The sequence below is a fragment of the Mytilus edulis genome, chromosome 11 (assembly GCF_963676685.1).
Source record: "Mytilus edulis chromosome 11, xbMytEdul2.2, whole genome shotgun sequence".
Taxonomy (NCBI): domain Eukaryota; kingdom Metazoa; phylum Mollusca; class Bivalvia; order Mytilida; family Mytilidae; genus Mytilus; species Mytilus edulis.
The window spans coordinates 19376143-19441749 of record NC_092354.1 but is presented as its reverse complement, the minus strand read 5'-3'; the positions used below and the strand labels follow the sequence as shown (position 1 = coordinate 19441749).

General features: G+C 33.2%; 2 protein-coding genes across 2 annotated transcripts; both read left to right on the top strand.

Annotated features, from left to right (window-relative positions):
• The first annotated feature begins 30609 nt into the window (after nt 1–30609).
• On the top strand, nt 30610–39992 carry LOC139494779 (uncharacterized). The gene is made up of 4 exons (XM_071282972.1): nt 30610–30717; nt 35642–35930; nt 37469–37537; nt 39860–39992. The coding sequence occupies exons 2-4, from the start codon at nt 35642–35644 to the stop codon at nt 39898–39900; spliced, it is 399 nt and encodes a 132-aa protein (XP_071139073.1). The 5' UTR covers nt 30610–30717; the 3' UTR covers nt 39901–39992.
• An 8575-nt stretch (nt 39993–48567) lies between these two features.
• On the top strand, nt 48568–55654 carry LOC139494778 (uncharacterized). Its single transcript, XM_071282971.1, has 4 exons — nt 48568–48687; nt 51831–52170; nt 53488–53541; nt 55502–55654. The coding sequence occupies exons 2-4, from the start codon at nt 51831–51833 to the stop codon at nt 55567–55569; spliced, it is 462 nt and encodes a 153-aa protein (XP_071139072.1). The 5' UTR covers nt 48568–48687; the 3' UTR covers nt 55570–55654.
• The last annotated feature ends 9953 nt before the right edge of the window (nt 55655–65607 follow it).

The window sequence follows — 65607 nt, the reverse complement described above, 5'->3', positions numbered from 1 at the left end:
TCTCAATTGTATCGGTTGAAAAAACAAATATTCTTGAATGAATAAATTTCCAAACGTTATCAAGCAGTTCTAAGAGTTTTTTTTTAAGAATCTGTTAATGGCTACTACCATTACGCCATTAATGATTTTCACAGTGTTTCTGAAAACTCTCTTTCATTGCGAAATTGTTAATAATAAAGTTTCAGTGGAACTTCTGTTAGGGAATACAAATATACGTTGACAATACCATTATATCATAAAATGTAGTAATTTTATTGAAATATAAGATCAGAGTAGAGTTGTCTTTCTTTGACTCTTCTTGTCAAATCGGACATGCAGATAACTACTTTTGTTTGACAAAGCTAAAAGGGACACAACTCAATAATTATTATAATAATTTTTAGATTAAAAATGGAAACTTGTATATCGCGTTCCTATTTTCCTGTTATTTGCGTTTCTTTATTTTTTAATTTTTCTTTTGAAATACAAACATATTGTATAGATATACTCAAACAGTGTGGCATTCATGTTTGTAAATGTCCCATATTCTATGTGTTCGTTATTATTACAACGGGTCTTCCGAATAAGATTTGTTTTGCTATCAGAACTCGGATTGATGTTTGAATGCGTGGATGCTGGGTGTCACATTTATACAAAATATACACAATGAGCAGATAAATCAAACTTGCTGCATGTGTCTGCACCAATCTAAAACAGGAACCTGATGTTCAGAGGTTATCGTTTGTCGTTTGTCGTTTTTTTTAAAATTTAGACTAGACATTGGATATCTGAAAAAGGAAATAAGTTATCGAAATAAATGTTCAGGCATTAAAAGAAATTAGACTGGATTCTTATTATTTGCATTCACAATGGTTATGTAGTAGAGAATTGATAAGAAGTAGTGAATTCGTAAACGATAATCAACGAGCGACTTTAGTCGCGAGTTGATTATCGTTTTCGAATCCACTACTTCTTATCAATTCTCTAGCTTAACCCATTTCTAGTAAAACGACTATCTGTTTCATGATCTGACAATGAATCAACAGAATTTCATCAACATAACTTCGTATTTTGTCTTTTTTATTCTCTGATAGCTGGAAATGATTAGATCCACACGGTTCACATTTTTATATAACTTAATATAAGTTAAATTTAACTTAAATGTGTTGTTATCTTCCCTTTTTATTACCAGATTTTATATTTGTAAATAATTATTTCATTCTATGTTTAAGCATTACAAATAATCTATATTGATTAGATTTTAGTATTTATAATTCATTCAAAAAGACATATAATTAATAAACGTAATTTTTTAAATCTTTTTTTGAAAGTTGAAAAAATTTGACTACCAACATTTAGAAACCTTTAATATTTACATATATAGTATTTAGCAACCGAATGAGCAGTTAATGTCGTCAATATCTCCCAATTGATTAGGTTTACAACACACATTAAAAATGACTTAAACATTTTAAATCTTATTGAAGCGAAAATGTCACAGTAACATCACTTCTCTAGAAACCGATGATAAGATAGATACAAGTGATTAGTATATAAAAAATTATATATAAATTTTGTGTAAAATGGTTCCCTTTCATTATCTTTTGATTATTGTAACATTATTTCATTTGGCATCCATCGACAATCAGTTAATGATTTAGTATTATTTGTGGTACTCATTCTGAAACCCAAGCAGACTTGCTCTTATTACAAATGTACAATATATAATTTAGTATTCAATTTTGCAGAGTATCATGTAAGCTGTTCATAGCCGTGATCGTCTAGTCGTTGGCATGGTAAAAAAAATTGTGATACCAACAGAGCCTAGTATCCTGAATGATTTTTTTTTGCAATATTTTTCTCTACTAAAAAGTAAAAACACAAAAATACTGAACTCAGAGAAATCATATCGGAAAGTCCATAATATTGTTTTTAATCTTAGGGGTATCTTTATTTCATTTTTACTATAAAGTTGACGATTTTGTATCTAGTTTTGCTGCCAAAAAAGTAGTTTTATAGTCAAAGCTTATCACTCTTTATTAAAATTAGAGTCAGTAAGATGTTGATTTATATAATCAAACAAAGAAAAACTAAGTGATCATGGTATGATATCATTTTAATACTAAAACCAAAATTAAGCATTTGCCATGATGAAAAGGGAAAGGCCTTGTACATTAAAAGTGATAAGTGTAATGTGTACATGGATGTTTATTTTATTAAGGAATTGTACTAATAAGTAATATTTACAATTCATTGATTTAAAAATCACCTGTGTAGATATTTTATTAGATGACAAAAAGACTGAAATACAGTATATTGACATGCATTGACAGATATACGATATAAGAGTGATATTTAATTAGTCCTTTATATCGGCACTTGTGGTCTAGTGGTATCATGCATAGACTACAGACTTTACTGACGAAAATACGCGCGAGTTCGAATCTTTCATTAGTCACTCGTTTTTGAGAATATCACATGCCGTAAGTTAAAAGTTTAAAGTTATGATATAAGTTATCTTAAGTTAACATGGTGGCCAGTGGATTCTTGAAAAATAATCCACTGTTAGAACAATAGACTGACGTCAGAGAAATGGGTTAAGTGACAGCAGAATGTTCATAATAGTTCATGCATATATTAGTACAGTGCAACCTGTTTGAACTTAAAAATTAAATTGACAATGGAAATGGGGAATGTGTCAAAGAGACAACAACCCGACCATAGAAAAAAACAACAGCAGAAGGTCTCCAACAGGTCTTCAATGTAGCGAGAAATACCCACACCCTGAGGCGTCCTTCCACTTGCCCCTATAGTCGCCGTCAGCTGAAATTCGTAGCGGTTATCGGTAAAAATAATCTAAACTATCAATCACGTTCACTCGAGATATAGTTTTTCACATTCCATTCATAAATCGCAAAAAGAAAAACCACTACTGACCTACCTTTTAAGTGATAGCACTGTAATAATCCTGACCTTCACTTTTTCATAGACGATTTTGAATGGTGGAATCAGCCATTGTTTTTACCGGAAGTGTTTCCGTGGAGTTCAATTTCATAAAATTTGCATAAAGCGCGGGAAACCTTATCACATCAATGAAAGGAACATTTCAGGAAACTGCGTACAGTGACGAATGTCATATGTAAACAAATGATCCTCATAGAAACGAAGATGGCGGAATTACAATGGAAAATATTCTGGAAAATGTGAAGGTCAGGATTATTACAGTGTGATCACTTAAAAGGTAGGTCAGTAGTGGTTTTTCTTTTTGCAATTTATGAATGGAATGTGAAAAACTATATCTCGAGTGAATGCGATTGATAGTTTAGATTATTTTTACCAAAAACCGCTACGAATTTCAGCTGACGGCGACTATAAACAAATATATACTAGTTCAGTGATAATGAACGCCATACTAATTTTCAAATTGTACACAAGAAACTAAAATATAAATGATACAAGACTAACAAAGGACAGAGACTCCTGACTTGAGACAGGCGCCAAAATGCGGCGGGGTTAAACATGTTTATGAGATCTCAACCCTACCCCCTTACCTCTAGCCAATGTATAAAAGTAAACGCATAACAATACGCACATTTAAACTTCAGTTCAAGAGAAGTCTAAGTCTGATGTCAGATGATGTAACCAAAGAAAATAAAAAAATGACAATAATACATAAATAACAACTATAAAGCTCTTCCGGACTTTAAGATTGTGTTCGATTTTGGCCGATGCTCGGTTTTATCAGGTTCACAACGTATACAATTTGATATAATGTTGCTTTTGAACATGTTTGGTTAAAACAGGTTTTTGGTTTATGCAGGATTCTGTTAGCCAGGTTTTACTGTATACAGAACATCTTATAAGTAGGCATATAACATTTGCAGATTATAGATTGAAGTAAAATTAATTGCAACAAAGAATATTCTTTGGTGTTTTTTACATTGTATTCTTTAAGCACCACGTGGTCATGGAGATAAACACGTCATTTGTGGATACAATTTGTCGAGCACGGTTCCAGTTCAATTTGTACATTAAAAATGCTTATTTTGTGCACTTTTCTGTGACGTATACAATTTTCTGACGTCAGACACGCGAACCAAAGAATGTGTTTGTAGATAGATGTTCTTGTGTTCTGTTAAATTGTTTCTTTTAAAATTGTTACACGATGATGACTGCTGTAGCCATATTTTGACTATTTTATTTATTATGTCTATTTAGTTTACGCATCATTGTAAATATAACGGAATTTGATGTGAATGTCAACAAAATAAGAGGTTTGGCGCTATAAAACCAGGTTTAATCTATCATTTTCCACATTTGAAAATGCCTGTACCAAGTCAGGAATATGACAGTTTTTTGTCCATTTTTGATGTGTTTTGTCATTTGATTTTGCCATGTGATTATGGACATTCCGGAGTTCAGTATTTTTGTTATTTTACTTTTGTCTACATTCATTAGTTAGTAGAAGGCACCGGATGAAAGAGATATGAGTCATAACCATTCAATGTTTAAAAACTAGTGAAACGATATCAAACAAATAAATAAATAAATAATCTTTATTTCAAGAAGATGATCCCATTAGTTAAAACTTATCTTTCTAAGAGTCCTCACAATAATAATAAGATATTTATGGGTACAAACAGTATTATATTGATATATTATACACAATATACAATTGTTTTTAGATAATAATGAAAAAGCATATTAATTTAATCAAGGCTTTATGTTAAAGAAAATCGGGCTTGTTCTAAAACGTAGTTCAATATACTTCATTGATATAGCACAAGACTTAAAAGAAATAAAATTTGAAGATATACATGATATACTAAAATGGCTGTCAGGGTTTTCACTTGAAGTACGCGCATGTCTTTAATTGACACTTGTGCTTCTCACAATGTTTACATAGTTTGCAAATGAATTGATATTAATGATCAATGAAATAAATCAATATTTTCAGCAGAAAATAGATATTTTTGCACGTTCTAGGCACAGAAGTTATCAATTCGCCGTTTCAGAATTTAATGCATTCTGATTAATATATATCCAAAAGCGTACACCAAAATGTGTGATTAGTTATAAACGTTCTAATCAATTGCCATTCAACCAATTACGTAAAGGCAACAATAGTATACCGCTGTTCGAAATTCATAAATCGATTGAGAAAAAAACAAACAAATCCGGGTAACAAAAAAAACCCCGAGGGAAACACATCAAATATAAGGGGAGAACTACGACACAACAGAAGCACAACTTTAAAATGTAACACACAGAGAAACGAACTATAAAATAACAATGGCCTTTTCCCTGACTAGGCACAGGACATTTTTAGAAAAAAAAATGCTGGGTTGAACCTAGTTTTGTGGCATGCCCAACCTCCTACTTTTATGGCATCTTTAAATATAACATTAAAATGACAACATTACATGGCAGGACTACAAAAAAAAACATAAAATGGGACAACATATAGGACAGGGAAACACACGAATAACAGCTAGTAAAAGGTACCACATTTTAAATTTAATACACCAGACACCACACAAGACTAACCAGTGACGCACCGATAAAAAAAGTTCGAAAAAGTACAAATTTTTAGAGCACAAAGGACCAAAAGTTCAAAAACGTTGCGACCAATACGGCTAGAGTGTTCTGCCTGAGTTAAGAACATCCTTATTATTTAGAATAATTGCAAACAGTAAATTTTATAAAATGACTATATAATAGATAAACATAATTAAACTGAAGCGATGACTTACTATAGAATAAAACTACATACATGTAAACTAGCACATGTTAACAAAAGTCACCAACGCAGTGACGTCATATTTGAATTCATAAAGTGACGTCACTTTTGCATTTCTAAAAATGTTTCCCAAAAATAGAATGAGGATTTTTTTTAATAATTGACAGTTTCAATAGAAACTAATATTAAATTGTGGTAATAATTAGATAACTAATTGCATTATCAAGCTATGTCGGTGTTTCTTCTGAATCAAACTGTAAACCAAATATATCGTATACATTTCGTTGATCCACACTAAAATCTAATAAATGAACTGGATGACTAATTATCTTTACTATAACACACGAATACAACAGAAAAAAATAAGATTTACAACTACAAACGTTAAGACATTTAACAAAATCCAATGAGATTAACAAATAAAACATCAAAACTGAATATAGAAAAGTACCGCGACACGTCAATGAGAATTCACACTCACAGTCACAATCGGAAATAAGTCACGTTCGGTAATTAAAGGTCAGACGACAAAATGACGAACCACACTACACTTGATAAAAATGTCCTTAGTTAGTTTGAACAAAGACACATCGTATGGATCAACCAATTCGTGATGATGTCCGTAAAATATTCGGAGTGTCATTTTTAATTAATCTGTCCTCTTTATAACTTTATGGAAGCAATTTCTGTGTTAGGAGCACACTCCTGTATATGAAGTCCTTAAAGTGTGAAAATGAATGAGAATAACGTATCAATTGAGATATGTAAAAAACCATATGAACGGGTAGAGGGTATGTTACTGCTTAGAAATGGGAATTTGATAATTCGGAAGTTGAAATCGTCCCGTTTATCATAGATGTTCGTGTGAAGTCGCTAATCTGGGTCAATATTGAGGAAAAGATCAAGGTATGAAGCAATACTTCTAGTATCAGTAGTATCCTTAATTAAAAGTTCTTTGGGATATATAAGATGTGAGTATTGGCTGAAATATGGGTTATTCAATAATAGGACATCATCAATATATCAGAAAGTAAAATTAAAGAATTTCGCAAGGTGCTTATTCTAACAATATTGCAACGTTATTTTCATTTTGGTCAACAACATTAACTGTAAATGGTTTTAATTTTGAAAGTCATCTGATTTTTTAAAGTTATAATTATCTTCCGTTTGCACATGAGCCAAATTAAGGGTAAATTTTCTTTTCGTTAGTATGCTTTTCTGATATTTTTTTATTCAGTGTCTTGTTATCTTTAAAAACAGTGAGATAATAAAATCTATATCTTAGCATTAAAAGAATGAAATCAAAATATCAAAGTCAAAGTCAAAATGTGTAACGCAGATAAAAAATCAGTTTAATTAAACAAACCCGTTACCATAGTATCAGATACAAATAATGACAGCTCTATCCCGTTATTGAGTAATGACAGCTCAATCCCGTTATTTAGTACGACAGAAAATCAGCTATGACCTTGAGATCAATGTCAAGAACCTCAAGTTAATAGACCATAGGTCTTAATTATATTTGGTTAATGAGTTATATCATGGTACGCGTATTTTTAAATACAAGAGAGGAGAAAACTTCTTTTTACTTTCAACGTACCCTTGCAATCAAAATTTACGTGTTAGGACATGTTGCAACTTTCAAATTAGTAAAAAATAAATTGTCGATATCTTATATTGTTTTTAAAATTAAGGTGGCTCATGGGTACAAAAATTTTAGCAAAAAATTAAACCTTTATTTTTTCATTACAAATTTTATTTATTACACTATACAATTATGGCCCGTTGAAGAGGTGAATATCCAAAATTGTCAACACCAGAAGGTTATTTCATTGAGGGCGCAGCCCGAAGTGAAATAACTTTTAAGGGTTGACAATTTTGGATATTCATCGACTCTAAGGGGCCACAATTGTTTTATTATACCGAACTAACATTGGAAAGGCCTTTCGAACACTTCTTTAGACTTTACACAACAGTCAACACAAACACACAAGCTGAAAATACCTTTAACGGCTTTGTGTTCTAGAATTTCCCGAATGTACAACAAAGGTAGAATCTTTTTGTAAAATATTGATGGCCCTGAAAAGGACCGTTTATAAGAGACACGGCTGCTGGCACTCTTTTCATGACCACTGCCTTATTTCCATTTCTCTCGGTGGGCTTCCAATGTAACGTGAACGCTGCCATTTTGTTTATTTACGTCTGTGACGTCATTTTCATGGGAGGTAACTCAAGTACAAATCAACAAACTGAAAAGGTTATTCACCGCTGGTGCAAATTTTTAGGGTTATTCGTCCTTCCTTGCAATTGAATGAAAAACAACTGAATTATTCCATGTCACGTGATAACGTTTCACCCAATAGAATTGTTTAAAATATATGTAAGGTATAATAATATTAGTTGTTACTTTATGATATGGTACAAAAAACAACCCAATAAAATTATTCGGTTTGGCCCCAGATGACTTTAAAAATTGAAAAAGCTCCAAATTATCTCCCTTTGGTTCAAAAATGCCATTTTTTGGCCTTAAATTTGAAATATCTTTTTTAACTCATCGGTGACCTATATTTTTTATTATTGTTTTCAAATAAGCTGTACATAAACTAAATAATTGTAAAATTTAAGCGATTTCTTATATTAGGTTATTTGTTTATTTCGATATTTCCCCTTTTTCTCCTATTAGTTCAACAGAAAAAAAGGACATTAACAAAAATGTATGCTTCTTCTAGAGGCAGATTTTAGCTTAAATGAACGGTGACCCCATTTTTTTATTTCATTTTTCTTTTAAGTATATGATAAAGTTCATTTATGAAAAAATATAGCGAAATCCTATATTAGAAAAAAAAATTCATTTATACCCAGGAGCCCCCTTAAGTGAAAATAAGCCAAATTTAAAAATTTAGAATATGACCTTTACCTTTGACCTTGACTTTATTTTCATTTGTTTTGGGCCAAAGATCTCGAATCAAAAGATCTTAGGTCTCTATCACTTATGGTTAACAAGATAGAAATTCATATCACTTGTATCAAATGCATAAGGGGAAATAACATATAGAGTGTTCATATGGCTTCGGTCAAAATAGAACAAATCATGCAATGGATATAACAAGCATTTTTTTTAAAATAAATTTGTCGCTTTCATTTACAGTTACGGAGAAGATACGGGCACAAGGAAAACATTGTTCCGAGAGATAACTCCTACAAAAAAAATATTTGGTTACGCAGGGAAAATTCCAAAGGGGCAGACACTTTTCCATATCGTATACCAAAAAAAATAAGCGACACATCAGGTAATACAAATATTTATCGCAAGAACAAAATTAGGCGGAAGAAAAAAATAAAATAATAAAAACCAATTGTTCAGAGAACAATTGAAAGCCTTTCCACATTAAATAAATTTTGAAAAGAATCTAGTTTCTTCAGACTGATGCGATAATTAATGGTTTTGATATGCTTAAAAGTAAACGAAAGTAGATCATATGCTATCTCCGGTTAAGTAAATGTTACTTGTGGTCGCATATGATAGATTCTTTCACATTGATTCTAAAAACATATAGTTTGTATACACTTTTGCCTGTAAACCGGGACATAATTGACCACTTCCGGTTTACAGAAAGTCACTTCTAGTCTTGAGGTCTGGAGCTGGCATGTCAGTTAACTGCTAGTAGTCTGTTGTTATTTATGTATTATTGTCATTTTATTTATTTTCTTTTGTTACATCTTTTGACATCAGACTCGGACTTCTCTTGAACTGAATTTTAATGTGCGTATTGTTATTCTTTTACTTTTCTACATTGGCTAGAGGTATAGGGGGAGGGTTGAGATCTCATAAACATGTTTAACCCCGCCGCAATTTTGCGCCTGTCCCAAGTCAGGAGCCTCTGGCCTTTGTTAGTCTTGTATGATTTTAAATTTTAGTTTCTTGTGTATAATTCGGAGTTTAGTATGACGTCCATTATCACTGTACTATTATGCATATTTTAGGGGCCAGCTGAAGGACACCTACGGGTGCGGGAATTCTCGCTACATTGAAGACCCATTGGTTGCCTTCGGCTGTTGTTTGCTCTATGGTCGGGTGGTTGTCGCTTTGACATATTCACCATTTCCTTTCTCAATTTTATTTAGTGATAAGTAAATGTATTTGAATTGCAAAATATATGGATTATAAGTACTTTTATATGAAAAAAGAGCAAAAATAGCTAATTCCTGTTTTCTCAAGGTCCCTTCCGGTTGTCATTTTTTAAGGTCATTTGTCACCTAACCTTTTGTATAAGGTCATATGACTTCATAACGAGCTTTGTTTAAGTTATAATCATAAAACCTTCTATTAAGACATTTCAGGGGCACTAACTTCTTTAAGATGCCATTCAATTTTATCAGACCATATGTAACATATCTTCATTACAATAAAGCAAACATTTTGCACTTGTTCTTTAATGTATAGAGAAAATGCCATTACAAGGAAAAGACAGCATTGAGAACTTGACCTTGATCTTTGAACTTGACTTCATTTTCTAAGTTAGGAACCAGGGGCCTCAAAGAAATTTGTCGATATCTTTTTTGTTACGAAGGAGATGCACACATCTGGTAAACAGTGAATAGGAAGATAACTCGTACAAAGAAAACTGTTCAGCTAATCAGGGTGAAATTTAAAAGCGCATACACTGTACGATACAATATATGAAATTTCTAAGCGACATATTGCGGAAGAAAAAAAATAATAATAATTAAAAACCAATTGTTCAAAGAACAATTGAAGGTCTTTCCACAAGTAAAGATCTATTTTATTATCAAAATATTAAAAATCAATCTAAAATGTCAGTTCCTATGACTTTATAATGTATAAATATGAATTTAAAGCAAAGGTCAAAATCTAGAACGTCCTATTAACCTTTGACCTTGACCTCAATTTCAAGGTCACCAACCAAGAACCTCAAATATGGTAAATGAGTTATATCACTTTAGGCATGATTTTAAATATAAGATGGGCGAAAACGCTCATTTATTGTTTACGCACCCTTCCAACCAAAATTTATAAGTTACAACATGTCGCAACTCACAATTTAGTAAAAATATTTTGTCAATATCTTTCACGGTTGTTGAAAATAAGTGAAAATAAGCCAAAATCAAAATTTAGAATATGACCTTGACCTTTGACCTTGACCTTATTTTCATTTTTTTTGGACCAAGGAACTTAAATCCAAAGACCCTAGGGCCAGGCCTATATCACTGATAGTTTACCAGTTAGAAACGCATATCACTTATATCAAATGCATAAGGGGAAATAACTCTCATATGGAGTCTCCGGATAACTTCAGTCCAAATGAATTTCCTAATCCTGAAGAAGTAACGAGCAATTTGGTAAAACAAATTTGTCGTAATCTTTACGGTTGCGAAGGAGTATTGGCCACAAGAAAAACAGTGTTTGGGGAGATAACTCTTACAACGTAAAGTATTTTGTAAATTTAAAAAGAAAAAAAGAAAAAAAATAAAAAAAATATAATAATCAGAACAAATTCAATAGGTCTTTCCACGGAAAGGTGGAAAGACCTAATAATAATCAGAAGGAATATAATAAGTCTTTCCACAGAAAAGTGGAAAGACTTAAATAAAAGCGAATTGTTTCATAAACAATAGTTAACGGATTTTCCCCTCCGATACATGATTGATTGATTGATTGATGAATGAATTGAAAGATTGATTGATTGATTGATTGATTGATCGATCGATTGATTGACTTATTACACACTCGAGATAGGGAAACATAAAACAAGCAAACACGAAACAAATGCGATCTTGGACCCGTATTTAAGCACAAGGGACCACAACATGCATGTGTTGATGGGTTGGTAGGTTGGTTGGTCAAACACATGGAGAACGCGAAAAGAGTTTAAACACGGAACATGTGAAAAAGACATTGATAGCCTAGTGTCCGTGTTTAACCACTTTAGACGTAGTCTCTAGGAATACGTGAAAAAGGCTCTGAGAGCCTAGTGACCGTGTTTAAACACTGGAGACTTAGCATCTAGGAACACATGAAAAAGGCATTGAGAACCTAGTGCCCGTGTTTAAACACTGGAGACCTAGCCTCTAGGAACACGCGACAGAGGCATTGAGAGCCTAGTGCCCGTTTTTAAACACTGGAGACCTAGCCTCTAGGAACACGTGAAAAAAGGCATTGAGATCATAGTGGCCGTGTTTAAACACTGGAGACTTAGCCTCTAGGAACACGTGAAAAAAGGCATTGAGAGTATAGTGGCCGTGTTTTAGCACTCGAGACCTAGCCTCTAGGAACACGTGAAAAAGGCATTGAGAACCTAGTGCCCGTTTTTAAACACTGGAGACTTAGCATCTAAGAACACATGAAAAAGGCATTGAGAACCTAGTGCTCGTTTTTAAACACTGGAGCCATAGCCTCTAGAAACACGTGAAAAAAGGCATTGAGAGCATAGTGGTCGTGTTTAAACACTCGAAACTTGGCCTATAGGAACATGTGAAAAAGGCATTGAAAGCCTAGAGCCCGTGTTTAACCACTCGAGAGCTGGCCTCTAGGAACACATGAAAAGGGCATTGAGAGCTTACTGTCCGTGTTTAAACACTGCAGACATAGTCTTAAGGAATACGTGAAAGAGGCATTGAGAGCCTAGTGCCCATGTTTAAACACTGGAGACCTTGCCCCTAGGAACACGTGAAAAAAGGCATTAAGATCATAGTGGCCGTGTTTAAACACTGGAGACCTAGCCCCTAGGAACACGTGAAAAAAGGCATTGAGAGTATAGTGGCCGTGTTTAAACACTTGAGACCTAGCCTCTAGGAACACGTGAAAAGGGCATTGAGAGCTTACTGTCCGTGTTTAAACACTGCAGACATAGTCTTTAGGAATACGTGAAAGAGGCATTGAGAACCTAGTGCAAATGTATAAACACTGGAGACCTAGCCCCTAGGAACACGTGAAAAAGGCATTGAGAGTATAGTGGCCGTGTTTTAGCACTCGAGACCTAGCCTCTAGGAACACATGAAAGAAACATTGAGAGCCTAGTGTCCGTGTTTAATCACTCGAGAGCTGCTGGCCTCTAGGAACACATAAAAAGACATTGAGAGCCTAGTGCCCGTGTTCAAACACTCGAGACCTAGCCTCTAGGAACACGCGAAAGAGGCATTGAGAGCCTAGTGGCCGTGTTTTCACACGAGACCAAGCGTCTAGGAATACAAATAAAAAAGGAATTGAGAGCCTTGAAGCCGTTTTAAAACTCGTGAGACCACGCCTTTTGGAATACACTAAAAAATAAATTGAAAGCTTAGTGGCCGTGTTTAAACACTTGGGACCTTGGTTGTATGAGCACGCGAAAACGGGTCCCTAGAGTTTATTGACATTATGATATTTGTAGGAACATGCAAGGATATATTCATATATTCACGCCAACAAAAAAAAAATCCTTGCATCTTCCTTTATAAATGTTTTTTATAGGGCTTCCTAGAATGTGTGTCGTGTTTTATTTAGTTATTGATCTTAATTTTGTATTTACAGGAAAACGAACCTGACCTGCATGGTTTCAAATGTACGTGCACATTTTAATTTTTTTTTCGAAAAGGTGAAAACTATTTCATTTTAGATAGTCCCGGATGCAGTGATTGTGACGTCACATGCACCAAGCAGATATACTCAAAAAGATTTTATTTTAATAAAGAGTTTATTTCCATCCTTTGCAGAGAGAGAAGAGGTCCTGACCACATCTATGTATAAAGAATGTGCAAACGGATTTAATTTTCTTTCATTTAAAGGCCATTGATGTCGGATCATATAAAAAAGAAGATGTGGTATGATTGCCAATGAGACAACTATCCACAAAAGACCAAAATGACACAGACATTAACAACTATAGGTCACCGTACGGCCTTCAACAATGAGCAAAGCCCATACCGCATAGTCAGCTATAAAAGGCCCCGATAAGGCCATTAGTTTTCTCGTTTGAAATAATGTTTTTTTCGTACACATACTTGCAGGAACACACGACAGATTTGATTTTAATGCATGTTAAGAAATTTGATTCTAGGATTTTACTATTATTTACTAACTTTGGAGGGAATTCTACGTCATTGATTGTAATTTCTAACCCAGGCGGACTGCACGTGATTTATACTGCTAACAGAAAATATATTTTCTCGATTTATTTAACAGGTAAAATTTGTCCAATCGCTGACCACTGGTCGACTCATTCATTCACACAAAAATAATGATGGTGCTATAGTACTTTTACAAAAGGTTTATCATTAATTTACAGATTATACCTGTACATGATTTGGAGCAGATTTTATTTTGCAGCAATAGATTTGTATTTCAGAAAGAAATTTATTCATAAAAAGAGAAGGATTAGCACTTTCATTATAAAATAGAAATAGGATTCCTAAAAAAAAAGGGGGAGGGTGGGTGATGGGTGGGGCCAGATAAGTATTTGTGGGCATTGGATGATTTACAAAGATAATTGAGAGCTGAAAAGTTTGAAGCTATAATTAGTCAATTTGTTCATTTTTTCATTTCAGTGGCATGAAAACCCCTAAAATACTACGCATATCATTTCGACATATTTTCTCTACTTAGATAATGTCTTGACTAACATATTGCTCACATTTTTTATGCATATCACTTATATCATATTCATAAGGGGAAATAACTCTCATATGGAGACTCCTGAGTACTTTGGGGCAATCCGACTCAGCATCTTGAAAATATAGCAAGCACTTTAAAATTTGGTAAAATAAATTTGTCGTAATCTTTTACGACGGTTGCGAAGGAGTAGTGGACACACGAAAAACAGTGTACGGGGAGATTACGCTTACACCGTAAAGTGTACATTTTAACAGGGTCAGTTTCAAAAGCGCAATAACTGTTCGATATCATGTGTGAATGATATAAGCGACATCTTGCGAAACCACAATACTACACAAAAACCAAAAGAAGCGGAAGAAAAATAAAATCTCAGAAGAAAACCAAAAGGTCTTTCCACGGAAAAGTGAAAAGAACTTATAATTAAAAACGAATTGTTCAGAGAAAAATTGAAGGTCTGTCCACCAAAAACCCTGTATTTTAATATGAAAGTAGTACGATTAGTTTTAAGGAAGTTAGCTACTCATTTTAAAATAGCAAGCTTTTCATAACACTAGTATATAGATAATAGAGGATAAATAAAGGAACAAAAAAAGCAAAAAAAATATATAGGTCAATGTGCGTGTTTTCGAGATAATAGTCATTGAAATTTTGGCGGGAAAATATTCTCTCTTGATTTTCCATAGCTTTAACAATGATAAGTTTAAGTTCTCATAAACTATTAAAAAAGAACAAGGATTTTATAGAACTTTTACAGATGGCTTATAATTAAACCTGTAAAAGATTCATAAAATAAAAAAAAGGGGGGTCAATGGACAAATTACAAGGATTTTATAGGACTTTTACAAATGGCTGATAATTATACCTGTAAAAGATTCATCAAATAATAAGTGGGGGTCAATGGGCAATGTTTTTAAGGCATCCTAATGGATAAAATCAGAGGATTCCGAAAATCGGACAAAAATCCCAAAACATGACAAGCGAACATCCTTAATCGTCAAATGATAGCTTATTGCAAAAATATATGGTTTATATACAATATTTTTAGATAAGGGAGATAGTTTGTTACTTCCGGTTAAAAAAAATGTAACTACCGATTCCATTTGAATATTTTCTCAACAATTATTCTAAAAATATTTTCATGGATAAAACGGCAAAAAGCTGACAAAAATCTTTGGACTCTTTTTTTAATTCATTAATGAAGATAGTTGATATACGTATTCAACATTTTAAAGAACATTTTACTGTTAACAATAACCAAAAAAACCCTATTTCTCGTATCAAACATAAACTAAAAGAACTAGCCATGAAATTTGTTTTTGTCCCGGCCGATAAAGCTGCTAATAACATTATTATTGTTTGACGTAAATTTTACATTGAGGTTCTGAAAAAAGAAATCACCAATTGACCAACATTCCAACTGACTCCATTTTCAGAAAACGACATCTGTAACAAACATAAACTTTTAGCTACCGCTTTACAAGCAGAGCCAAATACAATGAAAGTCCCAACTATGTACTGGCTTCCGAAGCTACACAAAACACCTTACAAATATAGATTTATTTCGTCTTCAAGCCATTGTTCCACTACTAAATTGTCTATTATTTTTACTAGCACACTTGGTACAATTAAAAATCTGATAATAAATTGTTTAAATAAGGCCTTCGAAATAATGGAATTAATTACTTTTGGAGTGTCAAGAACTCGTTGAAAGTACTTGATAAATTGCATGCTTATATTGGTGATATTGAATCTGTTCAAAGTTTTGATTTTACTACCCTGTATACCACATTGCCTCACATTCTCATTAAGAAAAAAATCACACACCTAATTAAAAGAGCATTTAAAAAGTCAGAATGTGAATACATATGTTCAAACTCTTTTAGGTCATTTTTTAGTATCAATAAACAAAAAAACTATGTCAATTGGACATGCTTTGATACTATAAATGCCCTTGAATTTTTACTAGATAACATTTTTGTTCGCTTTGGGAATTCCGTATATCGTCAGATTATCGGAATTCCAATGGGGACTAAATGTGCACCACTTATTGCGGACCTGTTTTTGTATTGGTATGAGTTACAATTTTTTACAAATTTAATAATACTTTTAGATATTTGGATAATATTTTGGCTCTCAATAAGAACGACTTCAGTATGTATATTAAAGAAATTTATCCTGCTGAACTTACTTTAAATAAAGCTAATACTAACAATGACCACTTTCCTTTCCTCGATCTTGATATCTATATCACTAACGGAAAGCTGAATACTAAAATTTATGATAAAAGAGATGATTTTTTATTTACTATCGTTAATGATCCATTTTTAGATGGTGACGTTCCCTTTGTCACCATCTTACGGTGTTTATATATCTCAACTTGTACGATTCGCTCGTGTATGTAACAATGTTTAAGATTTTAATGAGAGAAATTTATGTATTACTGAAAAATTATTACACCATAGTTTTCGATATCACAAACTAGTCAAAACATTTACTAAATTTTATCATCGGTATAAGGACATCATTCGTAAATATAGCTCAACGTGCAGACTTCTTATACGTTGAGGTATTTCAAATCCAATTTTTTATGGAAATATTCTTTATAAAGCACAAAGGTGTCAGTATTCACCTCAAAAACTAACAAAACCTTTGAACAGACTTATTAAGAGGGGATATAGTTACGATACTGTTGTCAGGTCATTAAAGATTGCATATTTTGGCGTTGATATTGATTCACCTATAGGGTCTTTGCATCGGAACTAAACACATTTATTCAAAAACCAGTTGTTGGCATGACACGGGTTATGTTCTTCTCATACATGTTATGATGGTATGATACTAAATCCCTAACGGGAAGGATTGTGCCTGATGTTCATATGATGAAATCATAATCTTTCAGTCAGTTTAAAGAAGTCTCGAGCTGGCATGTCAGTTAACTGCTAGTAGTCTGTTGTTATTTATGTATTATTGTTATTTTGTTTATTTTCTTTGGTTACATCTTCTGACATCAGACTCGGACTTCTCTTGAACTGAATTTTAATGTACGTATTGTTATGCGTTTACTTTTCTACATTGGCTAGAGGAGGTATAGGGGGAGGGTTGAGATCTTACAAACATGTTTAACCCCGCCGAATTTTTGCGCCTGTCCAAAGTCAGGAGCCTCTAGCCTTTTTTAGTCTTGTATTATTCTAATTTTAGTTTCTTGTGTACAATTTGGAAATTAGTATTATCACTGAACTAGTATATAATTGTTTAGGGGCCAGCTGAAGGACGCCTCCGGGTGCGGGAATTTCTCGCTACATTGAAGACATGTTGGTGACCTTCTGCTGTTGTTTTTTTCTATGGTCGTGTTGTTGTCTCTTTTGCACATTTCCCATTTCCATTCTCAATTTTATTCTATGCTTTTATTTAAGTTAGTACAAAAGAAGATAATTCCGGTTTACTCAAGGTCACTTCCGGTTGTTTTTTCAAGGTTGAATGGTTTGAAACATATTGCAAAAAGTGTCATGGCTTTATCATGTTTACATATGAAGTAAAAGCAAAGGTCAAAATCTAGAACGTCAAATTAAGCTATGACCTTGAAATCAATTTCAAGGTTATCAATTAAGGACCTCAAGTCAAAAGACTTTAAATACAAGAGGGGAGAAAACTCCCTTTTACGTTCAACATACCTTTGCAATCAAAATGTACATGTAAGGACATGTCGCAATTATCAATTTAGTAAAAATAATTTGTCGATATCTTATATTGTTTTTGGAAATAAGTGAAAATAAGCCAAATTCAAAATTTTGAATATGACCTTGACCGTTGACCTTGACCTTATTTTTTATGTTTGTGGGCCAAGGATTTCAAATCAAAAGATCCTAGGTCTCTATCACTTATGGTTTACAAGATAAAATTGATATCACTTGATGCATAAGTGAAAATAACTCTCATATGGAGTGTTCATATCGCTTCGGTCAAAATAGAACATATCATGCAAAGGATATAACGAGCAATTTTATAAAATAAATTTGTAGCTTTCTTTTAAGTTTACGGAGGAGATGCTTGCACAAGGAAAAATGTTCGGGGAGATAAGTACTACACAGAAAATTATTTGGTTACGCAGGGTAAATTTAAAAGGCGCATAAATAAAGGCAACAGTAGTATACCGCTGTTCTAAACCTACACTGTTCGATATCATATACCAAATATCGAAGCGACATATTGCGAAACAAATTAGTATCGCAAGAACAAAATAAGGCGGAAGACAAAAAAAAGTAATCAGAAGAAAACTAATAGGTCTTTCCACAGAAAAGTGGAAAGACCTAAAACCTAATAAAACCAGAAACTGATGTATGATCATGACACTGTAAACATGGAAAATATATCTACTACAAACAATTATATGATGTCAACAAATTGCAAGCAAAGATAATCAAAATACAATAGATATTCGTCATGATTTTGAGTGACTAGATATAGGAAGATGTGATATGAATGCCAATGAAACAACTCTCAATTTATAAAAGTAAACCATACGGTTAAGGTACGGTCTTCAACAATGAGTCTTTACTCACTCCGAACTTCGTAACAACAAGCTATAAAGGGTCCCAAATTACTATAGTAAAACCATTGAAACGGGAAAATCAACGGTCTTATCTTTTTAAAAACCGACAAACGAGAAACACTTATGAACCACATAAACAGACGAAAACCACTGAATATCAGATTCCGAAGAATAGGTGCAAACCATTGCAGCGGGATTAAACGTTTTAATGGTACCAATCCGTCTCCCTTTTCTGAAACAATAGTATAAAATCACAACAAAGAAAGACATAATCCGTCTCCCTTTTCTGAAACAATAGTATAACATCACAAACATCACAACATAGAAAGACACAATCCGTCTCCCTTTTCTGAAACAATAGTATAACAACACAACAAAGGAAGACATAATCCGTCTCCCTTTTCTGAAACAATAGTATAACATCACAACAAAGAAAGACACAATCCGTCTCCCTTTTCTGAAACAATAGTATAACAACACAACAAAGAAAGACATAATCCTGCTCCCTTTTCTGAAACAATAGTATAACATCACAACAAAGAAAGACACAATCCGTCTCCCTTTTCTGAAACAATAGTATAACATCACAACAAAGAAAGACACAATCCGTCTCCCTTTTCTGAAACAATAGTATAACATCACAACAAAGAAAGACATAATCCGTCTCATCTGTGATACAATGTAAATACATAATTAATAAAATTAATTGATGAATAATCAAAGTAAAAGTAAAAAACTGCTAGTCACAATGACAGTTCTATCAAGATGTTCTTAAACATGTAAATATTAATATTATATAAATAATAAGATATGTTTTTAAAAATTACATCAGACATTAAGCTGCTGGATATGTCTGACAATCTACCATTACAACTTCATGTCACGTGCTTCCAGTTCGTGATCTTTTGTACAAAGAGTGCAAATACTTACTGATATATGGCTATACATTTATTTGCAGCATAATACATGCATATACTTGATGTCTTAATTACGATAATTTTAACGCATCCTTGTCTGTTCGTCCTTGAAACATAACCGACTTTTCGATACAGTTTTTGGAGGGTATAAACTTCCCACTAACACAATACACAATTTTATGTTCTAATTCGTAATCTCAACCGAACATAAAACATTTATCAATATAATACAAAGCTCTCACATGGGAGTAGCCACTTGCAAAAGTCAAGTGCATTTTTATTCAGGTAATAAGTACACGTAATTCATTGTTTATCAATGAGAATCATGAAAATTGTCTTGTCTCTATAACTAGCACTGCAACATCAATATTTGTGACTCTTCTTGGACTATCAACCTGTAAATAAATAATTTTCATAATTATTTATTTGGAAAAAGCATCTAGAGCACTTGACTGCAATGACTCGAATGACTTTAACTACTATCAAACCACCCGTGCATGAAATTCTTCCCGCATACTTTATACATCCAATCCAACAGACCTTTCTATAAATAGCATAAACACATGTTCCTTACCAAACAAAACAAACTAGCATCGATATATGTACAACTTTGATAAATATAATTATGTTCTAATTCGTAATCTCAACCGAACATAAAACATTTATCAATATAATACAAAACTTTCACATGGGAGTAGCCACTTGCAAAAGTCAAGTGCATTTTCGAAAAAACAAAGATCGGGCAAATGTATGATCAGTTTATTATAATTAAATACCTAAATTCTGAGATATAGATAATTGAGTAATAATGTTTTCCTTCACATATCCATATTTAGCAGATTCGGATAAATCTATCTGTCATGTTTACACCAACTATGCACCAAGCTTTGAAACCATAATTATAAAATAATTCATCCGTATAAAAAACCTATATTCAAAATAAACTAGTTTAGTACTATAGTGTAAAGAGTAAATCTTATGAAGTTATGGCATATTATAGACATTCGACATGTAACATTCAGATACATTACATTGACCTTGAACAAGCAGTGTCATGTGTGATTCAGCGTACATGTTGTTTTTCTGTCCAAGCGGTATTTTTATTTTTGTGTTCTAATCAATCAACATACCTTCAATGGTATTCTAGCTAAGTGGTAATCTGTATTGTTATTCTAGCCAAGCTGCAACCTGTATTGTTATTTAGCCAAGTGACAATCTGTATATTGTTATTCTAGCTATGCGGCATATCTTAATCATTACTTTAGCCAAGCGGCAATCTGTATTATCATTTAAGCCAAGCGGCAATCTATATATTTATTATAGCCAGGCGGCATATCTTAATCGTTACCCTAACCAAGCGGCAATCTAAATTGTTATTTAAGCCAAGCGGCAATCTATAAAGTTATCATAGCCAAACGGTAATTTGTATTGTTATTCTAGCCATGTGACATATCGTAAGCGTTATTCTAGTCGACCAACAATCTGTATTGTTATTCTAACCATGCTGCATACCTTAAGCTTAAATCTGGCCAAGCGGCAATCTGTATTGTTATTTAAGCCAAGCGGCAATTTTTATTGTTATTCTAGCCATGCGGCAATTTTTATTGTTATTCTAGCCATGCGGCATATCTTAAAAAGCGTTACTCTAGCCAAACGGCAATCTGTATTTATATTCAAGCCATGCGGCATATCTTAAGCGTCACCCTAACCAAGCGGCAATCTGTATTGGTATTTAAGCCAAACGGCAATCTATAATAGTTATTATAGCCAAGCGGCAATCTGTATTGTTATTCTAGCCAAGCGGCAATCTGTATTGTTATTCCAGCCAAGCGGCAATCTGTTATGTTATACTAGCCAAGCGGCCATCTGTATTGTTATTCTAGCCAAGCGGCAATCTGTATTGTTATTCTAGCCAAGCGGCATTCTGTATTTTTATTCTAGCCAAGCGGCAATCTGTATAGTTATTTAAGCCAAGCGGCAATCTATATTGATATTTCAGCCAAGCGGCCACCTGTAAATATTTTCATTCTAGCCAAGCGGCCACCTGTAAATATTGTCATTCTAGCCAAGCGGCAAGCTGTAAATATTGTCATTCAAGCCAAGCGGCAACCTGTAAATATTGTCATTCTAGCCAAGCGGCTATCTGTAATGTTATTCTAGCCAAGCGGCTATATATTGGTAATGTTATTTTAGCCAAGTGGCAATCTATATTGTTATTTTAGCCAAAATGGCCACCCGTAAATATTGTCATTCTAGCCAAGCGGCATGTTTATATTGTTATTCTAGCCTAGCGGCATATCGTAAGCGTTACTCTAGCCAAGCACCATATCTATAATGTTATACTAGACAATAATGTTTAGTACAAAATACATAAACCATAACAAACTACACAAAGTAAAGAAGATTTTTCATTATTCAAAACCAATCAATTATATCAATATTAGATCACAATGGGTACAGCAATTACAGTGCCTCTCAAATCATTTGAACCAGACAATGATTTCTTTTAAGGACCATGAATAAAATTGTCTTTAGTATCATTGAATTCAAGCATCTCGGCCACACAATGTTGGCATAACAAATTATTCTGATATAACAAGACCAAAAATGGCGCAATATAATGTTTAATAACTATACATACTAAATGTATAGGGGGAACAACCAATTGTTGTCATCCTTCCAGTCAAAGCAAAACGCAATCATACCTGATGAACCTGGTGTATAACATCTAGAAAAAAATAATTCAATTTTCTTGTTATCACTGTCAGCAAATCTATCAACTGAATGAGGTCCATACATATAATCTATAAATTCAAAATGAAAACTGACGCCTCAATCGTCAAAATAAAAAAAAACCTTGCTTATAGCATCTGCTTTAACATTTTTATCTCTAGGTATCCATTCAATATCTAAATTAATAGAATTCTTTACACAACTAGAAAATATTGACATCGCCAACTATGTAGTTGCGTTTTTACCACTACCTGGCTCCACTACACCCACACAATTCTGACTTCCCGTAAACCACTTCAGGACATTCCCGCATGAATAACTGACCTTGAATAGTATCTATACATAATTCTATAGCTTTCTTTTTTCTCCATGTCAAACTTAATCCTGTCCCTCAACCAGTCTTCATTTAAAAAAAAAAATAAATAAATAAAAAAATAAAAATAAACACCTGATTCTCTAATAGACATAGTCACATAATATTTGGACCTTATACTGAATTTTTTTTTTTATCTCCCCTTAACCACTGACCCTTTCCTCATGCATTTGAACTATATTTTATGTTTCTTAATCACTCTGTAATGTTTATGTCATGACTTTATTGATGTTATGCTCTTATTGGGCCCTTTAATTTTAAAATAAAATATTGTATTGTATACTCTGAAAACATTTTGAAGTTAAAGCAAAATTTTATGTTTCCAAAACTGTAACTCACATATGACCTCTTATACCCTCAGTCAAGATAAAACTATAGTCCCATGAAACACGTGACTCAATCAATCTATACAAATTTCTAGTTATTAATCTGGTTTCATTACCTTTGACAGGCGACATAGAAATTACTCAGCCGGTGACCCCGGCTAAAAGCATGCACTAATAAAAGGGAAAACATATATATATCGAAATTGTTAACGGATTTATAACATGAGGTCTGATTTTAACTTCTTCAATACAATCATTAACCAAAAGATCAGCAATAGCTCGTGATACAATTTTTTCATTATCAATAGCAGATTTATTGTTTTTACTAAAAAGAATAGCATATCCGTCTAAAATAATGTCTAACACATATGAATTTGCTTCTATCATTTTTCAATAATCGAAATATTTTTTTTCCGTCTACCTTTAACAGATTGTACACTAATAGATTGCTCATATTCATATGCATCCAGTTGTAAAGTATTTAACTGCTCTTTTAAATGACGTTTTTCACTGGCAACAAAATCAAAATGATACTTATCATTCATATCTTCCTCCGCAACTTGTTGGGTTGTTAAACTTTGACTGACAGTTTAGTCTCCAGTGACCCATCGTCTGGCAACAAAAGCAGATGTCTGTGGATTTAGGTCCAGTGTTGTTCTCCTAGTAGACACGAAAACTACGATCAGTAGCACAGTTGCATTGGTATTTTCTACGGGTATTAGGAATAGTCTCTTCATTTTCAGAATTTTCCATACTAAGTTGAATGTATTAAATTGTAAGAATTCGAAAAAAGCATCTAGAGCACTTGACTGCAATGACTCGAATGACTTTAACTACTATCAAACCACCCGTGCATGAAATTCTTCCCGCATACTTTATATATCCAATCCAACAGACCTTTCTATAAATAGCATAAACACATGTTCCTTACCAAACAAAACAAACTAGCATCGATATATGTACAACTTTGATAAATATAAACATCATACACTCTGTATCATTACACCATACACGTTTTACCTTTGCACCATACACCTTACACATTACATCATACTGCAATTTAATTTCAAAATAAGCGTGCCACTACAAATTTATTTATTTATAAAAAACGAATTTTGATTAAAATATTGTAAATTAATGTATAAAATTGAAAATCAGTACTCATCAATATCTTGCATAGTTTTAAATGTCGTACACCATTCATGCACACCATTCCCGATCGCGCGTTATAACATTACATCATTCCCCTTACACCAGACACCATTGCACCATACACCTTTCACCATTGCACCATACACATTTCACCATTGCACCATACGCCATACAGCTTTACACCATACATTTTTTTTTAGAAAGTTTACACGACCCAATGACTGTAATCTGTGAGTTTCACTTTCCACTTTCGGGTTTCCAATTTTGCCAAACAATGAAGCCCTATGCATCTATTAAATTTATATTCTAACAAAAACAGAACGTATTGGATTATTATTTTGTTACGAATGTTCGCAACTCCGTTTCAAAATAACAATAGTTATCAAAAGTACCAGGATTATAATTTTATACGCCAGACACGCGTTTTGTCTACATAAGACTCACCAGTGACGCTCAGATCAATATAGTTCAAAAAGCCAAATAAATACAAAGTTGAAGAGCATTGAGGACCCAAAATTCCAAAAAGTTGTGCCAAATACGGCTAAGGTAACAAGCTTTTTATAAATCGATCATATATAAATAAGGTTATTTAAAAAGTATTGATTATTACATGTGGATATGCTATTTTTTCTCTGATTCCACTCCTGGTCATGTGTGATAAAACTTTGGAGTATGATGATCGTACTCAGACTCAGAGTTTACCCAATCAAAATGTTGAATTGCTGTTTTGAGTTTAAATGTTGTGCTTTGAGATATGACTGAAACCCCTGGTTCATTGTTGCTTCTCTTTTTTTGCATCGAAATGTCTGGGTGTCTTCAACTTGTTTTTCTATAATCCTTTTTGTTTTATACGCCTATTTTGTTTCTAACAGTCCATACTTTTAAAATTTTACGGAAAGCCTATATGTTTCATTTTTGTTTATGTTAAGACATTTCGACACAACTATTTATACATTTATATATAAATAATTTATATTTATAATTACTCTAAACATCAGCACTACAATCATAAATTCTTCGCTGGGATTCAACCCCATGATATAATAAATAAATTTTGTGTTTTTACTGTCTTCTGATTGGTTAAAATTATTAGTTTTATTTTCAATGTTGTCAATTTTGATGGCGACACGCCCACTTTGACGTTGTGTATGCATACGCTAACATGTGTGTACGTTGTTATTGTGTAAATATAAATAATATAAAAAGTTCTTTGAGTCTTAGTTTTGATAGAAATTTATTTATAATGAATGGCAATCATTTATTTTGATTTTATTCGCGGATTATTCAATGTGAAGAGTCAAAAATTAGTTTTATGGTTCAATAAATTCAAAATAGATAATAGCCATTCATTAAATGATAAAGTGGTTACACCGCCTGCACTGTGTCCATCGTTCTAGACCACACGGCCAACTAGATTGATCTAATAATTCAGCTTTTTGTGACTAAGTTTTGAAACACAGTACATGATATATTATAAGCCTGGTACCTTTGCTAACTATTTGCACCACTGAATCGATGCCACTGCTGGTGGACGTTTCGTCCCCTATGGTATCACCAGCCCAGTAGTCAGCACTTCACTTTTGACATGAATATCAATCATATGGTCTTTTTTATGAATGTCTTGTTTACAAAATTATGGATTTTGTAAATTACTAAGGATTTTCATATCTTAGGCATAGATTACCTTAGCCGTTGTTGGCCTAACTGTTTGTAATTTTAGATCCGCAATGCTCTCCAACTTTGAACTTCTGTAGCTTTATAAATATTTTGATCTGAGCGTCACTGGTGAGTCTTATGTAGACGAAACGCGCGTCTGGCGTATTAAATTATAAGTATGGTATCTTTGATAACTACTTAGGCTTGACGATGGCATTGATTGTAGATTAGCTAAATATGTACACGACTGAATACACATAGCATACTCTTTTATCAGCACAATGATATTAAATCTTCAAATTACAAGAAACACATTTTGTTCTTCCCTCGCTGGGATGCAAGCTCATATAAATCTTAAAATTAAGACAAACAGTATTTATAATCAGATCTGTATGTCTCCCAACGGGGTTTGAACTCACACCTTTGATACATTACATTATCAACCGCTTTGCCTTATGTCATAAACTCTAGACCACTCAACATGTATTGACTGTTTAATTTGTATCATTGATGTTCTAAGCGAAACACTTGTCAAAATGATTTATGATAGTTATCAAAGGTACCAGGATTGTAATTTAGTACGCCAGACGCGCGTTTCGTCTACATAAGACTCATCAGTGACGCTCATATCAAAATATTTATAAAGCCAAACAAGTACAAAGTTGAAGAGCATTGAGGATCCAAATTTCCAACAGTTGCGCCAAATACGGTTAAGGTAATCTATGTCTGGGATAAGAAAATCCTTAGTTTTTCGAAAAATTCAAAGTTTTGTAAACAGGAAATTTATAAAAATGACCACATTGTTGATATTCATGTCAGCACCGAAGTGTTGACTACTGGGCTGGTGATACCCTCGGGGACGAAACGTCCTCCAGCAGTGGCATCGACCCAGTGGTGTAAATAGTGTATGAAATTTAATTGCATAGCAAGGAAACACTGGTATGCAGAGGATATCCATATTTTTATCGTTTTTAACTGCTCGGTTATATTCCATCTAAGGAATTCGCCGTTACAGAATCTAATGCATCCTGGGTAATATTATTCAAAGTATACACCAAAACGTCCTGATTGGTTAAAAATGACATAAACAAAGGAATTTAACCAATAACGTGATGTTATTTCATTTTGGGGGTACGAAAAATGAAATCATCCATGATTCTTAATATTTTGAATCTAAGGTTAAAGATTTACCAAAATGAATGATAGATAAGTAAGAAATTCATGTATGATAGGTGAACGTGTATCCCTTTTATTTATGGTTATTTGTATCAATTATGACATTTTCAGACTTTTGTTTTCAATCACGAAATTGCTCTTTGTATAGTTAAGTATAATTGATGGCATGTTTTTTTAAGGATAATATTCAACATTTTGTATTTAGTTTGCTATTCGATTGACAGCATTAGAAAATCATTTAGTAACCACTTAAATCAATAATGTTTCAATGTATTATTAAACTTAATTTTACAGAAAACTGTAAGAGAATGAATAGCAGTATGATACAAGATAAAACTGAAAGTAAAAGCGCTTCGGACAAGTTGAACGGTGCGTTTGTTGTTATTTTTTGTTATTATTTTTAAATCTGAAATCACTTATCCGATATTACTGCTGATGAACTTTAAATTCTGGAGGGAAACGTCAGCTCAAAAATCACTTACATTATTTATAAAATATTGTTTCCCCTTAAATTTCCCTATTTGATAGATTGGGGAAAAAATACTTAAATTGTGGTTAAAAAATGAAAGTTTTGGAATCAAGTATGTTTGAAAAAAAGTCAATAGCCTAAATCGTCAAATAACCACTAAATGAAATGGGAAATCTTTAACCTTAGATTCAAAATATTAAGAATCATGGATGATTTCATTTTTCGTACCCCCGAAATGAAATAACATCACGTTATTGGTTAAATTTCCTTTGTTTATGTCATTTTTAACCAATCAGGACGTTTTGGTGTATACTTTGAATAATATTACCCAGGATGCATTAGATTCTGTGACGGCGAATTATCGCCATTGATAGAAGATAGTGTTCCCTTGGTGCATCTTTCAGCAGCAACTATGAAAAAAATCGTCAGAAATGAAAAATACATAATAAGAAATAAGTGTATAATTCGGAGTTTATATGACGTCCATTATCACAGAACTAATATACATATCTTTTAAGGGGCCAGCTGAAGGACGCCTCCGGGTGCGGGAGTTTCTTGCTACATTGAAGACCCATTGGTGGCATTCGGCTGTTGTCTGCTCTATGGTCGGATTGTTGTCGTTTTGATCATTCCCCCTTTCCTTTCTAAATTTTATACATATAGAAAGTAAAAATAACACGCACAAATTTAATATAGACTTATTATTATTATTAAAGTCAAGTGTGTTGCGTTGATGCCCTTAAAGACAGTTTGTACTGGTTTCTCTCCAAGGCCATCTGTTTTTCGTCAGTGCAAAACACTTTTGCTTGTAAGTTCTAATTGACGTCTGTAGGCCAGCAGGTGAAACGTAAAATAAAAAAAATCGATCTCAAAGGAAATTTCAAAACGGAAAGTCCTTTATCAAATGGCAAAATTAACAGCTCAAACACATCAAATGAATGGAATAATTGTAACTGTTACATTTATTTCGTGGAGCAAGCTCGAGTTATTGTACTTTTTGTATAGGAAAGAGTGAAGACAAGTCACAACGATAACGATAATTCACTGCCATTCATTTATGTGCAAATTCGCAGTATATAAATACAAAATAAAGTTTTCATCAATTTTATAATTCTTGTTGCTGAGTAGTTTGTCTCTATAAGTATCGGAAAGTACGACAAAACGATAATTTTAGTTCCAGTTCAGCCATGTTTCAAACGCGTGAATCGCGACATCACTCAAAACAGATAACCAGGCCCCACCATAAACATACGGAAGTCCGTTAAGAACAGGTTTTCTGGTCCGATTTTTTCCTATAAAAGACCGATGGAATTTTTTAATAAAAAATATAGATGACTGCCGTGGCTAAAAAAATGAATATGGTGGTAAAATGCAGTTTTTGTCTTGTCTCTCTGAATGTAAAGCATTTAGAGCAAACCTGATATAAAGGAAAAAATAATCCAGGCTAAGATCTATTTGCCATTAAATTGTCAGACGCATCAGACAACCCCTTGTTGAGTTTCTGCCTCTGAAAAGGTAATTTTAAGGAAAAATTACAGTTTCTGGTTATTATCTTCAATATTATTAAAGATAGAGATTAACTGAAAATCGCAAAAATGATAGTGCGAGTGGGGCATTTGTGTACGTTGGGTACATTCTTGTCGTATATGTGGGCTCCTTATAATGCCTAAATTCCTGTCAGGGAGGGTTCAAATGACCTTGACCTCCTTTCATGGATCAGTGATCAAGACTTCAGTAAGGTGATTAGGTCTGTTTCTCAGATACTGTACTACAAACAGTAGGTCATATGTATATGTTGTATGATATGATTGTGAAGGATATGTGTCAGTCTCGTAGTTTTGATCTTATATTGGCCTCATTTTCATGATTCATGTTAAGTTTTGTGTTTTGATCTGTTTTTCAATTACCATAAGGTTTATAAACAAACAAAAGACAACCAAATTTATATTTAAAAAAATTTAATTTCTTTTTTTTAATAATTAAATGATACTTAATGGAAAAAAATACAGAAATGAAATACGTGATTAAATGTTTTATCATTATAAAAGTAAATGAATTGTGCTATCAAATCATGAAAATAAAGTAGCTTACTGTAAAAAAAAATATCATCCAAAAAAAAAAGAAAAAAAGAGACAACGAATGTTTTTCCCCAATAGAATAAAGGATAAAATTGAGAATGGAAAAGGGGAATGTTTCAAAGAGACAACAACCCGACCAAATAAAAAACAACAGCAGAGGGTCACCAACAGGTCTTCAATGTAGCGAGAAATTCCCGCACCCGGAGGCGTCCTTCAACTGGCCCCTAAACAAATATATACTAGTCCAGTGATAATGAACGCCATACTAATTTCCAAATTGTACACAAGAAACTAAAATTAGAATAATACAAGACTAACAAAGGCCAGAGGCTCCTGACTTGGGACAGGCGCAAAAATGCGGCGGGGTTAAACATACAAAGCTACATACGATTATGTTTTGTATGTCATAGACAAAGGTCCAATGAACAAATACCAATCAACAGGTTTTTTCATAGCACTCTGTTCTTAGAAGAAAATAGAATTGGAAAAACGTTATTTTCACACTTTTAAAGAAAATGAAAAACTGCATCATATGGTTGCCATGAAAACAAGAGTTGCCATAGTTGCAACTTATGTTTGTCAACTTAAACGTTTAGAAAAATGTGGAGCTATGATAATATATATTTGTTATATCAAAAATAATTAGCAGTTGAATATAAGAAAATCTAAGTTGAAAAACAAAATTTAATTGAGGTTTATGACTTAAATTAAAGGGTTGTTATGGTGCCATTGTAACCATAGTTACCAAATGTACAACAAATGTGTTTCTTTTATCTTTTTGAGTTTTCTTTCAACATAGAACATATAAAGCCCAAAGCAGCCACTATCAATGTATCACCCACTGCATGATTCTTAGGTGCTGCCATACATGTACGTCCTGCAGGCTTAACTTCCTCTTTACAGTATATATAAGTACCATGAATATATATTTACCTAGACAGGGAAACCGCAGACATCACAGGTAAGTCAAATGTAATTCTCAATTATGCAATTTAAATTTTGCCGATCGAATTTTAGTCTACAAAATTTGTATGGCGACTTATTAAATGATAACATACCGAAAGAAATCCAAAAAAAACCCAACTAATTAAAAAATACATGAATTGAAATTAAATTCTTTTTCTTTATACCCAAATTAATTTATAGTTTTGTTTATAAATGAGTTTTGTCTGTGTAATATTATTTGTTTGTTTTGTTTTTTTTTAAATTTTTAGCCGTACTGTTTTCAGTTTATTTTCGATCTATGAATTTGACTGTCCTTCTGGTATCTTTAGCCCCTCTTTAAGAAGATTGTTTTTGATATAATTATGTAATGTAGTAAAGGCATGGAACTATTTATTTTTCTTCGCGTTTTTCACTTTGTTTTGATGTAATTTAACAACACACAATTCCTAATCTAATTTTAATAACCTTAAAAATATAGACAACAGTTTCAGAAAATTAAAAATTAAAAAAAATATATTTTGTTAAACATATACTTATTGTAATAGGAAATTTTGTTAAAATCTGTATGGTAATAGTGACATAAAAATTAAACTAGTTGGGTATCATAAAGGTTCTTCCGAAGTGTCAATTTGTTGACAAGGGGAGCATGATTGGCTGTCCTAAGTTTGTCCATAGAAAGAAGTGTCAAATTCTTAACTACACTTTTGCTTACTGTAAAAAAAAATATCAGCAACAAAACCAAAAAAACAAGGCAATGAAATCATTCGTTTGATATCTTTTATCATTTGATTTTTTCGTTTGATTTGGGACTTTCCAATTTGAATTTCCTGGGAGTTCAGTATTATTGAGATTGTACTGTGTTATGGACAATACCGTTTTTAACCTTAGTTGTTACGACTGTTTTGTAAAAAAAATCATACTTTTGTTCCTGTTTTTGTATAGAGGAGTAGGTCAAATAAGACCCCTTTTTGGCCCCAAAATATAGCAGTTTTACAAAGTTGTTAAAATGTAAACTTTTAGTTATTTATTGGACAGTGGAATGCTTCTGCTACATAAATATGGGCTGTTTTTGACTTAACAATGGACATATATCGGGTACTAGCACCATAAAATCATGCTAAATTACTGAAATCTTCACAATTCTAGCATTTTAGTTAATTTTTAGACGGTTTTCGTGTAAAACGAAAGTGGCCGCATTCGTGTTCATCCTTAATATTGAAATATAAGTTGTATTTTATGATAATACATAACATATATAAAGGTTGAGAATGAACACGGATGCGGCCACTTTCATTTTTGACAAAAACCATCTGAAAAGTGACATTTTTCGGCATATTTGGTAGATTTTTCATATTTGAGCTTGAATCGGATCGTTTTTAATAACTAAATCAGTTAAAATCTTTCCATAAACTAATTGTTTTAAATGAAATAGACACTCAAGTGTTTAAAAAGTGGTCAAAATCTTTCGTCAGATGAACCTGAAATTTGAGGCCAAAATCGGTCCTTACCGGACCTACTCCTTTGGAGAGATTTTTTTCAATTTGCATTAACTTCCAAATTATTAAAGTTTTTTTTATAGAATTTACCTCGCATATTAAGGAAACAGTGTTTGCTGCAATTAAGAAAAAATGTTTCTCATTTGCAACGGTATTTAATTGTTCTTTCATTTTTATTTTTATGTTATTATATAATTTTTTAACTTCTCTGTAACCTTTGTATTTGCATGGTTTTATGAGAATAAACTATACTATCGTATCTTATTAATACAAAACAACTCGATAATGTTTTATATGATTGTCAATTTGCATAAGGAATTTGACTTTCTGTTCAGTTTTAGGGGTTTTAAAAACTCTCTTAACTCAATATATATCTACTATCATACCCCGATGTAACTAACTTTTAAGTTCAAGTTTTAATGACATCTATATAATTAATAGAACAAAAAAATAAAACAATTTCAATTATGAAAGGTGACGATCATTTGATATTGTGGGATGATTGTTTTTACCCAACAAAACGCAGACATCAAATGCGTACTTCTTCTTCTTTCGTAATTCCCTCCTGTTTAGGAGCACTCGGATGATACAGCCGTGCAGTGAAGCGCAGACTTGCAACGTGTCAAAATCATTTTTTTCAAAAAGAATCATCCTGCCAACTCCCCCAGTTGATAAAAGACCAAATGGTCGACCAATAAGAATCATTTCCTAATCTGCGTTTTTCAATTAATTTATAAATATTCAATTTACACCATTTTGAACATGGATGGTATATTGTTTTTAATGTATCACAACTATGCAATATATGATTGTTCTGGTGAACGAAACTTTCTTGATTAGATTGGTTTTAAAAACAAAAATATACTAAATATACTTGTTATATTCTTCGTTATATAAGGATTTTCCCCCCTCTTGTTTTTGAATTTATGTCAAATATTCGGAGTCTTTTTGTTTTAACTATGAAGTGCCATTAAGAAAAATCCCGCTTACCCCTGCCTATCTTTTCATAACTTTACAAGAACACACCCGCGAAATCGCGGGCATTCAGAGCGTAGTTTAAAGTATGTAAAGCATTGGCGGCGGCCAATACAGGGGGCGGGGAGGGGTTCCGGGGGTTGGACCCCCCTTTTTTGGACGATCAATGCATTTGAGTGGGAGCATATAGTTGGACACTCCTCCCTTTTTAAAATAGCTGGATACGCCCCTGTGTAAAGTGTCGTTGGAAGAATTTTGTAAAATATTGAATGACTGGAGAATTTCAGCAAAAGTATCATGAGTCATAGTTTATTGGGGACAGGAAAATGTTTTTTTTATCCCTCCTCCTTTATTTAAAAAAATCCCAATTTTTGGTTTTCTATCAATATACATTTAGTATGTTATAAACATTTAAGTAAGGAGCCTGTAATTCAGTGGTTTTCGTTTGTTTATGTGTTATATATTTGTTTTTCATTCATTTGTTGTACATAAATAAGGCCGCTAGTTTTTTCGTTTGAATTGTTTTACATTGTCATTTCGGGGCATTTTAAAGCTGAGTATGCGGTATGGGCTTTGCTCGTTGTTGAAGGCCGTACGGTAACCTTATGTGGTATGGGCTTTGCTCGTTGTTGAAGGCTGTTCGGTGACTTATAATTGTTAATGTCTGTGTCATTTTGGTCTCTTCTGGAGAGTTGTCTCAACATGTAACATTGTAATCAATAAATTTTATAAAAGATTTAATGACTGGAGAATTTCAGAAAAGGTATCAAATGTTGACATGAATAATTTAAGCGCTTATATGTCTATTATGAACATTCATTACTATATAAATAAAGTGTATTTACTTTCAATTCTAAGTTTGCTAATCGATCCATGGTGGTCATCGATATAGTATACAGACCCTCTCTATTTAATAAACTCTGTGACCGCCGTGGATAGTAAACTTGAAAATGATAGGCTATTAGCAGATAGAATTCTGAAAATACACTTTATTCGTAGTAAATGTATGACTCATGTATGTTCAAAGTTTACGGAAAAGCGCAAACCGGAAGTCTAATCTGACTTAAAATTTCGTCCAATGACGGGACAATATCCGGATGCCCTTTTCCTCGTTATTCTCCTAAAAAACTCAATCAGAATAATCATATGAATGGATGACAAATGCGACAATGCACTGTACCTATAGGACACAGAGGCGTGTTAATTAATTTATTGTGGAAAGAAGAGAAGCGACACACAAAATGAGGTCTTCTCGTTTTATAGTATAGATAACATATAGTTTGAACATCTATAAACTAACATTTATTTGTATTTAAGGTCAATTTTGGTAAAACAAAAATCTATAATTTGAATTATTTTGGCATAATTAACCTTGGCCGCCATCGACGATCCAATTTTTTTAATATTGATGAATTCTATATCAAAATTGGAATCTTCTGGTTATAACACATTTTGGATCGTAGGTGGCGGCCAAGGTGTTTCTAAAGCTTTTATGTCTAACAATTGCACAAAATCATCATATTTTTGACAAAAGATCCATAATGTACTTACTATGGAGAATATCATGTACTTTCATATGTGTAATTTCTTTAGGATTAAGACTTTTGAAATATACTTATTTTCGAACCAGATTGTGACCTTTTTGATGTTTTATGATAAAGTTGATATTTAAAACCATTTTGTATATCGGAATCAAGCACACAGACTTATACTTTTTTTCGTTTTTTATGTTCGTTGATTTTTTACTTTCAAATTGATACACTCTTTTTAAAAGGTTATTATTTGGAACAAAGTAGCGAACATCCTGAACGTAATAAATGACAGTTTTCAATTCGCCGTTTCAGAATCTCATGCATTCTGGGTAATATTTTCAAAAGTGAACACCAAAACGTCGTGATTGGTTAAAAACGTCATAAACAATGGAAATTCAACCAATGACGTGACCTTATTTTCATTTTTGGGTATTTCAGACATAATTAGTTTGTCATTCCTTCATCTTATCAAACAAATCAAGATTTGGTGACAAAACTATACCATTTTTTACTTAGTAGCTTAGAGTCGAAATTTTAAACACAATTCCTATAGAAGTTGTTCGTCAACATCTATTTTAAATGTATTGATTTTGAAATTCATTGAAGAAAGGCCTAATTTATGTATTTCTTTGTTAGTATATGGCGTATTTCAAACTGACCACCCTTGTAATCACGGTCTTTATTGGTTGACAAAATTATACTTTTTTTCTTCAGTTTCTAAGACTTGCCAATTTGCTGTAGATAATGTTTGAATTTAAAATAGAGGCATACAAACATTATCTACAGAAAATTGGAAAGTCCCTAATCAAATGGCAAAATCAAATCATAAAACACATCAAACGAATTGACAACAACTGTCATATTCCTGACTTGGAACAAACATTTTCAAATGTAGAAAATGGTGGATAGAAAGACCTATGTATTTCTTTATTTGTAGATGGGGTATTTAAAGCTGACCATCCTTGTCATAACGGTTGTTATTGGATTACAACATGGTCCGGTTTATGTTAGCTGTCAGGTTTTTCCACCACCACCGGGATTAGGTTTTCGACCACCAGGATCACCGTTCTTCGTCCCACCAGGTGGCAGGCTATTGCCTATACCTGTACCTAGACCGGTTCCGGTACCCATATTACGAGACCGTTCCGATGAAAGTCGAATCGTACAAGTCAACGATGAACCTAGGCCTTTTGGACCGTTCCTGCCCTGGTTGTTATTGATTATATGTAAGTACAACTGATTTTTTTATGGTTTTTTTGATTATGTGATTACTTGGTCGATTTTATAATGATTATTTGATTACCAATCTAAATATTTCATGATTATTTGATTATTTGATAACTATAACTAAAAAAAACACTTTCTATCATAAAATATACTTTATCTGAGTTATCTTCCCTGATGTGACAAAGTTGAAACAAAATATTAATCGTACAACAATAATGTGTTCTTTTTTGTGGAAAATATTTTGCCGTAAGTAGGATAAAACACATACTTTTCTATATCAACATGAAATGTCTTACACATTAATTATATACTACTCTCAAAATTTGCACATTTCCTTTAATATCTAGACCAATTGTTATCTGTTACTTTAAATCCTTGGTCTAAAAAAGTTAAACTAGTTCTTGGTCAAAGGTCAAAGTCAAGGTCATATTAAAAATTTTGGTTTTGGCTTATTCTCACTTTTTTCATAAACCGTAGAAGATATTGATGACATGTTTTTATATAATTGTCATTTGCATGATTTGCGACATGTCGTAACTAATGACTTTTGCTTGAAAGGGTGCGTAGACAAAAGATGAGTTTTCGCCCCTCTCATATTTTAAATTATGCGTATAGTGACATAACTCATTAACCCTAGGGTCTTTGAATTTTAGGTCCTTGGTTTATGGCCTTGAAATTGAGTTCAAGGTCATAGGTAAATTTGACCTGCTAGACCTTTGCTTCAAATTCATATTTATACATCATAAAGCCATAGGACTTTGTCCGTTAGGTGACAAGCCATATGGCTTTGGAAGAGCAAACTGGATAAACCGGAAGTGACTATTTTTGTACTTAAATTATGTAAAAGTATAAACGTATAAAAGAAAAATATATTATTGATGGCAGTGCCAAATAAACTATCAAATAGTACCGGAAGTATTTTTTTTTACCGTAAGTAACAAATTACCTCCCTTGTTTCAAACAGAACTGTATAGAAACAATATATTTTTGGAATTAGCAAACAATGAGCATTTTAAAGCGAATTGTAATATTTTCATATCAAAATAAATCGTAAGAAGTGGACCTTCAATAGTTCTCTGAACAATTGGTTTTTAATAATGCTTAATGTTCCTTCGCTATTTTAATTGCAATAAACACGTTTTGAATATGTATTCGCTATAGTAATTGATATTTGTTTTAATACAAATCAATACGCATAAAACTTATAATTTTTTTCTTCATTTATAGAACAGACAACAGCAGAAGGTCATTAATAGGTCTTCAATGTAGCGAGAAGGTGTCCTGCAGTTTGCCCCTAAACAGATATATATACTAGTTCAGTGGTAATGAACGTCATACTCAACTCCAAATTATACACAAGAAACTAAAATTAAAAATAATACTAGACAAACAAAGGCCAGAGACTCCTGACTTGGGACAGGCTAAAAAATGGGGCTGGTTAAACATGAGATCTCAACCCTCCCCCTATCCCTCTAGCCAATGTAGGACAGTAAACGCACAACAAAACGCACATTAAAATTCAGTATTTTTATTGTAGGTATTATATTCCATATTCCATTACCTTTTCCAATAACAACTACACCAGCTACAACTCAAGCTACAACAAGTATGTATTCAACTTACCTAGTCCAATTCGCCGTTTCAGAATCTGATGCATTCTGGGTAATATTTTCAAAAATGTACACCGAAACATCGTGATTGGTTGAAAACGTCCAAAACAATGGACATTCAAGCAATGTCGTGACGTTATTTTCATTTTGGGGTACGAACAATGAAATATTGTCGGGTCAAACCAAAGACTTACAATTTGGTACTTGGTGCTTCTCCGCCAAGCACGTGGCATGTAGGAGTAAGAGCAAAAGACTGGTCGGCAAAATAATGTCCGAGTAAAGTGACATGTCATTAACATCATCATCATCGTCGTGGTCGTTGCAATCATCATCATCAACGTTTTCGGTTAGCTTTTGTGATCCCGTTGTCTTACTCAGTAAATTACCATGGGTGATGCCTCCTATTTTTGTTTATCTAACATGATCGAAATCATGAAGTTGTCAAATATGACCGTAAATTAAACATAGTTTATATCATTTCCTTATTACAATAACGTTTTAAAGCTAGCATACTTGACGTTGAATTTAGGTGCAGTTTTTTTTTCTGAAAAGGGTTATACAAAAGAGAACGGAAAAGGGGAGTGTGTCGATGAGACAACAACCCAACCAAACATAAGACAACGGCACTCGGTCGTCAATTGGCCTTCAACGCAACAAGAAAATTCGGGGTAGTCTTATTCGCTACTTTGTTTCAAAATAAAAAGCTTTAAAAAAAAATACTGTTATAAATTGATAGTGCATCAATAAAGCAGATAAACATATAGAGTTTGTGTGATTGTTTTCGAGATATAAGCCATTTAAAGTTTGGCGGGAAATAATCCTCTTTAGATTTTTCATACATTTGACATAACTACTATTTCTCTTTAAAATATATATTATAAAACAAGGATTTTATAGCATTTCCAAATATAGTTACTATATGCAATAAAATAATGACAAGAAAAGTAGGAGCAGTGAAGATTTTTTTAATCGCACTACAGGATTAAAACCAGAAGATTCCGAATATCCGGCCAAAAATGATAGTTTTCACCTGCTGAGACAAAAAAGTATCAGAATTAATTGATAGCTTACAAAAGTAGTCCAAATTTCAAATTTTTTGGCGCAATGTAAAACAAACTCAAAGGATTGATTTGAAGAGGTTGTCAACTGTGTATTTTATTTATATCAATGGTTACTTTACATTAAGGGAGTAGACTTTGGTCGAGGAAGATAACTCTTAAAATTGTTATGCGTTTGTAAAAGTCAGGTGTTATTAATGTATTTTAAGCATGGACAAGCAGATAAGAACTAATCTATGTATCCTAGAAGCTTGGAATATATTGACGAGAACGGCTAACACAAACGTACTGATGATTTTAAGAGTTATTTCTCTTAATATAGATCTACCTCCTGGAATGTCATTATGAAACACTAAATGTGAGGTTTGATTGGTTTGTACGAGTAGTGACGATCCGATACAGTTTTTCGAGTGAAAAGGGTCCGTATACGGTGCAGGAAATGCTTATCTTTCCGGAGCACCTGATTTCACTCCCGGTTGTTTACTCCTTTAAAGGAGAACTAGACATTGGAATGAATGTATTAATCTGACAAGAACTATATCTAAATAATTTAAAACAATATGACAAAATATATACCGTTTAGGTGTAATACCACTATTGATTTTTCCCTACTAGTCTTTGTTAAATTTGCTCTTTTCAAAAAAAGAAGTTACTTTCGTTTCAAATAAAGAAATACTTGGCATGAGTAAGGTTTTATCCTGTCCAGTACTATAGAAAAAAATTCACATAACATGTCAGTGCATTCAACTAAAAAAAACATCACTGGAAGTTAACCAATTAAATTTTTCCACTTATCTTACCTGTCTACAAGGTTTAGAAACAATGTAGCATCAAGTTTACAAAATATTCTATAGAAACCCCAAATAAAAAAAAATAATAGTAATTTGAAATACCCAAGACATGTTTATGAAACAGAAATGTTTTACTGCAATAAAATGTAGGATTAATTACCTACAACTGTTAAATTCAAGGGATTATTTTCTGCTGACCTATACAACCGGATGTGACGTTTCATGATTTGGTGGTATAACACCTTTAGCGGGTTATTTTCACGGAGTGTATATAATCGCTTATTACGCGGATATAACACAATTAAAGAAAACACATGCAATTGTATTTTATAAAAGTCTTGACTCCGCAAAAATATTTTGTATACGTTAATTAAATGAAAATCGCGAAATTTTGCACCAGCAAACATTACCCGCTATACAGTATTTTAAATTAAATGCAAGATATATTTGTGTTTTTTTTCTATTTCAGCTCCTCCTGGAGTTACCGTTCTTGTTACCCTAGCACCCTAGGAGCCGGCTAAATTGTGTGTGCTAAAAGATGTATTATGTGTACCCAACGTGTGTTTTTTATTATGCTAATATAAATAAATATTCATCTGCAATCTTAACTTATTTATATGTACGAGTAATAAGGTAAACTCACAAGAATACCGAACTTCAAGGAAAAATCAAAACGGGGTGGTCCCTATTCAAATGGCAAAATCAGAAGATCAAACACTTAAAACGAATGGATGAAAACTGTCATATTCCTGACTTGGTATAGGTACACATGTATTTTCTTATATTAAAAATGTGGTTTAAACCTACTTTAATAGCTAGCAAAACCGGTCATTTGTACAAAACGAGAATACGGGTAATTTCCAAGCAATATACGATGTTCTAAAGAGGCTTACATAATAGATAAGAAAGCCATAGAACCAATGAAAATGGAGAACAACAGAAATATAGGAAAGATAAAAAGGGGTTGTTGTTTTATAAGGTATTCATAATAATGGACAAGATAAATAAATAAGAGATGAGAAAAAAAATAGCTTTAATAAAAATGTATTACGAAATGAAGAACTTCCCTCCGACCTTATCCAGACTGATAAAATGACAAAATAAAAACAAGAAAAACATATCTACATAGTGAAAAAGGTGTTAAAACAGTAGTTGTTGTTAGTTGATGTGGTTCATCGTGTTTCTCGTTTTTATATAGATTAGACCGTTGGTTTTCCTGTTTGAATGGTAAATTATAACAAGTCAAAATACGGTCTCGACACGGTGCCTTGGTTCACCCCGAACATCAAGCGACAACAACGTATTTATAACTAAGATAGGATAGACATTTCACAGCTTCTTTCTTCCCTAAAACGAATCTTGGTCGATCATTCACACATTTCTGTAACCATCAAATTCGACATTTTATCAGAAACCTGATTTTTTATGCCATTCTGACAAAGTGTCGAATTCAAGTTAATCTTATAAGCGTATTCCCCAAGGAATCCATGATTATTTCAAGTAGCTTATATCAAAGGTACCGAGATTATAATTTAATACGCCATACGCGCGTTTCGTCTGCATAAGACTCATCAGTGACACTCACATCAAAATAGTTAGAAAGCCAAACAAGTACAAAATTGAAGAGCATATGGGACCCTAAATTCCAAACAGTTGTGCCAAATACAACCAAGGTGATCTATGCCTGAACTAAGAAAATCCTTAGTTTTTTCGACAAATAAAACGTTTTGTAAACAGGATTGTTTTACAATTACAATATAATTGATATTCATGTCAACACCGAAGTGCTGACTAATGAGCTCTAACATTCACCAGCAGTGGCATTGACCCAGTGGTGTAAATTGTTATCAAAGGTACCAGAACTGTAATTCTTATACGCCATATGGTTCTGATTTATGTGACAGGGTTTTCTGAAAATCGTGAAATATTACCGTTCGAGGATGTTCATGCTGATGTTCCACAATGATAAAATGACAAGAGGGGCTGTAAATACAAGGTGAGTGTAAATTCACATTTCAGAGGTTTTTTGAAAGTCGAGACATAAAGGAAACACATTGAACCTTTCTTAAAAGACCACATAAGAACAATAAAAAAAGTGGTCTCTTAAGTCAGGTGGTCTTTCAATACAGGTTAAATCAATATAAAATGCACTACAGAGGAACCTACATTTACTGGTCTTATGACGCAGGTTTTTGCTTTATGCATGTTGTATCTCAAGCAGGGTTGACTACAATATTATTAAAAAATTGAAATACAGGTTCAGAGTAGAGTTATCTTTCGTAGACGCTTCTTGTTAAATCGGAAATGGTATATAGCAACTTCTGTCGTAAACAAAGTTGAAAGGAAGACAACTCATTTTTATAATATGTATCAATTTGAAATAAAGATTTGTATTTTACGCTCTTAATTTTCTATGTTGTCTACGGTGGGTTTTTTAATTTTCTAAGTCGTTCATTTCTTTCGAAACACAGCATTTCATTCTCTATTTTATTCTGATATTTTAAAAGAGAGACGAAAGATACCAGAGGGACAGTCAAGCTCATAAATCGAAAACATACTGACAACGCCTGGCTAAACATAAAAAGACAAGCAGACAAATAATAGTACAGAAGACACAACATAAACTACTGAAGACTTAGCAACACAAACCCCACAAAAAACTGGGGGGGGGGGGTAGTCTCAGGTGCTCCGGAAGGGTAAGCAGATCCTGCTCCACATGTGGCACCCGTCGTGTTGCTTATAATATTACAAATCCAGTAAATAGTTTAATTCGGTAGGACACATTCGTTAATCTGTGGGGTCTTCATGTTTAACCTTTTTGGTATTAACGTATAACATACATTCATATATGTTGTAGAGGTTTGATCCGTTAACCCTATTAAGTCTAACATCTAAAGAAACTCCTCGGCAGTTCCAGCTCCGATCCTAATAATACTCTACACTAATGATGGAGTACAGGAAAACAGTTCCGCAACGGAAACGATCACTGTACGGAGTCTAATCTAGTATAAAAGTGACACCTAACATCCACGTATTCCAACATCAATCCGAATTACGATAGCAAAAAATCTTATTCGGGAGACTCCGTATACATACTATAAGTATTTTATTGTAATTATATTACAAAATATTGATCACATGATGCTAGTATGACTAGACTTGCAATTGCTTTACATCAATCCGACATTAATTTAATGTTTCGACGGTTTTTGTATTATATGCTATGATAAATGTATAACATTTATGAAAGGTTTTAAGCATTTTAGGCCCGCCATCATCAGGGATTTACCTATATCAATTCATTTTAATTTTGTCGTTGTCAATAGATCTGCAATATATTTATGCTTTTTATAAGCTATTATTGGTTTGCGTGAAAATATTTCGTTGCAAACTACATCCTGTTTTAGTAGATCCCAATGTTTACTAATGCATTGTTTTAATTTATGAATGCATGGATTAAATTTCGTTGCCAATACTAAAGGAATTTCCTTTGTGTTTTGTTTGGCCTTTTTTTCTGATTAAATCCGATCTATTACAAGATAATGCCTCATAGTATGTATACGGAGTCTCCCGAATAAGATGTTTTACTATCGTAATTCGGATTGATGTTGGAATACGTGGATATTAGGTGTCACTTTTATACTAAGTTTTGGTAGAAACAGAAAAAAAAGTTTATCAACCGATGTTCATTGATCAGATGCTATTTTACATGTTTTATAAATGAGGGATGAAAGATACCAAAGTGACAGTCAAGCTCATATATAAAAAATAAACTGATAACGCCATGGCTGAAAAAAGAAAAAGACGAACAGACAAATAATAGAAAACAAGATACAATATAAAAAAGCAGATCCTGCTGCACATGTTACACCCGTCAGATTGCTGATGTTATTACAAACCTGGCCTTGAAGGCATAAAACTTTCCTCAGTGCTCGGAGCACAAAAATCATGCTCGAAACATGAAATCCTGCAATTTGATTGGTTGATTTTCGAGTCTGAGGCCAGGTAAATAGTCTTATTTGGTAGGTTACATTCGTGAAAAGGTAAAGAGATTGTAATTACGACATAAGGAACATATTCGATATCATCAGTGAAACAGTTATTCCATAACGGTCAACCAAGTCATGATAGCGTCCGTAAAATTTACGAAGGAATGATTGAGTTTTCGTCATTTGAAACTATTGATTTAATAGCTTCCTTGTGAGCAGCAACCATCTATAGAAAAGAGAAATAGAAAAAATGTTAAATAAAATGAGAATGTTCGGAGCGTGCGTGGTCGAGTTTTGCTTTTAAAAGAGGGACGAAAGATACCAGAAGGACAGTCAAACTCATAGGTTGAAAGTAAAATCACAACGCGATGGTTAAAAATAAAACGACGAACAGACAAGATATAGTACAGAAGACAAAACATAGAAAACTAAAAACTACGCAACACGAACCCCACCAAAAACTGAGGGTGATCTCAGGTGCTCCGGAGGGGTAAGCCGATCCTGCTCCACATGTGGCATTAAATCAATAAGAAATCTGTCAAATCGTTCAATATACTAAAAAGTCATACATTAATTTTCCGTAACTACCAAAAATTAAAAGTTCATACTTAAAAAGTAAAATCACAAAAATACTGAACTAAGAGGCAAATACAAAACGGAAAGTCCCTTAGCAAATGGCAAAATCAAAAGCTCAAATATATAAAACAAATGGGTAACAGATGCCATATTCCTGACTTGGTACAGACATTTCTTATGTAGGTAATAGTGAATTGGACCTGGTTTTATAGGTAGTTAAACCTCTCAATTAAAGTAGATAGTTTGTAACCACCTGAAATTGTCCTAAATTCTTTTTCGTTCGCCTGATAGTTATGGGCATTGAAACAACTATGCTTGGAATTGTCACAATACACACAACAGCGACAGATGTGTAAAAATTATAATAACTTTATTAAGATGTTAACTTGATTAAATGTTAAAAAACATCGATGCTGAATAAAAAATGATATTCAGTTTACAACTTCCAAATTGATATTGTTTCCGCATGAATGATGTATATTGTTTTTCATTTTTAAGTTATGTTATCAATTTTGCCAGAGAAAAAGTGAAATAAAAAAAATACTGAACTCCGAGGAAAATTCAAAATTGTATGCAATTTTGGATAAGATTATAATTAGTTTACCTTCAAACTGTCGATCCTTTTTATACATGACATTTGATTGAAAAAGAACCTGCATGAGTTATTTCAGTAACTTAAATGACCTTACAACTGGACATTGTACAAGTCAACTTAATGTTTTAAATAAAGTCAAACTATGTCCGATCTACCTAGTTTTGGAAATCAAAAGTGAATACGATCGTTTTAAGGTCAAATTCGATTACCACACTAAATCTTGTTAGGCACTTTAGTGAACCAGCTCCTTGATCTGCACTATACGGTTAGCAAAAGGTGTAAAAAACATGGAACTTCAAGGCAAATTCAAAAAAGAGAATGCGGTAAAAACGGACAAATCAAACGCTATTGACATTCATGTCAACACCGAAGTGCTGACTATTGGGCTGTTGATACCTTCGGGGACGAAACTTCCACCAACAGTGGCATCGTCCCAGTGTTGTAGATAGTCATTAAAGGTACCATGCTTATAATTTTATACGCCAGACGCGCATTCGGTCTACACAAGACTCATCAGCGACTCAACAAAAAAAAACCAGAAGCAACTGCATGGTCATGATACGGTAAACATAAAATATATCTCTACTATAAAGAATTATATGATGTCAACACATTGCGACGATAATCAAAATACGAAAGAAAAGACAATAAACTTACTTTTTCCACGAATATCAAGTCAGTAAGTGTTTTATTATACTGAAAGAGACAACAGATAATACATGTCGGAGCTAAATCAAGTATCGTAATATAAATAGCAGAAACACAACCACACTGCTGAACGTCCAATTAATTAATATGCTCATGCTTAGACTACGCACTGACGTCAATCCTAGATACAATAAGTAAAATGCGACATCACAACTCCTGCAATATTCCCAAAATCATCCAATTCCGTTGCCCTTATTTGGAATTACGCAAAATATAATGACGCTTGAAAGGTTTAATCGAGGTTCAATGGTTGAAAACTATCGATCGGTCAAATAGTTCAACGCTTACAATTTAAAAAATAATCAAATTATTATGTATTTATTCTTTATAAAATATGAAAACTGAGGTATTTTAACGAGGCCCTTCAAGGGAGTGTCCCAGTATTACATTATCACAAATATTTTCATAGCCCATATAATCATAAATAATTTGTATAAACAAGGTAATCAAATTATCAAAAGAACTGTCTTAGACTTTCAAATTATACAATAATCATGAATTATTTGGTTTGGTAATTAAATAATCACTATAGAAACGGCTAATAAATCATTAAGAACCATGATGAGGCTCAATAATCGTAAACATTCTTTGATGTGTAATTATTACTATAACTTAAAGATATGTTATGTAAGATATTATGCTGGTGGATATGTCTGACAAATCATTACGACAACTTCCATTTCGTGATCAGCAGTGTAAAAACATACAGGTGAATGACTCTTCATACATTTGCAGTAGAACACGTGCACATACGTGATGTCTTCATTAAGAACATGTTAACGCATCCTTATTGGCTCGACCTTGAAACATTACAGATTTTTCGATAATCAAGGAAATTCACTTTCCGCCTAGTGGTATCCGATTATGTCTAAGACAACGAAGCCCTATACATCTTTAAAATTCGTATTCAAACAAATAATCCTATGAATGGTCCCTCTAAATTACGAAATCACATTGGCACACAACGTCCTTTTAATAGCAATTACAGCAACCTCTCAGCAAACAACAAAATGTGTTATCTTTATATCAAAATATGAATGACATGCTTCAATCTTCTCCTGGTAGTCAGAATAGTCTTGTTTACTGTAGCTGAAATTGACAAGGAAATGATACGTTGACTCAGTCCCATTCTTTTTGTGTTTGGATTAAAGATTTAAAGGTATCCGATTATGTCTAAGACAACGAAGCCCTATACATCTTTAAAATTCGTATTCAAACAAATAATCCGATGAATGATCCCTCTAAATTACGAAATCACATTGGCACACAACGTCCTTTTAATAGCAATTACAGCACCCTCCCAGCAAACAACAAAATATGTTATCTTTATATCAAAATATGAATGGCATGCTTGAATCTTCTCCTGGTAGTCAGAATAGTCTTGTTTACTGTAGCTGAAATTGATACGTTGACTCAGTCCCATTCTTTTTGTCTTTGGATTAAAGATTTAATGGTATCCGATTATGTCTAAGACAACGAAGCCCTATACATCTTTAAAATTCAAACAACTATACAGAACATCAAGTATTATATTTGTAAAGGATGTTCGGTACTCTGTTTACAAATAACAATTTTTTAAGACTGTAATAAATCGATTGTATATAAATAAAGAGTTTTGAGAAAGTAGTAAACATTTCTTTTGCTAGCATCTACTTATGCTTTCTTTTTTCTGGAGCACTTATACCACTCCTTTTTCTGGAGCACTTATACCACTCCTGATCGAGTGATAATACACTTTATTGCTATGTTTCCGCCATTACTGGATATCACACAGGTTCCCGTAAAATTTTGACATCATAATACAAAATATCTAAAATTGCATTGGAAAAGTGATTGTTGTATATCGTCAATTGTTAAAGCGGGACTGATTATTGGGTCAGCCGGGAATAGCGATAAGGTGTGTGCATCTTAGGAGTACGACAACAGTACGTTGACTAAGAATTGAACCAATCAAAATGATGGATTTTGTGTGTTCAGCACACAGTGTGTACTTTGAGAACTGGTTAAAGTTTTATGAGCGAGACTCCTGGTTTATGGTTCTTGCTGGTTGTTTTTTTTTTTTGCAAAACATTGTCGGTCCGTCTTCAAATTTGTTTTCTATACTGCCTTTGCTTTTATCTACCTATTTTTCTTGCTGTTTATACTTTTAACATTTAATCATGTACATTGAAGGCTTATATTTTCATTTCCTTTAATTGAAAGACATCTGAAACAACTATATATATACATATATTAGGTGTATATTTTGCACCCGATGTCGCAGGTAAAACACTGTTCAAAATATGTTCTAGTACATTACTAGATGATAGTGCTTAATATGTAATTTAATTGAATAGCAAGTTTCGATTGACATGTATTGACCTTGAGTTATCCATTTTGTTTTTTCCGTTCTTAGCATATCGGCTATATTCCAGATTTACAAAAAGTTCTGATTAATAATGAAAAAATCATCTGTCAAATATGTTGTTAATTATAAAAAAAGCATCGAAGGTATGTTTTTCATGGCAGGTATTCGATAGTCTGTGTTGGTAAAATCTTATATCAATAGTTATTTATTGGATTATTTGATATAATTTGATTTTTGTCTTTATTTTCCTTTTGTTAAATTGGCAAAACGATTCCTGAAATTGTCGTAGAAAAGAGACATATTCAAGTAAGATTATGACCTCAAAATAAGTAACCACTTATTTCAATTATCGCATCTTTCAGCGGAAACTTTGAAAGAAATATGTATTCTCGATGCATTGAAGACCTATTGGTGACCTTCTGCTTTTGTCTGTTCTATGGTCGGGTTGTGGTCTCTTTTACATATTCCTCATTTCCATTATCAATTTTATTTAATGGGAAATTAAGCAAAAATACAATAAGTAAATAGCTGAATTTGTGAAATGACCCCTTTCAAAGAGAATTTCGCCTTTATTTATTTTTTTGGATTGTTTTGTAGTTTTTTTTTCTTTCTTTACCAGAACATTTATATGTTTTATATGAATAAAAAGCAAAAATTTCACAAACAAGATAATATACAATTTATTCAGATTTTGATCGGCGTTGCCCTTTAAAGATAGTTTGTACTAGTTTCCAACCAAGGCCATATGATTTTCGTCAGCGCATTACACGTGTATATTGCATAATGTCTGCTTCGAATTCCGTAAAGTACTAATCGACGTCTAAAGGCCTGCATGTGAAAAGTAAAACTACAAAAATATCGAACTTAAATAAAATTTAAAACTAAGTTGGCACCATCAGAATCTTAAATACATAAAACGAATGGAATATGTGAATGGATGTCTACATATACGATGATGTATTAATTAGCCTCGTTTTGATCTTAGCCTCGTGTTCATCCCGAAGGCTTATCTTCCTCAATGCACCATATATAAGTATCGTGAATGTATATTAACCTGGACAGGGAAACCGCCGACATAACAGGTAAATCAATGCTCCGCTTCGCAAGTCAAATGTTTGGCAGTTGAATATTAGTAAAGAGAATTATTATACTAACTATATGATAAAATACCAAAAAAAAAAAGAAAATAAATTATTTGCCTTGCAATTCAAATGTTTAGCAGTTGAATTTTAGTAAAGACAATTATAATTCAAATTAAATGAAAAAAATGCCAAAATAAGCTAACTTGCATTGTTTTAAATACTATCTATTTATATTCAAATTAATTTTTTTTTTAAAGAAATGAGTTATTTTTATTTTGGTTGTTATAAATTTTCACGAGCGATTCATTATCGCGGATTTCGCAAGTAGAATATAACGCGAATATGAATCGTCGTGAACATGTAAAAATTGAATCCTCAACTATTTATCTACACCAAGTAAATATGAAAATCGGGAATATTATTCAATAAATTGGACAAGAAAGGATTAAACGCAAAATTAAGTAGCTCGAAAATAAGTAGGTTTACAGTATCTATTTTTCTTTGAGTTTTGACTTTCATTTGATGTAATTTCGCTGAGAACACATATAAATTTTTTTAATTAAAAAGCATATTATTGTTCAACGTATAGTAATAGTATTAGCAATTTTTTCATAGGTAATAGTATCCCTAAATTAAACAAGTTCGAAAAAAAAGCTCATTTAGAAGTGTTAATTTGTCGACATGTGGTGCAGAAACAGGTTACCTTTCCGGTGCACCGGAATTGTTAATTTGTCTATTACTTTTTTAAAAAGAAGCTGACTGTTCGCTTTATTTGACACATGTTAAATGGACAAAAAAAAACATTTGCAAAAAAATATTTTCTTATCTAAGCGAATACGTCCCTATATAAACGTAAATTGATATAAACTTGTTGATTAGAATTCCTGTAAAATACTAATGTCATTCATGTAATAGTCTAGTTTCTCAGGCATAGATTACCTTAGCTGGATTTGGCAAAACATTTCGGAATTTAGGTCCTCAATGCTCTTCAACTTCGTACTTTATTTGGCCTTTTTAACTTTTTTGGATTCGAGCGTCACTGATGAGTCTTTTGTAGACGAAACGCGCGTCTGGCGTATATACAAAAGTTAGTCCTGGTATCTATGATGAGTTTATTTACATGTTTAAAATAAAAGCTTTCTAAACTTAGTTATAACGACGGTTCTTAAATCATGCTTTTACCTATTTTTGTGTTAATTTGGGAAGAAAATATTTCAATTTTCAATTATCTAACACATCATATATTTTCTATAGAATTTTCCTCGTTAATTAATAAATCAAGCAGTGTCTGTCCTTTAATGAAAATCATAATTCTCATCTGCAACGATTTGTGCTTTTTTTTTTACTACATAGGAATTTTCATTATCCATTTACTCTTTATATAATTGTATCCATATAACTTAAATAAATTGACTTTCATTTTAGTTGTCAGAGATTTTATTTGGTTGGTGTTTTATTCTAAGTCTACATGCTTGTCCTTTGCAATGTTTTACGAATAACAGGCTATTATTTTAACTAGGACTTATTCTTTATTTCGGAATTTGCATAATTTTTTGTACATGAAATTTTTAATTAATTCCATGTTTATTTGGTTGCTATATTGTTTTGAGCTGTTCATAATTATACTCATCATAGATACCAGGACTAAATTTTATATATTCGCTAGACGCGCGTTTCGTCTACAAAAGATTCATCAGTGACGCTCGAATCAAAAAAAGTTTAAAAAAAAGAAAAAAATAGTACGAAGTTGAAGAGCATTGGAGATCCAAAATTCCTAAAAGTGTTGCCAAATACAGATAAGGCAATCTATGCCTGAGGTAGAAAAGCCTTAGTATTTCAAAAATTCAAAATTTTGTAAACAGTTAATTAATTAATATAACAATATCAATGATAATTCATGTCAGAACAAAAACCATAACATTTTCCATACAAAGTATTTTGTATAGATAGTGTTGTGCGTGGCACAGTACATTCTATTGAAAATGTATAAGTATGTTCTTTTTAATAGAAAGTGTTGTTCACAGCCTCAGAACATTAAAGTAAAGAATTAACATGGAATTTAATAAAATTTCAAGCATAAGAAATTATGTAAATTCCATATTTAAAAATAATTCCAAGTTGAAAAATAGCCTGTTGTATGTGAACTATATGTAATATCCTGATGTGTCTGATTGGAAAGTACGTATGCTGCACAATACATGATTTATATAAATTATGTAAAAGTTTTATCAAATACACTTTGTTTTTTATTTTGAAGCGCATGACACAATTTTCATTTAGTCGGTACAAGTTTTAATGACAGCTATATGATAAATAAAACAAAAACAATAATATCATGATGTAAGGGGAACATTTATTTGTTATTGTAGAAGGTTATTTTCTATGCCCTCCTTCCAATCCCCCAATCTCACAAAAAAAAAACGCAGACAATAAGTATATACCGTTATTCATAAATTTTCAAGTGTAGACTCGAAAAAAGAAACATTCAGTTTTCGTTTAAAAATCATCCTGCAAACTGCCCAGATGAGAGAAAAATGGTTGACTTATAATAAGAATCATATTTTTATATAATTCATGTTAATTCAATTTACATTGATAACATTTATAACAAATATAATTGTTCTGGTGAATGGAAACTTATATAGATTGGCTAAAAGTTGATATTTCGTAAAGAAATTATAATAATTAAACTAGCCAAATTTGTTTGGTACCACCTAAATATATTAAATGTCGGTATTCAATTCAGATATAATTAGTTTGTCGTCCCTTCATTTCATCAAACAGACATGTTTGATAAAATTATATTGTGGGTTCATTTATTTTCACGGGTACCAATTTTCGTGGATAAAAGGAAACTTGTATGTTCATGGATATTTATTTTGTGGTTTTGCCGAGATCTGCATACAAACCTATTGAAAATTTGTCATTTGTTGAACATTTAATTTCGTGGTTTACCTGAACCCACAAAATCCACAAAAAAATGGTACCAAACGAATAATGATGAATCCACAGTATATTTTTCCTTTGCTAGCCAAGACTTGTCAAGTTAACCAATTTTCTATCGATAATGTATGTTTTTATCTATTTTGAATGTATTGATTTTAAATTTCATTAAAAAAGGCCTGTGTATTTCTATATTATAGATGGCGTATTTTAAGCTGACCATCCTTGTCATAACGGTCGTTATTGGATTACAGCATGGTCCGGTTCATGTTAGCTGTCAGTTTTTTCCGCCACCACCTGGCATAGGTGCATTCCAACCACCAGGACTACCCCAAGTTCTCCCCGCAAATGCTAGGTTATTGCCAATACCTGTACCTGTACCTAGACGAGTTCCTAGACCTAGAGATCGCGATCGTGACGGAGGAAGACGACGAATTGTACTAGTGAACGGCGGGGGCGGGGGACCTGGACCTGGACCTATTGGAGGAGGAATGGGTTTGCTTGGAGCGTTGTTGCCCCTGCTATTTTTATCTGCTATATGTAAGTACAACTGATGTCAGAAATGTGACCAAGATAACTTTAAGGTGGCACATAACACTACAGGGAGATAACTTTGTAAAAATCATCTGAACGTTTTAATCATGTTTTGTTGTTAAGAAAATACTAAGTTTCACTACGATCAAAATTAGTGTCTGTCCAAATTATATATATCAAATGATTTTTTTCCGATAAAGTGTGTGGTTCAATTTTTTCTAAATCTTTATTTGTTTTATTTTACATTTAATAAATGATTTCCAATTAATTTAGATATTGAAGTTAAATTTAATAATTTCAATATGTATTAGCCTACAATAACTGAATTCATCAAAATACAAATTGCAATCAAAAAGATTTCTGCAAATGAATATTACTATAGTTATCAAAGGTACCAGGATTATAAATCAATACGACACGAACGTTTTGTCTACATAAGACTCACCAGTAACGCTCAGATCAAAAAAGTTATAAAGCCAAATAAGTATAAAGTTGAAGAGTATTGAGGACAAGAAATTTCCAAAAAGTTGTGCCAAATACGGCTTAGGTAATCTATTCCTGGGATAAGAAAATCCTTAGTTTTTCCAAAAAATAAATATTTTGTCAAGAGGAAACGAGAATTTATCAGGTACGAAAAAAACAAGCAGCAAAATGTAATACCAGAACGTTTATTATGTTTAATGTTTCTTTGATATGATAATTACAATTAGAAGTAAAATAAATAAAAAAACGGAACTCCTAGGAAAATATTACACGGAAAGTGCGTATAATTATCATATTCCCAACTTCATGCAAGCATTTCCAGGTATAGAAAATGACCGATTAAACGTTGTTTTTTAGCTTTCTAAATCCCCCCATATAAAGTAACATACTGTTCGATTATGTTGATAACGATGTGTGAATAAAACAAACAGACATACAGTGAAACCTGTTTAAACCGAACCCCTTCGGGACTTAATATTTTGTTAGGTTTTGGCCGATGTTAGGTTTTGTCAGGTTCACAACGCACAAAATTTGATATAACGGTGCTTACGAATAATTTTCGTTTATACAGGTTAATTTAGGATTCTGTTTAGTCAAGTTTCACTGTACTTGGTAGAAATTTAAAAAAAAAACATAGGGGCACAGAAGTCAACGTTTTGTTATAATCTTAATCATTATAACATTTAAGTAATACGTAAGACTTTTTGAATATGTATCCACTATAATGTGTTATAAATGAGAATGTATTGTGTATTGTTGTTATTATGTCCCGTCAGGGGCCCTAAATTAGAAATTTAAGAACTTTGAACTTTGAACTTACTCATTATGTTGTTATTGTAGTGGGAGCAATACGTCCTCCTGTAACTGCAGCAACTCCTGTAGTTCCTGTACCCCGTAAGTATTCAACTTGAGTTATAGTCATTTCGTACCCTAACCATTTCGTATCCTGGCAAAAACCTTTTTGTACCTCATGGAAGATTTATATGTTATACTAATTCGTACCTAGTGGAATATTTATATGTATACCGTTTCGTACCTCATGGAAGATTTATATGTATACCATTTCTTACGTCTTGGAAAATTTATACGTATACCATTTCGTACCTCATGGCAGATTTATATGTATGCAATTTCTTACCTCGTAGAAGATTTATATGTATACCATTTCTTACCTTATGTTTTAAAAATGATAATCTTACCTAGTCCAATTGTTTTAATCCCCTCGATGGTCTCGTGGAAGCGTGTTCGGGAGGCTGTGGGTTCGAAACCAGGCAATGTCAAACCAAAGACTAAAAATTTGGTACTTGCTGCTTCTCCGCAAAGCTCGTTGCACGAAAGAGTAAGAGCAAAAGACTGGTCGGAAGAATAATGAGTCCGGGTAAACTGATATGTCTTCCACTGGACTGTTACCTTGTGTCACCTATGATAATTTAATTCTTAATTCCATTTTAAACTGGAGTAAATCATGACGAAACGTTGACGACGTCACGGTCACATGACAAAACTTTGTCAACGAGCTGATGGACAAAATACTGTCAGCCAATCAGAAGACGCGTTCCATCCAAATTAGATTATTAGACGAAAAATAAACATTGGAAATGAACGATTATTATATATCTGAATACTTTAAGACAATTTGACATGGAATTAACTTTATAGGTTTGTATCCCGCCAAAATAAATTCCACAAATTTGCACATGCAATGGTATTGTATAAAAGTTTGAATCCGACAAAAATAACCGACACAATATTTTGTATACGTTACTTAATGAAAATTTTGCACACGCCAAAAAAACCTGCTATATGGTATTCCAAATAAAGTGCAACATATATTTGTGTTAATTTTTCTATTTCAGCTCCTCCTGGAGTAACCGTTATTGTTACCCTAGGTGGTTAAATTGTGTGTGCTAAAAGATATATTGTGTGTACCCCACGTGTGTCTTATGCTAATATAAGTCAATATTCATCTGCAATCTTGACTTATTTATATGCACGAATAATAATTTAAAAGTAAATCACAATAATACCGAACTCCAAGGAAAAATCAAAACGAGAAGTTTCTATTCAAATGACAAAGTCAAAAGGTCAAAAACATGAATCGAATGGATAAAATGTGGCATATTCCTGACTTAGTATATGTATTTTCTTATGTTAAACAAATGTGGTTTAAACCTGTTTTTATAGCTAGTTAAGGGGGTAGATCTGGTATATGGGAGACAACTCTTACACATGTATTGAAAGTCATTATTGCGTTTTACAATAGCAGTAAATTAAACAGTGATCAAACATTTATGTTGTTTACATTTGGCTGTGAGAATGAGGCAAACTGAATTGATCCAGTAAACTGTACATGTTTGACACCACCAACAATTAAACTAAAGAACATCTTTTTAAATAACGTACATGAAAAGGTAGAAAATTACCATTCATCAATGAAAAGGTTATAAAAAACACTAATGAACTGAGTCTGAGGAGTTCTGTAACAACTATACTGACTATAGTGTTTTGTGGTATCATTTAGAAAAAAGTCTTGGAAGTTTTTTGAAATTCAATAGGAGCAAATGGATAAAATAATGGAGTTATTTGATTTTAGTGCAAAGTCAATGATTCAGAATGCGTACTTAACTGTTTGTCTTTGTTGTTTTCAAATATAAAGGGTACTATTCTAATACATATGATTTGAACATCAATCCTAGTACAAGCTTATGCTAATAGGTACATTGTAATCCACATTAGTACAAAGATAGTACTTAGATAGTAACAGACTGTCAAATAGTTATCAAAGGTACCAGGATTATAATTTAGTACGCCAGACGCGAACATAAGATATTAATGTTTTTTTTTTCTATTTCAGCAACTCCACCACCACCACCTCCTCCTGTTGTACAGTTGCTTACCGTTCTTGTTACCCCTCCGGGGTAGATAAAATGTTTGTGATGATATATATATATATTGTGTGTACCCAACGTGTGTGTTTTTGCGATATTAAATCAGTATAATTCAATAATCTTAACTTATTTATACGCAAGCGTGATAAGTAAAATCCCCAAAATACCAACCTCCGATAGGAATTCAATAGGGAATTCCCTAACCAATTGACAAATCAGAAGACCAAACGCAAAAAAAAACGATTTGATAACAACTGTCATATTCCTGACTTGGTACAGGCAATTTCTTAAATGGTAAGTTTAAACCTGGTTCTATACCTAGCTTAACCTTTCATTTGTATAAAACAAGATTTTTGGAAATTTTCAATTGCTTTAAATTATCCTCCTTCAGCGCACATGAATGTCTTGCCTTGGTCAGCGCACATGAATGACTTGCCTACTTCAGTGCACATGACTGTCTTTCCTCCGTCAGCGCACATGACTGTTTTTACTCCTTCAGCGCATATGACTGTCTTGCCTCCATCAGCGCACACGACTGTCTTGCAAGAAGAAGGAACTGCTGATCCTTCCAGAACACCCTTGTTCGCTTCCAGCTTTTGGTGGTTTTTGTGTTCGTTGGTGTCTGTACATTTTTTTTGTGGTATATGTTTGTTGTCTCTCTGTAGATTGTTTACCTTATATTTAGTGTTTTTATCTTTATTCTTGGGTCTTTTCGGCACTTTGTATATAGATAAGATGTTGTATGAGTGCCAATGAGACAACTCTCCTCCAAGTCATACTCAGGTTGAAAACTACCGGTACCCTCAATTTATTTACTATCCCTTTTGAGAGGGTAAATTTCAAGTAATTGATTTGTAAGAACCACTTTTTAGTACAAATGGGCACATATTTATAGTATTTGTATAAAAAATTGAAAACTACACGTTTAATAATTTCTTGCGTCCGAAGCGCTTTTCTGGATTTACCTTCATCAGGAACGCTGAAAGCCAAACATTTGAAGATGTATAAGTACCGAAACCGTTAAAGAGCTTGCTTTATGTCAAAAATACAAAATTGATCTAAAGCCAACTTTACCTGAGGGAGTTGAAACCTTAGTTTCTTAATAATTATATTTTTATAGACGGACAATTTTAGTAAAGTTTGTTAAATCATGTCAGTACCGAAGAACTAACTACTGAGCTGATGATACCCTCGGGGACTGATAATCCACCAATTACTTTTTTCCCAAAAAACTATACATCAATCTGGTATAATATCGTCAACATATTTCTAAGAATTTTGTAACAATGCTTGACTTGATTTCATCTTTTTTATTATTTAAAAAAATTGGACCCCCCTTTTAAAAAAAGTTGTTTAAAACATGATTACTTTTCTCCCTTTTAAGTTAAACAATCTAAGTTTTTCTATTTTCTTTTCTATAACAGAAAATTATCCCTTGTCAAAGGGACAGTCCCACGTTTAAAGGTTTATTGAGTTGGATTTTTTTTCCCCAACCTGATAATGCATTTAAAGGTAAAGACAATTACAGGTTATAGTACGGCCTACAACACAGGGCTTTAGTCAAGACCAAACAGAAATATATAAAGGACCTCAAAATGACTAGTGTAAAACAATTCAAACAAGAAAACTCAAGATCTAATTTATAAACAAACGGAGAAATACCTATGAACCACACCTACAAACGACATCTACGAAACAACAGGCTTGGCATACATTTGCAACGTGTAGGGATAGTTTTGTTCAGCTGACAAACAATACGGCAACACTTCTCCTTCTACGTACTTTATTTTAACAACGAAAATCAGCATGATTTTGCAAGGGAATATTAGTAAGGGGAAAAAAAACCAATGTTAATATGCTGGAATCAGTATTTATATTTTCTTACAAAAAAAGGAACGGGGAATAGACACGATTTCCTTTCCTGATATTTAAAGTGAGATTAGAAAAAAGGTCTACAGGGTGACATAGGCTTTTGAAAAAAGAGATTGTCGTTTGTTGATGTGGTTCATTAGTGTTTTTCGATTCTCGTTTCTTTTATATTTAGATAAAACAGTTGGTGTGTAACTGAAGGTTAAACCTTTATAGGCCTTAAATACGGAGCATTGGTTCACACGAACAGCAAGCCATACAGGGTCCAAAAATTGACTAAACTAAGAATAACACCATTCAAAGAGGAAAATCAACGGTAAATGAGAACGAGGAAACACTTATGAATCAAAGCAATAAACGACAACCATTGAACATCAGGTACCGGACTTAGGATAGGGGCAAACAAATGTTTTAATAGGCACCATCCTTTACTCTAACAAGAAGAAAGTGTCACATCAAAGCTACATACACTCTGCGTTTTGCATCGATTGAGTTATATTTGATTTGCCTTTGTCATTCCCATGATACAAGTCGTGACCTCCCCCCCTTTCCGAAGACAGCAGTCTATTTGAAAAATTAGACACTCTTAAATTCAAATAATTGGCAATTGACCCTATATCATTCGTTACCACAGACTTTATTTGATCAACTATCGGGATGATAGTTCGCCTTATCAGAATCTAATGCATTCTAGGTAATATTTACAAAAGCGTACACCAAAACGTTGCACTTGGTTAAAAACGGAGAGAGAGAGAGAGAGAGAGAGAGAGAGAGAGAGAGAGAGAGAGAGAGAGAGAGAGAGAGAGAGAGAGAGAGAGAGAGAGAGAGACAGAGAGAGAGAGAGAGAGAGAGAGAGACAGAGAGAGAGAGAGAGAGAGAGAGAGAGAGAGAGAGAGAGAGAGAGAGAGAGAGACAGGAGACAGACAGACAAATAATAGTACACAATACACAACATAGAAAACCAAATAACTCCCGAGTGAGAGGTTAAAATAGCTATAAAACCAGGTTTAATCCACCATTTTCTACGTAGGAATAGTTATCAAAGGTACCAGGATTATGATTTAATACGCCAGACGCGTCTACATAAGACTCACCAGTGACGCTCAGATCAAAATAGTTATAAGGCCAAACAAGTACAAAGTTGAAGAGCATTGAGGACCCAAAATTTCAAAAACGTTGTGCCAAATACGGCTAAGGTAATCTATTCCTGGGATAAGAAAATCCTAAGTTTTTCGTAAAACTTGAAGTTTTGTCAACAGGAAATTTATTAAAATAACCACATAATTTATATTCATGCCAACACCGAAGTGCGGACTACTGGGCTGGTGATACCATCGGGAACGAAACGTAGTAAAGAACACTTTGTAGCCTTATACAGTGAAACATGTTCAAACTGAACCTCTACGTGACTTAATGTTTTGTTCGGTTTTGGTCTATGTTCGGTTTTATCAGGTTCACATCGCATACAATTTGCAAAACATGTTTGGTTTATACAGGATTTCGGTTTATGCAGGATTCGGTTTAGTCAGTTTTCATTGTATTTGTTGATTTGAATTTTTTTGACGGACATATAGGAAAATGAAAACAGTAGTATTGTATGCGTTGTTTGTCCCCAAACCTCGAGCGCTATATTTGGACCTGCGCGCGTACGCCGACGCGATATTATGGTCTTAACGCGGACGCCATAGTTGACTCTGAAATCGGGATGCGTACCTAAGGGTATGAATTACACGCCGACGCCATATTTGGGCCTTCGCGCGTACACTAACGCTATATTTGGGCCTCAGCGCGGACGTCATAGTTTGACAGCAAAAGCAGCAGCAGCAAAAGCAAAAGCAGCAGCAACAGCAGCAGCAGGAGGCTTTCGTATTTAGACACTCTTTCACCATGATTGTGTCCGGTCCCACTCCCTGCGGAAAAGTTCATTTCATGAAAAAAAAAAAACCATAGAAAGTCTGTGTATTCCTAGTCCAGAGAGGATCGTTTGGTTGTATAAAAGGTATAAAAGGTGGCAACCTCTTTACGAGAAAAAAAAAACGAACAGTGCTTCCACGCGTTGACTTCATTCATGGAATTCCTTTTGACTTCGAAAGGGACGATTTTTTCGATCCCAACATTCGAAACATGATCATACTAGATGACCTCATGTCGACCTCGGCCAAAGACTCTAGAATAAATGATTTGTTTACGAAAGGGAGTCACCATAGAAATTTATCGCTCGTCGTTTTAAATCAGAATTTATACTTTGGCAACGACCCCACCCAAAGACAAAACTGTCATTATCTCGTTCTCTTTAATAACCCAATTGATCGACAGCCCATCATGACTCTTGGCCGACAGATGTATCCTTCTCGAGGGGACTTCTTTCTCCGGAAATTCGAAGAGGCAACGCGGATACCTTCTTGTATATCTAAAAGCTAGAACCCTGGAAGCCTCCAGATTGCGTACAGAGGTCTTGCACATCGGTCAAGGAGAAACACCAGACGGAGATATGGAAGACGACCGTCTCTCCGAAGACGATAGTTTGGTCTCGTCAGACGAAGATATGACCAAAGAGGCGGGCGATGCTGAGAGACAAGAAGATCTCATAGCCTGTCAGGATTACGGAGTAGTGTTTGCTCATATTAGTGGATTGGAACCCCATAGTCATCAAGGGTGTGGGCAAAAAACGGCATTGCTCTCCCGTTGACCGGAAAAGATGTAGAGGATGCTTTTAAGCAGATTTCCCGTGACCGTGTGCTGTGCAGAATACTTGCCTAGCTATGTGAGCGTCAGGCATAGAACGTTTGTGGGAAATACGGACAACTGGGATCAAAAGGGGAGTCATTGGGTTGCTTTTTATTTTCCCGCATCGGGTCCACCCGAATTTTTCGACTCCTTAGGACGATACCCGGAAACGTACCAACGCTATTTTTAGAAACGTTCTCATCGTGAATGGACCGGAATACTGTGTGGTTGGCAATCAAATTCGACCCGATGATTCAGAGACCTGTGGCCTGTATTGCCTTTATTACGTCAAATTGAGATGTCGGGGACTGGAGATGAAGGACATTATCAACAATTATCAACATCCACTGACTTATTTAAGAATGACAGCAAACTCGTAGCCCTATTGGGTTAAGCAAAACAAAAACAAAACCCAAAACATCAGAAAAAAACAGAAAAAAGAGGGAAAAAACAAAGAAAAAATAAATCTTAAACGACCTACATGGATATGTAGCAGATCTCAAGTCCTGAACCAGATCTGGTATCTGGAAGTGTGAGAGAGAAAACCACGTTCTAGAGTCATTAATAGTATCCACCTTGGAGGGTAGCCTGGTTCAACATTTAGGTATGGCGTCCAGGGTTTAAGCCCAATTACAGTGTCAGCGTCCGCGCCCAAATACGGCGTTCGTGCGAGTCATATCCTTAGGTATGCATCCAATTGTCAATTCCAACTATGACGTCCGCGCTGAGGCCCCAAATATAGCGTTGATGTCCAGTGTCCGCGCGAAGTCCCAAATATGGCGTCGGTGTGTGATTCATACCATTAGTTAAGCATCCCGATTTCAGAGTCAACTATGGCGTCCGCGTTAAGGCCCAAATATAGCGTTGGCGTACGCGCACAGGTCCGTATATAGCGCTTGCGTTCGCGTCCGAGGTTTGGGGGTCATACAACGCATACAATACTACTGACATCTTTACAGGGGTTAATAGTTAGTATTGTCTGAAACACTTTGCACATCTATCGTGTTTCATTTGACATATGCTGTTTATCATCATATTACCAATGTTGTTTAAATTGATCGGGCGGAGCTTATGGTTTAATTTGTATAAGGACAGTCTATTTGAAGATGTGTGTGATAAGAATGATTTCCGTTATAATTATTATTGAATCTAATCACCTATCAGTGTCACCAAACGGATATACAAAAGAACTGAGAGTATGATATCGGACAATTAACTGGTCACTTCATTATTGAGTTTATCCCAAAACTCCTGTCTATAGCTAGACTGGTCTTAAATACGCGAATTTCTTGAACCCCGCCCAGTCAAGCGAAATAAATCTAGTAATACCTACTATTTAGCATTCGATCTGTAGAAGTAAGTATCTTATGCGATTGTCATACAAGTAAGAGGTTGGGCTAGCTACAAAATCAGGTTTAATATACTAATTTCTACATAAAAAAATGTCTGTTCTCAATCAGGAATATGACAATTGTTATTCAGTCGTTTGATGTATTGGGGCGTTTGGTTCTGCCATTGGATTAGGGACTTAACGTTTTGAATTGTCCTTTGAATTCGATATTTTTGTTATTCTACTTTTATTTTGAAAACGATAAACGTTTTTAATTAAACTAATTAAAATGATAAATAATACATCCTCTATCAAAATAAACAGTAGTATACCGCTGTTCAATAGCCATAAATCGATACAGCGGAAAGAAATTCGGGTCTCAAACCAAAACTGATGGAAACAAATCAACTACAAGAGGAAAACAACGGAACAACAGAAACACTGAACTGATACAAAAACAAATGCCAAGATTCATATAAAAGGAATATTTGATAGAAACTGCCCTATTTATGACTTGGTGCAAGACGTTTTAAGATGTTTTTATGGAACCTAGTTTAATGGCTAGCCAAACCTCACGATTATATGCAAACGTTAAAAATGCCACCTGAATGACAACATCACGGGATAGGGACACCTTACACATGAAGCAATAAACTAGTACATTATTATCTCCCCTGTAATGGGTGCGCCCATGAATGACAATTTGTAGCAACAGTAACTGAGAAATTTGACAATTTAAGGGGATGTAGAGTCGTCAAAAGTTGTAGAGATGATTATTTTCAATGACCATATATGACCATATATAATATCCACATAAATATAAGGTCTCGATACTACACGGCTAATGATGAACATGTAAGGATGAGGATAAGGTGAACGCTACTTACGGAGTCAATATATCATATATCATGAATGATGAATTAACATTTTTTGTGTCTATTACACTATAAAAATTATAGTTTGTGTGGTATTAAACACAGTGTTTTATCAGTGTAACGAACAATAACGTTGACACAGCTCCAATTCAAATCAAACTGTTTACTACATGTACATGTATATACAAAACTATCGTACATAAAGACACTATGTAGAGTGTAGTATATTTATATATTCGTTGACATTGCATTTATAAATTTTGTAAATATTTACATAAAAGGTGTTCCTAACCGAATATGGCATCACTAGAACAATTTGAGGAATTAAAATCCCTTATTTTGGGTGTGGATAAGAAGGTCACAGTTTTTTCGGAACAGTTAACTAAAGTCGAACGTAACCTTACCAGTATGATACATGAGGTTAAAGCTGATGCTAAAGTCCTCAATGTTAAATTTGAAACGTCACAAAAAGAAATAAAAACTCTTAGACATGATTTTACAGAGCTAGAAAGAGGTGTCCAAGGTATGGATTTACAGCTTCAAGATTTAGAAAATGAAAAGCTATTCAAACAAAAAATTGATTTGCAACAGCAAATTGATGAGCTTAAAGAAAAGGCCATTTTACTCTAAAAGCATGACAAAAAATATAATATACTTATTTATGGTATAGATGACAGCATTCCAGAGGGAAATGTCTATGCAACAACACGAAAGCTATTCTCTGAAAAGTTGCTTAGATATGCTTCAAAAGCCAATTCCATGCCGCTTGCTAACGCCCATAGAGTTCCAACACATGGGAAGGGCCCAAATCCTTTTCTTGTTCGTTTTGTACATTTTGGGGATAAACAACTTGTAATGTCCAGAGCCTATAACTTGAAGGGAACAAAGATTCGCCTACTAGATGACCTGCCAGTTTCTATGAAGGAGGAAAGATTTTTGTTATCTCATAACGCATTCACAATTAGAAAAAGGGACAAAGTGCAAACACGTATTAGAACAAAAGGGGCCCATAAAACTTTAGATACCTGTAAAAACAACACAGAAAAATTGTCGTTATGGGAATAACTGTTTATTGTCTGTAACATATATACACTAAGAAAAAAATAGTTTATAAATACAAAATTTAATAATTAATTTAGCTTTGTGTTTACAGTACATATATTTTCTTACATTAAGGGCAAAGTAAAAATAAATGGTTCTTTGCATATATAGCAATATTTATCAACTATGATGATAATTTGATTGTGTAGAATATTCCTGCAAAACATCTTCGGAAAATCTCAAGTATTAAAAAAATTATGTTAAAAAAAGATGCTAAATTTGTCAGGAGTGCAACACTTTTTTGTGACGTTTGAAAAAATACTTTTTTTTCAAGACACAGCAAATTGTTTAATGGAGTGATGTGCCTTAAATTCTTATTTGTTTTAAAACTGTTATATCTTAGTAATGATTTTAGCTCAAAATGAAGCTTTTCAGATGTGTTTTAAAAAAAAGTTGTGCCATGTCAGGAGTGCAACACAGAAATTAGTATTACTGAGGAATGGAATGAATTTTGCTCAAATGACTCACACCTAAACATAAACAAAAGTCAATCCTGTAAAACAAATATGTCCTTTCTAGAATAAGTAGTTCATTTACCTGATTATTGATATGAATAATGTGTGAGAGTCAAGCAAATAAGGCCTCCCTATGAGTGTCAGGAGTGCAACTTTGAAGTTTAAAGACTTTCACTGAAAAAATACAAAAGCCAATATATGGTTCTGTTTTATTTTCCAAAAGATACTATAATAGATACAAGATTGCACCCAACGAGTAGTCTGATAGACTAGGAGTTTTTCTTTTAGAACCATTTCTTTGATGTCAGGAGTGCAACAGTTTTAAAATGACATTTTCTTGGACTTACATTTTAAGATAATCTCAGCTCCTAGTGACTTATTTGCATCTAAACATGTTTTCTAACTATTCAAGGTTGAATGTATGAGTTATAGTAAATTCTTAAAGGTAAACTTCAAAGTAGGACTTTGATCCAAGAATTGTTTTTTGTCACAAGTAAACATATTGTAATGCTAAATTTTCATATAATTTTCAAATTATGGAAGCTAATTGTCTTAAACATGTTAAACTTTGTCATTTGATTAGAAAATAACCATAGTTCAATTTAGAAGTTTTAGAATGGTTTCATGTAATACCTTTTAGACTATTATAATTGTTATAACAAACAATTAATTATGTTGCACTCCTGACATGGATTTGCCATAAAAAACCATCTAGCACATTTTGAGTTTAATTTTAAGACCCAACCTTTCAATGAATGAAAGATGGGAGAGATGGTTGTGAAACCCAACTTTAGAGTAAAATCATAAAGGGTAAGTGCATACAAAGTCAACAACAACCTCAACTTTGAGGAGTAAAAATTGAGAAAAACACTGAAAGAGGATCCAAATCTGAAGGACAATCTAGACAAATATAAACAAAGAAAACAAAACAATGTAACACTTAATTCAAAAGACTTTGACCAGAATTAAAACACATATGAGAAAAAAAAACCAAAGAGAAAGTGGCAACAAAAGAAAAGAAGAAAATTGACACAAGCTAAAAAAGTTGCAAACCAGCAGAAAATTGTCCAGTCATGTAGCAAAAATACAGATGCACTAACAATACCTAGAGAAATCAGAAAGAAAAGTCAAAGAAAAAGACATTATCTGCCTGACCATCCCAAATCTTGTGCTAAAACAATTGAGCACATCATATCCACAGCTACACCAAGGTGGTTGTCAGAGTTAAATTCAGTTAATGAGAACTGATGTCAGCTGCGTACAAGAAATTGATGAGTCTTAAACATGTTGAGGAACCCCTTAAAGATCAGAAACTGTTGAAAAGAAAATGACATTCTCAAAGAGTTCTTTATTTAGTTCTAAGTCTAAGTTTTTTAGGTAGCCTCTATTCTTTTTGAAAATGCCATATTTTTTTCAAGTTTCCAGATCTATCTGTCTATTAAGGGTCTCACAAATTTGTTTTTCACTTCAGCACCCATCAATTTCTAGCACACTTCCATCAGTACTGATTATTTCTTACAACTACCTTGGTTCAGCTGTGGCTATGATGTATTCAATTGTTTTAGGGCAAGATTTGGCTTTGTCAGGACAAATTTTCCCTATGCTTAGTCTTCTCTTTCTGATTTCTCTAGATGGTGTATCTGTACCTGTACTTTTACTTATCGACTGGATATTTTTCTGTGGGTTTGCATTTTTTTCTGGCTTGTGTAAATTTA

Bases quoted from the DNA above. Each gene is read 5' to 3' on its own strand.
- LOC139494779 (XM_071282972.1), top strand. From the start codon at position 35,642: ATGGGGTATTTAAAGCTGACCATCCTTGTCATAACGGTTGTTATTGGA. The intron at 35,931-37,468 runs GTAAGTACAACT...TTTTTATTGTAG, and splicing joins CTGGTTGTTATTGATTATAT to GTATTATATTCCATATTCCA. The intron at 37,538-39,859 runs GTATGTATTCAA...TTTCTATTTCAG, and splicing joins TACAACTCAAGCTACAACAA to CTCCTCCTGGAGTTACCGTT.
- LOC139494778 (XM_071282971.1), top strand. From the start codon at position 51,831: ATGGCGTATTTTAAGCTGACCATCCTTGTCATAACGGTCGTTATTGGA. The intron at 52,171-53,487 runs GTAAGTACAACT...TTGTTATTGTAG, and splicing joins GCTATTTTTATCTGCTATAT to TGGGAGCAATACGTCCTCCT. The intron at 53,542-55,501 runs GTAAGTATTCAA...TTTCTATTTCAG, and splicing joins TCCTGTAGTTCCTGTACCCC to CAACTCCACCACCACCACCT.